At 41.0% G+C, this 72,089-nt stretch overlaps 4 protein-coding genes across 4 annotated transcripts in view; all 4 read right to left on the bottom strand.

Annotated features, from left to right (window-relative positions):
- Positions 1-22,087: 22,087 nt before the first annotated feature.
- On the bottom strand, positions 22,088-36,106 carry LOC115687754 (TMV resistance protein N-like). Its single transcript, XM_030613417.2, has 3 exons — positions 35,699-36,106; positions 35,077-35,307; positions 22,088-22,504 (listed from the first exon to the last, which is right to left on the bottom strand). Exons 1-3 carry the CDS (start codon positions 36,104-36,106, stop codon positions 22,088-22,090), a joined length of 1,056 nt encoding a protein of 351 aa, XP_030469277.2.
- Positions 36,107-36,170: 64 nt separating this feature from the next.
- Positions 36,171-46,292, bottom strand: LOC130136934 (disease resistance protein RUN1-like). The gene is made up of 5 exons (XM_056307559.1): positions 46,170-46,292; positions 45,967-46,035; positions 37,910-38,319; positions 36,248-36,797; positions 36,171-36,206 (listed from the first exon to the last, which is right to left on the bottom strand). The coding sequence occupies exons 1-5, from the start codon at positions 46,290-46,292 to the stop codon at positions 36,171-36,173; spliced, it is 1,188 nt and encodes a 395-aa protein (XP_056163534.1).
- Positions 46,293-47,387: 1,095 nt separating this feature from the next.
- LOC130136950 (TMV resistance protein N-like) lies at positions 47,388-48,219 on the bottom strand. The gene is made up of 2 exons (XM_056307582.1): positions 47,812-48,219; positions 47,388-47,724 (listed from the first exon to the last, which is right to left on the bottom strand). The coding sequence occupies exons 1-2, from the start codon at positions 48,217-48,219 to the stop codon at positions 47,521-47,523; spliced, it is 612 nt and encodes a 203-aa protein (XP_056163557.1). The 3' UTR covers positions 47,388-47,520.
- Positions 48,220-71,648: 23,429 nt separating this feature from the next.
- Positions 71,649-72,089, bottom strand: part of LOC115687744 (uncharacterized) — a 1,218-nt gene continuing 777 nt past the window's right edge. The window contains exon 2 of the mRNA XM_030613409.2: positions 71,649-72,089. This exon is cut by the window's right edge and continues 27 nt beyond it. Coding sequence (XP_030469269.1) covers positions 71,819-72,089 — 271 coding nt within the window. The 3' untranslated portion in view covers positions 71,649-71,818.

The following is a 72,089-nucleotide window of genomic DNA, read 5'->3' as shown; positions in this document are numbered from 1 at the left end:
CCAAACGTGTGTGGCCAGCGTTATATGACGTCAGATTCCCAAAAATAGTCTCTTAAGCCTTCGAAAATCGACATCGAAATCCGACCTCAATTCCTTGAACAAAACACGCTAAACTTTCAATTTCAGGGTCTCTCACTAACGGGCGGCTTTTTAGGGATTACGCGTATCGACCTAGGGCTATCCGTATCGTAATGGTCTCGATCATTGAGAGAATGAGAAATTATCACTAGTTCCAAAGGTCACGATCGTTCGGTTCAAGTTCAGGACTGGTTGGCCACGTGTACTTTCGGTCTTGCAGAATCACCTGCGTCCCTATTGTACATCGTAGGCGTTGGCCAAACCCAATCCATTACTCTTTCCTACGATCGGCCCACGTTGGCCCAAAATATTCCCTCAGCGTCTCTCGTGATCGGTGTCCGTTTCAAAATAGGGTCCCCGGTCCACGTACTGCTTCTTAATTAGCCATACCCTATTGGTTATTATCCCGAGAGTGATCAGCTCTGAGCGAGACTTACTAAAATGAAATGTGAATTAATATCAGTTTTATTGATCCCGGAATTACATCGAAATTCGGGCTGTTACACTAAGGCTACGCATGGCAACCATTCTGTGCCCGGGAACAGATTCTAGTCGGAAATGATTCTTTTTGATTCTGTGCCCGGGAACTGATTTTGAGCATTTGAAGGCGTTTGGTAACGGCCCAAAATTTCTATTCCTGAAATAGTAAAAGAACAGAAATGCGTGTGGCAACGGCATAAAATTTCTTTTTATTAATAATATTTTAATATTTCTTTCTTTTCTTTTTTTCTTCTCCTCCTTCTTGGCCATGGCCACTAAAATATTTTTTAATTAATAATACTTTTATTAAAAATAAATTTTTTTATTTTTTTAGCATGGCCGGTAAAAAATTTTCTTATAAATAATTTTTTATTAATAATTTTTTAAAAATATTTTACTAAAAAATATTTTTATTCTTTTTTTTTGCCATGGCCTGGTCGTTGGCCATGGCCGGTAAAATATTTTTTTATTAATAATATTTTTTTATAAATCTTTTTATTGAAATTATTTTTTTTTGTCATGGCCTGGTCGCTGGCCATGGCTGGTAAAACTTTTTTATTGAAAATATTTTTTTTATTTTTTTCGCCATGGCCAGTAAAATTTTTTTTATTAATAATATTTTTTTTATTTTTTTCTGCCATGGCCTGGTCGCTGGCCATGGCCAGTAAATTTTTTTTATTAATAATATTTTTTTATTTTTTTCGCCATGGCCTAGTCTCTGGCCATGGCCGGTAAAATTTTTTTATTAATAATATTTTTTTGTTAAAATATTTTAATCTCGCCAGATACGGTGAGGGTGACCCTCGCGCCGGACATTAGAAGCTATATTAAAAACCAAGAAAAAGAAGAAAAAAAAAAAACTGATTCTCATTTTTGTTCCGTAATCAAGAAGCTACTTTTTTTTATTCTTAATTCTGCTTCCAAACGATTCGGGCACAAATTTGCAAGAATTTGTGCCCTTAAATCAAAAAATTAAACAAACGGATTTCTATTCCCAAACTGATTCTGGGAACAAAAGAACAGAATCAAACACTATTTGGCAAGTTACCATGCGCAGCCTAAGCCTCGATGTGCAAATCACGCGACTCACGCTAGTGGCAAACCAATCCCTCTCGAGCTCTGCAATGATATATGATCTTCTCTCTCTATCCTACTCAGGCCCACAGCCCCATTCGAGGCCAAACCCTCGCAGCCATCCCTGTTCTTCGTGCCCCTTGTTCTTTTTTCTTTTTATTTTTTAAATTTTTGTCTATTTCTTTTTTTTTTAAATAGGGAGAAAGCCACAAAAAAATCCCAAACTATGCTCATTGTGACAAATACTTTTAACATTTTTTGTGATATCAAAAACCCCAAATATGCCCACTGCGACACATTTACTCTAAACTTTTTCTTGTGACATAAAAACCCTAAATTTGTACTTTTGTGACATTTTTACCCTATGTCAAAGTTTCGTTGGAAGATTTTTTCAGCCAAAACATTGTCGATTTTTTATTTCACTTAAGCCTCATAGGTGCCATATCAACATTGTTTGCTTTCTTGCGTCCATGTAGGCAGATTTTTAATGGTTCTCATTGATAGAATTTTGACGGAGGGTAAATATGTCACACAAGTACAAGTTTGGGATTTTGATATCATAGTGGGCATAGTTTAGGGTTTTTGGTGGCTTTTGCCAAAAAAAATATTGACCTATTTTCTGATTAAAGAGCCACATGTCTCCAAATTACATTAAAAAACGACAAGTCATCATTTTTGTCCATCAATTTGAACTGAGCTAACGGAGGAATTTGATTGCATCAATTTGATAAGTTTTAGGATTTAATTGTACTTTTTTAAAGTTTTATGACTCGATTTCACTTTTGCGACAAGTTGTAGGACTTTCGGCACACATATTGTGACATTCCGAATTTTGGCCCATTTTTTGGATTTATAAAACGTATAATTCGTCAGTGCGCTTATAATAAAATCTCGCCCGGAACTGATCACTCCTGGGTTTTTATTATTTTTAAAATTAGAGATTTCGCTAGAATCGCACTCGATCGAATTTGGCCGTTATTTAGAGCCCAAACTTTGATGTCGAATTTCTGGGAGTTTCGGGACGAATTTAATTGGACGGTGTCGATATTATTGTGGCCAGCCTCGATATTGCCCGGGATATGCGAAAAGTGAAATTTGGACCAGGTGCGGATTTGGACTAGTAGACCTCCCTCGTAGTGTGCTTTAGTTATTATCTTTTCGCCTTTTTCCTAATTTATAATTAGGGTATTTCGTGGGCCGTTGGATCGTTTTCGAATTGAACGAGGATCGTCGGATCGCACTCAAGTGCGTTTGACTTTCTCTCTCTCTCTCCTCCCCGGCTGAACCCTACGCCGTTGCTGACCTTTCGATGACTCCTCTGCTGCTGTCTTCTTCCACCCACTCCCATGATGATCTTCACGTTGCTCCTGTTTTGTTGATCGATGACCCCACGTTTCGTTCTACTTTGTTTGCTCGCTTCGCCGACTTCTTCACGTGCCGCCGACGCGACTTCGTTTTTGCTTGCTGCCCGCCGACTTCCTCTCTTCCTTCACGCCCGCCGACTCCCTCACGTTGTTTCTGCTCTCGCCGATGACTTCTTGCTGCATCTTCACGTGTTGCTTTGCTGATCGTTGACCCATGCTGCTGCCCATGATGCTTCACGTGGCGCTGCTTCCTTCTGCCGCCTTCTTCTTCCTTCTCTTCTTTTCTTTGCTGTTTTGTTGCTGCTGCTTGCTTGCTTCTTCGGCTTCGCTTCCTCGGCTTTTGCTGCTTCCCATTCCAGTCGACCATACCAGCTGCTCGTCAACCACCACAGCCTCGCCTTCCCAGCTGCTGGAGACATGCCGGAGCCGTAGACCGCAGCTGCTGCTCCTCGCGCCAAACACCCTACCGAGACGCTTTCTTCCCCTTTTTCCCTCTCGCCATCACCACCCCTCGGCCATCACCACCACCCACAATCACCCTCACACCATCACCGACCACCTGAGCTGCCATCCGCTGTCCGCCCTCGCCGTTGCTTCGCCGGAGTAGCCGTTGCCGTGCCAAGGCTCTTGTTTGCTCCCTTGCTAGGTTGTCTTGCTTAGGCTCTCTTGTAAGTGGCTTCCTAACCCTTGACTAGGCTAAGGGGTGACTAATGGACATGTTAGGGATGGTTTAAGGGCTGTGGATAGTTGGTTTAGTGGCTGGTTGTGCTTGGTTTGCTTGGTGGTGCTTGTTGGTTAATTTCCGGTAAGGTTGCTGCTGCGTCGCTACATTTTGCTATTTTTACTGTGACTTGTGTGAGCCGAATTTGAGGAAGTGTTCTTCATGAAAGTTGTTCATAACATCTTGAAGTTTGACATATATTAAATCTGGAATTTTTGGAGATCATTTAGTTCCATTCGTAAGTTCATTTTTTGGACCGAATTCAGTCTGCCGGATTTACTGTTTATCCGACCATCTGGTCTCTCCGATTTTCTACAAATTTTTCCAGACCTCTTTTCAACAAACTTCCTTCACAAAAATTGTTAAGAACATTTGTTTCTATGACATATAAAAATTTGAAGGCTTTCTAAAATGATTTGGGTACTGGATGAGATGCATTTTGATGGTCAGGCGGCCTGACCGGACAGGTTGAATTTTGTATGACTTCAAGTGACAAAAAGAGGTGTTTACAGTAGGAACTGGGTTTCGAGTTCTGCACGGAAAATGTTTATCAAGATGTTTTATACGACATATCCAAATTTCAGAATTTTTGGAGTTGATTTACTATTTATTTTAAAGGAAATTCGGTGACTATGTTACTGCCCCGTTTGGCCCCGATTCTGTGCATACTCGGTTTTTCTCTCTCTCGGGAACTGATCGGTGTTACCATGACATTTTGGTGGATTTAGTTGACATTGGGCTAATTTACAAAGATAAGAATTGGTAATGATTGTTGAGGTGTGTGCATGGTCACGACACGTTCCGTCTAGGCGGGAGTTCTAGACGATGCCCGGCGGGAGTTCGGATGCCGTCTAGGCGGGGGTTCTAGACGTTGCCGATCGCGGTAGAGGCCGGATCGATGCTCCTTTGTGGAATGCCGTCTGGGCGGGGGTTCCGGACGTTGCCGTCGCCGAAGTAGCGGGACGATGCCTGGTTACGCCAGAAGACCGGCGGGAGTTCGGTGGCCCGAAGGGTCGTTAATAATCTGGACTTAATGAGTGCGATTTGCATTGGGGAATGCTTTGCCTGAGTTAATTGATGAGCACGTCTGGATTATTAACCATGTTATGCTTGATCATGCCATGAATTGCTTTGCGCGTGCTTGATGGGCAATTGGCCATGTTATGGCGATATTCTAACGTGCAGGGCTTGTGTATGCGCCAAGGCGAGGTAAGGACGCCTGTGATTGTTTATGGCACGTCGATTGTTTGAATCGCATGTTTAGAATTGTTCGGAAGTACGCTTTGGCCTAAGCGAGGCTTAGGTAGTTGCTTATTGAGAAGTGTTCTCATGGTTGTATAACCAAACCATTTCAGACCCGCGACCGTGATTGATCCGGAGACGCTGCCAGGATACTACGGGGATTGAGGATAGGTCGAGTTACCCCGTCTTTTGAGTGCACCTTTTTGTAGAGGAGTTAAGCTTACCAACCACCCGATCCATGTTATTGTGCGTGGTTCGTAGATAGTGGCCTAGTAGAAGGCTTGCAAATGTATGTGTTGTAATCGACGTTATGTTTATAAAAGTGTCTTGTTTATGTGTGTTCTTTGTCTTTCTACTATCCCATTGTTTATATGTTGTACGGAGAGTTCGAGGTTGCTTCCGCATGCATTACTCGTTAGTGTTTCGATTGGGTCGGCGACAAGTCCTGGGCTGTCGCGTACATTACGACCACAAAGGGATGATCGCGCACTCGTAGGGTTTGGGGCGTGACACATATCCCTTTAAACTCTTTTCTTGTTAAATGAAAAACATAGAAATCTATATCAGTAATAATCCAGATAAAGAGTTCATGTAGAAATTATAGAATTAAGTGAAATAAGAGTATTCAAAAATATGTTATTAGTCAATAGGAAAATGACACAAACGATCTCTAAACTTTGACTCAATGTGCAATGTCATTCCTCAACTTTTAATTTGTTCAATGTAATTTCTGAATTTTAGCCCAATGTGCAATGTCGTCCCCAAACTTTTAATTTGTTTAATGCGACCCCTGAACTTTTGGTATATGTTCGATCTAGTCCCTAAACTATATGAAAATGTTCAATGTTGTCCTTGAACTTGAATTAATATAAGGATAACAATGAACATTTTTATATAGTTTAGGGACTAGATTGAATATGTAACAAAAATTTAAAGATCATATTGAACAAATTAAAAGTTAGGGACGGCATTGCAAATCGGGCTAAAGTCTGGAGACCACATTGAAAAAATTAAAAATTCATGGACGACATTACACAATAGGTCAAAGTTCAGGGATGATTTGTATAATTATCCCTTAGTCAATTGAATTTTTTTTTATCTATAGCCAACCAATTCGAATTAGTTTTTGAATAATGTATAATAAAATCAGACAAAACATGTGATAATTTTTTTTATTAGATTATGTATGTTTTTTTTCCTCGTGTTTTGTGTCTCCAGTTACTCATTGTTGACACCTATTTTAATTTGCCCAAAAATTAATTGCACAAAATTTAGGAGTTAAATGCAAAAAAAAAATATTTCTATTTAAATGCATTGCATATAGAAATTAGGCACATTTGTATTAATAAGGTCTATTAGAATTTTTTTACATAAAAATTTAAAAAAAAAATTAAAAAAATTTTAAAAAAATTTATTATTAAAATTAAAAAATTCGGGTTGGGCCGGGTCGGGGCCGGTTCAACCCGGCCCTTTTCTTTTCTCTTTTTCCCCGCATGGGCCCAGCCTACTTTCTTTTTTTTTCCTTTCCCCCTCCCCCTCGAGCTGGGCCCGGCCCGACCCAGCTCCTTCTTCCTTCTCCTTCTCCCCCGCGCCGGCCTCTCTCTCTCCTCTGTTCTCCTCTGTTTCTGACCATCAAGACAAATCGACAGTGGACCACCCTCACCGTCCCCATCAGCCAGAGGAAGGCTGGGGAAGCACGCCAACGGGACTGGCAATGATGGCCAATCCCGTCCTCCCCGATTTCCCGATCTTCTCTCTCCTTCTTCCCCTCTTCTTCACTAAACCGCCCCCCCCCCCCCCGCACCGGCCTAAACTGGCCACAAAAGTCTTGAATAGGCAGAGGCCGGTGCAGGCCATCATCAGCAGACGTAACAGAGCAGGGGGCACGTCGTTGTCGGCTATATAAGCCGGAGAGAGAGAAAGAGAGGAGGTCGGTCATTTTTTGAGAGAAAAACATAGACATAGAGAAGAGAGAGAACAGAGAGAGAAAGAGACCATTCCGAGGTCACGCTAGAGTAGGAAGGAGAACCAGCAGCGTCGCCGTCGTCCCCAGATCAGCCGGAGACCCCCCAAACGCATTGTCGACCGGTGAGCCTCCCCCGGTCCCGACTGCCCCTGTTTTGCCCTGTTTTTGTGCGTGGTTTGGCCGGGACTCGCGCCGGCCGTTTCGCCCGAATCCCGGCCCATACCGTCGTCCCCCGCCGTTCGTACGTCGTCACCGAAGGTAAGGACAGGTCGCCGGAGGACGGCAGGGCCTCGGAACAGGCCGAAACGCCCCTGATTTAGTCCTGCACTCCAACTGTTCGATGAAATGCCCAATAGGGGCTCGTTTTGTTTGAGCTTCGGTCGGTGGTGTCGAGGCTGGCCGGAGGTTGGGTGACCCTAGGGAAGCTCTGGGATAGCTACTGGAGGCCAGGTAAGATCAAAATACAACCTGGGTCCGCCAGCCAAGCTCCGACCGACGTTTGGGCTCAAACGAGCCCCGATCGGAGCTCGGCCGGCGACTACTCCGATCGGTTCTCTGGCGACCAGGTGCTGGGATCTCTTCAGCTTGATGTCCTGAAGAGATTGGTGCCACTGGCCGGACAAAACAGCCGGCAAATCGCCGGAATTTCATCCGGTCAGTGGCCTCCCGGCGTTTGAGGCACAAGGGCCGGTCGAATCGGCCGGGTCATTGGCTCGGGTCGGTCAGATCCGAACCGGATTCGATTACCCGATCCGAATCAGTCTATTCGGGTCGGTTTCACGGATCTGGATCAGTCCTGACCGGATCCGAATCTTATGCCTGACCCGGATCAGCCGATCCGACCCGGGTCAACGCCCTAGGTCGGATCCATTGACCTGGGTCAGTTCCGACCGACCCAGATCCTCTGACCCGACCCGTTTTTAATATTATATTATTATTTTATTAAAAAAATTTATATAAAAAATTTTTAAAAAAAATTTCAAATTTTTTTTCGTTGAAAAATTAGGATATAATTTAGATATAGTATTGTCGAATATTTTTCTAAATTAGGTGACATATCTAAATGTTTTAAATTATAGTTGTATTATTATTATGCATGTTATTTTTTTATGCATTAATTGTTATGGTTTGAATGTTGTTCGCCTTAGTTAGGGCTAGAAACTTAAGCTGCATATCTATTTTGACTGCTAATCATTTATGATTATGCACTCGTTTGATCACTTCACATGTTAGGAGAAAGGTCCTAAAATCAATCCAAATTGCCTGACAAATATTTTCAGAAATGAACAGGGTAAAAAGGTATCGAAAAGGCATTAGTTATTCAACTAGTGTAACCAAGTCCCCGAACTCATTTTAATCTCTGATTCGTAGGAGTATGGTGATACTCCAGTCACCTTACTTGGGTTTCTAATCGACCCACCCCAAACTGATTAGTGGCGACTCCTAGATAAAAATCACTTGCAGATTAAAAACCTAAACCCTAAGTCGCGATATGGTATGGGCTTGGGAGAGCCCGAGTTAAGTCTCGAACCTAGACTTAGTGCGTACCAGGTGATATCCTCGTTTTTTAAAATAAAAATAAAAACCGGAGGTCGGTCGCGACACTCAGTATAACTTTAGTCAACGTCAATGCTAGAGAATAAACAACAGAAGAAGCAAAGTCAGAGTCAAAACTATCATTGAGATCGTTCCCGAGGTAGTTACTAACAAATGCGAGGTAAACAGAAATCCCATGTGATACTCAAGATCAGGGTGCAAATAAATTATCTCTGGCACTAATAGGGAATATGTGGAGGGGGTAGTGCTTGACCATCTATAAGCCATTCAAATCCTATGCTACCTTGTACTGTTGTAGAAACCAAAGATACTATAATTAAATGAGAAAAAGCCATCAAAAATCATAAATTATGACGCCTTTATAATAAATTTCTTTTTGTGACATAAAAAATCCCAAATTTATACTTATGTGATAATTTTACCATCCGCCAAGGTTCCATCAGAAACCAAAATAACGTTGTTTTTATTTTATTTAAATCATGTGAATGCCATGTCAATACCGTTTTCCTTCCGGCGCTCATGTAAGCATATTTTTAATGATTCTAATTAACGGAATTTGAACAGAGGATAAATATGTCACATGGGTACAAATTTGAGATTTTTGGTATCACAAAAAAAGGTTTATGATAAATGTATCACAGTAAACATAGTTTGGAATTTTTTGTGGCTTTTTTCCTAATTAAATTTTTTCTTCTTCATCCTTAGCTGTGTCCCACTTACTTACATTTCACGTTCAGCAAACAGAAAAGAAATTAAAAAAAAGGAGGAAAATTTTTCCCTGGATCACGTTGCCAAACTTGGATCAACTTAAGAAAACAATTATATTATAAGATTGTGTAAAACAATTTTATAGGCCACCTCATCAAAAGTCTTATCAAATAAGCCTTAACCTCACTCCGACAACCATGCCGAGTGGTGTCTCCCTCTCTCTTTCTCTCTCTCTCTCACTCCATGTGATTCCGAACGACCCCTCAGCTCCTCTAACATTCAACTTCTCTACAAATGGGGTCGATACAAACACATTCGTCGGTTCGCCGCGAATTAAGGGTAGACCTTTTCTTGATTTTTAGGTTTAACTTGGAGGATTTGACCTTCCAAGCCCGATTGAAAAAGAGAGAGAGAAGAATTGGGGTGGTTCAGCACAATTATCGGTTAACCAAGTGTTTTTCTACCATGCAAACACCAATCGACTTGCTGCTAAATCATAAGCATATTATATTAGCTAAAAAGAAAGTCAAAAGTCCATTCCTTGTACAGTTGGTGGCAGTTTACATGAAACGGCCAGCCTATTTTACATTCTTGATGCCCCATGATCTTTTGTTTGTATGGACAGCACCAAACCTCCACTAGCAAATTGCATGAACACCACCTAACAAAGCTGTGGCTGCATCAAACTGCGAGTCAGATCAACCACATTGATCATCCCATCCTCAGCTCTCACCTACAAAACAGGAAGATGGCAGAAAATTAACCTTTCTAGCAATTATCATCGAACAGATAACACAACATATGTATTTGTTCATCGAAATAGGAGTTCTGCAAGCTTAGACTTAGAAAACAAACATGCAATGATGAATCCATTTTATTCATGAAGATTTTGCTGAACATGACTAATGCATGACCTAAGTTATGTGAGATAACTAAGATGTGTTGGGAAAATCTCTTATGTTGTTTTGACGATGACAAAAACAATCAAAGACTATCAACATGTGTATATGGAAGGATCATTGCCGATATCTGAGGTGAATAGCTTGGTAGAGTCAAAATCACCATATGCTTGAAAGGATTGGAAGATCAAACAGCGAAATGTCATCGGGACAACATATTGTTAGCTGGAGTAGTTCACTTCAGATTAGGTGAAAGATTATGACAATACCGATGATCTTGGTGAGTTTAGAGAAGATGAGGAATCGGCAGGTATGTTGATGTCCTTGGAGATCTTTGGAAGTTGACTAAGTCAAATTGGAGAAGATGAGGAATCGGCGAGAATGTTGATATCCTTGGAAGTTTTTGGAAGCTGATGAAGCCAAGAGGATCATTGGAAGATTGATTGCATGTCATTCCATATGAGTTCGTCAGTGGACAGCACCAACAAACTAATGATAATGTGCAATCCTAATTATGGGTAAGAGATCGTGCTGATATCAAGTTCTTAAAGGTACTGGTCACTTGCTCATCTCATTGGAACGTTGATCAAGATGAAACTAGCCATTACAAATGCTTGAAATTCGTATCAGGAGCACTAGAGATGAATTAAAAGCAATTCTGACAATACTGACATAGACAGACTCTGACAAGAGCAGTCTGACTAGTTTGGGAAAACGGAAATTGTCAAAAAGCCATTATGATGCCAGTGAGCGACGGAGAGACATTTTGATGCTGATGATAGCAGAAGCAATGGCTACTTGATGGAGATGAGTTGTACACGGCCATCTAAGGTTAGATGGCTGTAAATTTAATTCAAGAGAAGTAGTGAGGTTGGTTGGAAACGCACAAATCACTCTATAACTTAGGAGTGTTCTTTTTTGAATTATATTTGTTGATAGTGATTATGTATTGCTAATTATATCTCTTTGAGGTGCTACTGAATTGTAATATCAAATAATCAATTGTACAAGTTAAGAACAGTCGTTATGTCCTGATAGTGTGATCTATCATGTGAAAGGAACAACACTTGCAAGTTATAACTTACAGTTATGATTACTAATGGATTTCAACCTTGTTGTGGCTGTTAGTGTGGAGAGTGGATGTGTTTTTTCATCAAGTAGCCATTGCTCATGAAACTAAACAACTATAAATCTCAGTGTGCTATCTTCTATCTTTTTATTATCAGCATTACCTGTTCATTATTATATGTATTTGTTCAACAACAGCACACATGATTAAGTTAATCTGTTTCTGCTACTGATGAAGTTTAACTTGTTATATTCTGCAAAAGTTTCTTCATAGTTCTCATTCAATCTATTCACCCCCTAACAGGTTGTATTCTTTGCCCCAACAAGAAGTAATGTCGTTAGATTCTTTTTGGGTTTTCTTGTTTATTAAGTGAATTCCCTAAATGCAACATGGACAAGACTCAATTAATGTTATAATTATATGCACCTAATCTATCATGCATTGATGAGCTAACGTAAAGTCCTAAGTGTTATATATGCTATGCTATAATGGATTAACTATATGCAATGCTATGAAATTAATTCTTAAAGCTAATGATATTACATGAAATAGAATTAATCATGGATTAATCCTATGTTGCAGACTATATGAAATGCTATTTTTGTATTGTTTTTTATGGTATATGAACTATATACAATGCAGATAAAGTGCGTAATGCAATTAATATCTAAAACTATCTATATGATTATGATTATGATTATTAAAAAATATTTCTAAAGGACGTGTATTATATGATATCGTAATTAACTTTAAATTTAAATGCAATCTAAATGAAACCTAAATGACAATTTTTATTTGGTTTTAATTTTATTAATGGACGAAACTAAAGATTATCCTAAGTCTATATGGTTTCTAAAGTTAATATGCATGGTCCTAAAGATAAATTATGACTGCACCTTAAGCTCTAAATATGCATGCGACATGTGATGTGCTATACGTACGTCATGATTATTAAATTTCACTAGGGAACAAAATATACGTATTACCCAAGCTTACTATCAAAATTCAAAAACATATCGCTTCGGTAGATGCGAAACTTACTCAATCAATCACGTATATAAATCACGGATAGTGCATGAGACGATATTAGGCATTCGACCTTTGCGCTTAAAAGTCCGACACCCTAATACATCTCGACTAATGCAAGATGATAATTAACAATAATTAGCACAACCTAAAGGTAAATTACTAAATAACATGCATTGTATGATAAAATAAACTTAAATGACCATATAGAATTGACGACAGTTAACTCACCTTAGAGGAGACCTACTGAAGCCGATGCAGGAAACCGCAAACGAAGCAAGGGCCAATTTTTCTTAAGCATTATCCCCATGTGCACAATTGCCTATCTCAGTCAAGAATATATTGTGAATGCTCTATCATCGACCGAGAATTATGCACCAAATATATGGCAAAGTATAATCTGCACTCAATCAAGAATAAACGCTCCTTCGCTGGCTGAATCTGCTCATTCCAAAGATTATGATCCGCACGTTTCGTATTTTCCTTCCCAACTGTACACTTGGCTTGATTATCTCTCGATTGCATATGCCCAGGCGGTGAATCTCTCTCTACCATGAGTATGGCAAAATCTTCCTTTCTTTATTTCCTGGGGTAAGAACTCATCACGAAAGTATAATTAAGTCCTAACACTTTCGAAAAGTATAATCGAGTCATAAAACTTGTCAAATTTGTTCAATCAAATCCTTCCGTTGATTACACTTTTGAAAGTACAACTGAGTTCTAAAACTTTCAAAAAGTGTAATCGAGTCATAAAACTTATCAAATTGGTTCTATCAAATCCTTCCGTTGATTGCATTTTTTGAAAGTTTAAGGGCTCAATTGCACTTTCGTAATAAGTTTTAAGACTTGATTGCACTTTTTGAAAGTTTTAGAACTCCACTGTACTTTCATAATAAGTTACTTTCATAATAAGTTTTAGGACTTCCAGTGCGTTTATCCCTTATTTCTTTAATCACAAACCTCCACTATCTTTTTTTGGTCAAGAACCGAGGCTATCCAGCCCATATTTCCCTTTTTTCTGGCCCATCAATTCAAATCCCCAACCAATTCTTGAATCAATTGCGATTGCGCGTTTGCAAGCTGGAAAGAAAGTTTCTTTCTTTTCCTTTTTGGCTGTTGATCGAATATGTTTGCCACCTTTCTGCCAATTTCTTTCCATCGGACCTCATTTCCCAAAAGTAGCCGGAAGGTGATCTCTTTAGCTATGTCAAGTGGTGCGTGATCGAGTCCATTAACAGTAATCAAGCTCGCGCAGGCGTAGTCCAAAATATCATCAAGCTCAGAGCTTCCTTTGCACCCGTCCAGTAAAAAAAAATTGTAATTTATGCTTATTTGTTCAAAAAATGTTCCTAATATGCAAATGCTTATATTTTTTGTAAGGAAGTCAGGATTGATCCTTAATATTTTATGCAATAAATGCTAAATATGTCGCCAAAATTTAAGTGTCAATAAAGAAAGAGCCGGATCGAGTTCGTTTATTGTGCAACCTCCCTTTACCTATTTATAAAGGAAATTTGAATTCTGGTCTCTCTCACACACACTGACGTAGTGTTATTGACCATTTGCTCCATTGTGTCACATCATTGCTCTCTCTACAAACCATAAGGCAAAAGGACACTATAAGTGCCATAACTTGTGTACGGAGATCACTTTGGTGCCATAACTTTTTTTCGGATCACTTTGGTGCCAAGTCGGAGGAAAAACGATCACTTAAGTGTCATAAGTTTTTTTTGGATCACTTCAGTGCTAAAATTTTTGAAAAACGATTACTTAAGTGCTAAAATTTTTTAAAAACGATCATTTAAGTGCTAAAATTTTTGAAAAACGATCACTTAAGTGCCAATCTCCGGCAAGCCTCCGGCGAGCCACGTCAGCTTCAGAAATTAATAAAAAAAATGCCACGTCGGATTTCCGGCGAAAAATTGTGTACGGCACTGGAGTTGGCACTTAAGTGATCGTTTTTCAAAAATTTTAGCACTTAAGTGATCGTTTTTAAAAAAATTTAGCACTAAAGTGATCCAAAAAAAACTTATGGCACCAAAGTGAGCGCCATACACAAGTTATGGCACTTGTAATGTTCTTTTGCCCAAACCATAATATTCTACCGCGAGGTATCGCCATCTGTTTCACCTTTTCCTGGAAGTGTGAACCGCACTTGTGTGCAGCTACAGATAGAATCTGTCGCAAAACAAAAGCAGAAACAACATGCCATGGGGGAACACAAGTTATTACACTGATAAGAAAGTAGCTTTGGGATGATCCCGTGACATCTTTTTGTCGCAAATAAACGAAAAAGATAGACAATTCTAGATAAGTTTCTAACCAAGTTATTGTTGGAATAAATTCTCGAGAACCCCAGAAAAGATTTCAAATGCATGAGGCTTTCTAGATTCGTCCCACGCCATACCCACTCGCGTAATGCAACTAACCTAAATTCCCAACAAAGTGAAATATTGACCAAATAACTAAAAGTTTCCGATGGGGAGATTCTAATGAGAAAAGAAAATATACTTGCTTGTTTGGAATTTATTGGCTTTGCCAAAAAAGAGAGAAGGTTTAAGTCTTTAAGAGACTTAGAAATGTCGAACGCTTAGCAAAACTCCAATGATGATTCCTCCAAAAGCCATGGTGTCGGCTTTTAGAAGCGAAGTACTTGTCTCGCCCACGCTCGATATCTAGCCACAACACTAGAAAGAAATTATTCATTTGGAAGTGTTTCGATAAAGATTCAGATACGCTGCAAAAATGAACTGAATGGATGATCTCAAATGGAGATTCATTTCTGGAAAGACAATTTCATGGAAAGCCCCTTATGCAACCTTATATAAGCCCCGTACCCTGCGATGAAGTACTTATCATCAAAAACGTTTGACAGAATTTCTTTCGTCTTGTCGTAGGATGTCATACTCCTTCCTGATCAACACACCTAACTTGCTACCTCTTATGGAAAACTCGATCTATCTGCTGCTTATGAAACTGCGCTGCCTGAACTGCATCCTTACACAAACAGCTGTGCCCAACCTGTTAGGAAAAGTTAATGGAAATTAGAAGTATAAATCAAATAGAGCCCTTCATCTGGCTATGCGCTCGTAACCTTATCCTATTTAAAGAGAACCTTTCGAAGCTTAACCTTAAGATTTCTATTGATTGCTTTTTCTGTAAGGGCGTTGAAACTGTTACAATTTCTTTGGGATTCTGTATATATTCTAGGATATTGTAGAATTATACTTTGTATATTCTCTGGGATTGTTTCCCTAAAATATCTTATAGATTAGGTTTTATTGTACCTATTTATTCTGGGCTTGTGCCTTAATTCAATACATAGCTTTTTCATATTTTCTCTCTATCATGGTATCAGAGCAATTGCTCTGGGCTTTTGTTTTCCTGTTGTGACGTATGTTGTCACTATACCTTTGCGCACTGCCACATCACCGGCAATCAAGTTCACCACGGTTTGATATTGTCGTTGGAAGATTGGGACTCTTCGCCATTGTGTTCTCGTGGTTTTATTGATTTGACGACACCACGTTCATCGTCTCGTCATCGGTGACTTCTCACGCTTCACCACCTGGTAAATTCTCAACGCACTCACTCTCACGTGCCGTTGTTATTACTACTCTTGAATTTTGGTCGTTTTCTGCGCTATTGGATTTGATATGGGTGATTCGGGTGACCGAATTGATGTCAAACTCGATGGCTCCAATTATGCTCTTTGGCGGCCATCGGCTATTGCTGCACTTGTTTATCGTGACTTATTTGAGCATGTTGAAGGTGTACGCGTCTGTCCTGCCAAATTCAAGGACGTTGAGCAATCCAAACTCACTTTTGAGGAGATTGCTAAGTGTGAATCTGACATTCGGACTTGGACTGTTGCTGATCGAACGGCTTGGGCCATTATATTTGGTTCTCTTGATCATGCCCTTCGTCCACAGTTTGCTCACATCACGGGTGCGAAGAATCTTTGGGATCAGCTCGCTAACATGTTTACTCAGACTGGCTCTATCCGTGTCTATCAATTACAGCAGGAGATTGCTGCTGCTACTCAGGGTGCTCGATCTATTCGTGAGTTTTATAATTATTTGAAGTCGCTTTGGAGTCAACTTGATGTTTTGTCTCCCACTTTATGTTCCACATGTTCTAGCTGTGCCACATGTCAGTCTTCTCGGCTACATACTCAGGATTGCTTGCGACTTTATGATTTTCTTAGTAAGCTCCGACCTGCTTTTGATGGTGTTCGTAGTCAGATTCTTTATCGGAATCCTCCACCCTCTCTTCTTGATGCTGTCAAGGAACTTCAGTCTGAGGAAACCCGGTTGGGTCTTCTCTCATCTTCTGCGGTGCCTGATCCCACTGCGATTCTTGCTGCTACTCCTCGACCTACATCATCGTCTCCTGCTCCGACTCAGGGTTCTCAACAGTTTATTCAGTGTTTTTATTGTCATCGCCGTGGTCATACCGAGTCCCGCTGCAATAAGAAGCGGCGCGATACCTGGCGCTCTTCTCGGACTCCACCCACTCCTACTCCGGCTCAGCATGTTTCTCCTGCTTCTCCTTCTGTGGATGAGCGATTTACTACACTTGAGGCTCAATTAGCCCGCTTAAATAAATTGCAGCTTAACTCTCAGTCATCCAATTCTGGCCTTTCGGTTGCTGTCACTCCTGCTGATTCTTCTGCAGCTGCTGCTCCTTCATCAGGTGGCTCCTCTACTACTTGGATTCTTGACTCAGGAGCTGCTAGACACATGTCTGCTTCTGCTACTTGTCTCACTGAGCTTTCTGAGCTCAAGTCTCTAGCACAATTCTTTACAGCTGATGGTTCTCCTCTTATAGTTGCCCAACAGGGGACTCTTGTCCGCCCTCGGGTTTTCTGTGTTCCTGATGTGTTGCATGTCCCTTCTCTGGCGCTCAATTTATTATCTGTCAGCCAGCTTACTGATGCTGGTTGTATTGTGAGTTTTACTGATCGCTCTTGTTTTGTGCAGGATCGTTCGAGTGGCAGGATGATTGGCAAGGGCAGTAGGAATGGCAGGTTATACACTATGCAGTCTCTCCACCTTCCAACCACCTCCACTTCCTCTCCTCATCCCGTGCTAGCGACTGTGGATCTTGCGCGGTGGCATCAACGTCTACGGCACGCTTCCTCTTCTCGCCTTTCTATCCTTCAACAACAGGGGGTTCTTGGCCCTGTCCCATCTGGTGCTTTACCTCCTTGTTCTGTCTGTCCTTTAGCAAAGCAATCTGCTCTGCCTTTTCCTACGAGTACTTCTAGTTCTAGTGCTATTTTTGATCTTGTTCATTCTGATGTATGGGGCCCTGCCCCTGTTCCATCCAAGAGTGGTTTCAAATATGATGTTTCGTTTATTGACGATTATTCTCGTTATACTTGGGTCTATCTTATGCGTCAGCGTAGTGATTTTCTTACCATTTATCAGACTTTTACTGCCATGATATCTACACAATTTCAAAAGAAAATCAAAGTTTTTCGCTCTGACTCCGGGGGGGAATATCTTTCGGGTGCCTTTTGTTCTCTCTTAGTTAGTGATGGGACATTGCCACAACTTTCCTGTCCTGGTGTCCCAGCTCAAAATGGGGTTGCTGAACGTAAGCATCGACATCTTCTTGAAAACACTCGTGCTCTTTTACTTTCCACTTTCCACTTCAGTTCCTACTGAGTTCTGGGTTGAGGCTCTTCTTACTGCGGTTCATCTTATTAACCGCCTTCCCTCACCTGTTCTCCATCAGGATACACCCTTTCAGTGACTTCATTCTTATTCTCCTACCTATACACATCTTCGAGTTTTTGGATGTATGTGTTTCGTGCTTCTCCCTCCCACTGAACATACGAAGTTGACTGCTCGATCCATATCATGTGCATTCTTAGGCTACAGCACTAAGCACAAGGGATATCGTTGTTACGATCCGATTACTCAGCGCATACGTATCTCTCGTAATGTCACTTTTCATGAGCATGTTCCTTACTTCTCTACTAACACTATGCCTTTAGTGTCTACTCCTATTCCTTTTATGTACTTTCCGGCTGATCCTTGTCCTAACCCACCTCCTACTTCTGCTTCTCCTCCTCTAAATATACCTGACCCTCCTTCTCCGTCTAAGCTACCTCCCGCTAGTGCCCCTCCTGTTCCCTCTGCCACCAATGATTCTGCCACCGACGATTCTGCCCCTCTAGAGCTACGTCGTAAACCTCCTCGGGATCGTCGCCCCCTGCTCGGTATGTTGCTGTTGCTTCTTATTCTGCTGAGTTTGGTTCCTTTTTGGCTGCTGTCCATGATGTGCAGGAACCTACTAGTTACCGCGAGGCAGTTCAACATGCTGAGTGGCGTCAGGCCATGGCTAAGGAACTTTCTGCATTACAGAGTTCTAGTACTTGGGAACTTCTTCCTCTTCCACCAGGTCGATCCTTAATTTCTTGTCGTTGGATCTATAAAGTAAAGAATCGTTCTGATGGTAGTATTGAGCGCTACAAGGCGAGTTTAGTTGCGCGAGGTTTCTCACAGGAATATGGCATTGACTATGAAGAGACTTTTGCTCCGGTAGCAAAGATGACTTCTGTTCGTACTCTTTTAGCTGTTGCTTCTATTCGCAACTGGCCTCTCTATCAGCTCGATGTGAAGAATGCTTTTCTTCACGGGGATCTTCAGGAGGAAATCTTTATGCAGCCACCACCTGGTCTTGCTCACGCCCCTGGTCAGGTTTGTCGTCTTCGACGGGCTCTTTATGGCCTCAAACAAGCACCACGTGCTTGGTTTGAGAAGTTTACCACTGCTATGCGTTCTGCGGACTTTGTTCAGAGTGAGGCTGATCATGCTATATTTGTTCATATTTCGTCTTCTCGCTATACTATCATTCTTCTTTATGTGGATGACATGGTCATTACCGGCAGTGACTCTGATTATATTGCACATACCAAGAGGCATCTTCAGCAACATTTTTCCATGAAGGATCTTGGTCCATTGCGTTATTTTCTCGGACTTGAGATTGCTCGTAGTTCCCGTGGTATTCTTCTCTCTCAGCAGAAGTATACCGCCGATATTCTTTCCAGGGCTGCCCTTTCTGATTCTCGTACTGCGGTCACTCCTATTGAGTTGAATCAGAAGCTTCGCTCTAACGACGGGTAGCCTCTTTCTGATGTGACTCGTTATCGAACTCTGGTCGGTAGCCTTGTGTATCTCACTATTTCGCGACCTGATATTGCTTATGCAGTTCATGTTGTCAGTCAATTTGTTGCTGCCCCTCGGTCTACTCATTATGTTGCTCTTTTGCAGATCTTGCGATACCTTTGGGGTACTTCGACGCGGTCCTTGTTTTTGCCGTCTTCTTCTCCTCTCGAGTTACGTGCTTATTCAGATGCTGACTGGGCTTCTGATGTAACTGATCGTCGATCCATCACGGGATTCTGCATTTTCCTTGGTGATTCTCTCATTTCTTGGCGCGCCAAGAAACAACAGATTGTCTTGCGCTCCTCTACTGAGTCTGAGTATCGTGCTATGGCTGATACTACTGTTGAGATTGTCTGGTTTCGTCGTTTACTTGCTGACATGGGCATCTCGGTTCAAGATCCCACTCCTCTATATTGTGACAACAAAAGTGCTATTCATATTGGGGCTAATCCTATTTTTCATGAACGCACCAAACATATTGAGATTGACTGCCATCTTACTCGTCATCATCTCCAGGTTGGCACCATCTCTCTTCCTTTTATTGGGACTGCCGATCAGTTAGCTGACGGTTTTACAAAGGCACTTACAGCGCCCCGCTTTCAGTATCTACTTTCCAAACTCTCGCTATTTGATCCACCTTGAGTTTGAGGGGGGTGTTACAATATCTTTGGGATTCTGTATATATTCTAGGATATTGAAGAATTATTCTTTGTATATTCTCTGGGATTGTTTCCCTAAAATATCTTATAGATTAGGTTTTATTGTACCTATTTATTCTGGGCTTGTGTCTTAATTCAATACATAGCTTTTTCATATTTTCTCTCTATCAGAAACTACTATCCACATTTTGCGTGACTGACATATTGCTACAGAAACGCATATAGCTGTTTGGAGAAAGTTTGTATATTCTATGTATTTTGTACATCTCGTTTTACAATGCTTATATATATATATACACACACACACACACACACAATGAAGAGAGTCAATTCTAACATTCCTCCTAATCAAGAGATAAAAAAGGAAGTGGATTAATTTGGATTCCTATATTATCTCTAATTGACAGCTCATGCCAACACTCCCCCTCAAGTGGGTGAAAATGTATCTTTGATGCCCAACTTGACAAGTGAGCTATGAAAGACCCAGCTTGACATAGCCTTAGTAAGTATGTCCGCCAACTGACCTTCAAACCTGACAAAAGGAAACCAAATCACCTTGGCCTCTAAATTTTGCTTGAGAAAATGTTTGTCAACCTCAATGTACTTGGTTCGATCATGCTGAACTGGATTGTGGGAAATATCAATTGCTGCTTTATTATTACTGAACAATCTCATCTCAGACTTCAGTGGGAAACCAAGTTCTATCATCAACCTCTTAAGCCACAGTAGCTCACACAACCCTTTAGCCACCCCTCGAAACTTCGCCTCAGCACTAGACAATGCTACTACCTTCTCCTTCTGCTTCTGCTTCTTACTCCTCCATGTAACCAAGTTTCCTCCCACAAATGTGAAAAACCCTGACGTAGACCTCCTATCCGAGATGCTACCTACCCAGTCCACATCTATAAATCCCTCCACCTCAAGATGACCGTTCTTCTCAAAGAACAGACCTTTTCTTGGAGCCGACTTCAAGTAACGCAGAATTCGACTCACCGCATTCATATGATCTTTACTTGGGGCATGCATAAATTGACGGACAATGCTTACAGCATATGCGATATCAGGGCAAGTATGTGACAAATAGATCAGTCTCCCCACTAACCTTTGATATCTATCCTTATTGGTCGGCACCTGATTCGGATACTCCGTAAGTCTATGATTATGAACTATAGGGGTGTCAACTGGCTTACACACCAACATTCCAACTTCGGCTAACAAGTCTAGCATATATTTTCTTTGAGACAAAAAAATACCTCCTTTCAATCTAGCCACTTCAATGCCCAAGAAATATCTTAACCCTCCTAGATTTTTCATCTCAAACTCTTCTGCTAGCTTCTCTTGGAGTTTTGAAATCTCTTCACCATCATCTCCTGTGATAATCATATCATCCATATATATGATTAAGGCTATTACCTTTCCTTGACGTCGCCTTGGGAACAACATATGATCCAAATTGCTTTGAGAATACCTATATCTTCTCATTGCTGAGCTAAAGCGACCAAACCAAACACGGGATGATTGCTTTAACTCATAAAATGAACATTCTACCTTGCACACTACGTTGGGTTGAGTGGCACAACAATACCCAGGTGGGACTTCCATGTAGATTTCTTCCTCCAAATTCCCATGAAGAAATGCATTCTTCACATCAAACTGATGCAGAGGCCGGTCCAGATTTACTGCAAGAGACAACAAAACTCTCACAATATTAAGCTTTGCCATGGGGGAAAACGTTTCTTGGTAGTCTACAGCTAAGTCTGTGTATATCCCTTTGCTACCAGCCGCGCCTTGTATCTCTGAATGGAGCCATCTACTTTGTATTTGATAGTAAAAACCCACTTACACCCCACTACTTTCTTCCCCTTTGGTAACTTTACAAGTCTCCAAGTCTTGTTTTTCTGTAATGCTTCCATCTCATCTTTCATTGCCTAAACCCACTTAGGATCCTTCAAAGCCTCTTGCACCCCACCAGGAACTCGGGTTGCATAAACATTTGAGATGAACGCCTTCAATGGTTATGACAATCTCCCTGTCAAAACATAATTTGCGATAGGGTACTTTGATTTTCATTCCTCCACGTCTGGTGAGTACCGACTAGGGGGCTTGCCACGATTGTGCCCATCAGGTAATTTATATCCAACAACCACATCAGAATCATCACAAGAGTCAGGTGTGGTAGGAGATCTTACCTCAGGAGTATCCTCAGGAGAATGGTCGAGTACTGAAGAGGGGACAATTTTAAGAGAGAGCTGTTCTTGAGGCTGTTCGTGTGCACCATGTACCGGTACAAATTGCTGATCACCTTCTGTCAAAAAGTGACTATCCTCATGCGCAACTCCTGCCATTGGCCCTATCACGGCCTGATCCGCTGTAGTTTCTATCGACGACACCACTGCCGGGCCCTGCCGTGAGTCAGACCCAGTCCCAGCCCCTGCCAAAACACCACCCTCCCACCAATTTTCCCTTTCTCGATGTAGCTCCCCCTGAAATGGATAATTTGTGTCAAGGTTGAAGAATTCAGACTCAACAAATGTCACATCCGTAGTGACATGTGTCTTCTTAGTGGTCGGGTCGTAGTCGCGATAGCCCTTCTAATGGGTTCCATAGCCAATAAAAACACATCGCACAGCACAAGGATCAAGCTTGGTTCGTTGGTTCTTGTGAAGATGAACATAAGCTACACATCCGAACACTTTAGGAGGAAGTGTCAAGACCGATGGAAGAGAAACATGTTCTGAAAGAACTGCAGCGGAGTCTGAAATTTTAGCACACAAGAGGGCATCCGATTCATTAAGTGGATTACAGTAACAACGGCAGCATCCCAAAAACGATTGGGAACATGACCACCCACCAAAAGAGCCCACACTGTCTTAAGAATATGGCGGTTCTTCCTTTCTGCGATGCCGTTCTGCTGGGGGGTCTAGGTGCATGACGTCTCATGGATAAGGCGATGTTCTTGAAAGTAAGCTATGAGATATTGATTAACATATTCGCCCCCATTATTAGTACGAAGGACGCGGAGTTGCGCCCCAAATTGTGTTGCAACCATGTGGTGGAACACACAAAATATTTTAGAAACCTCATCCTTGTGCTTCATCAAATACAACCATGTCATCCGTTTACAATCATCCACAATAGTCACAAACCAGCGAATTCCCGAAAGGGTGGTGATGGGTGAAGGACCCCACACATCAGAGTGGACTAATGAAAAAGGTATTGCACTTTTATTGAAACTCAATGGAAAAGAAACACGATGACTCTTTGCCAAGATGCATGTTTCACACTGGAAAACGGAATATGGTAAACTACTGAACAACCCAGGAAATAATTACTTCAAATATCCAAAAGACGGGTGCCCTAATTGACAATGCCATAGCCAAATGTCTTTCTCTTTACTAGTAGATTGACCGCGGGTGTGATTCACTTTGCTAGTGTTAAAATCATCCACGTAATATAGCCCCTCCATCTTAGTACCACGTCCAATAATCTCCTTTGTGAGGATATCTTGAAATAAGCAAAAATTGGGATACATAAGAACACTGTAATTTAATTCATCAGTAATCTACCCAATAGACAGAAACCGGTTAGATAAAGAGGGTACGACCAAAATGTGAGATATGGATAGGGAAGGCGTGAGAACAGCACTTCCAACCCCGGTCACTGGATAGCTATGGCCATTTGCATTATAGATACTTTGTCTACGCGGAATGGTATGGCATGTGAGGTCACCAGAATTGGGTGTCATGTTATTAGTAGCGCCAGAATTAACAATCCATCAACTGCCCTTACTTTGATGAGTATTGACAATAGCACAACCGTATTTACCTTCAAAAGCCGAGACAGAAGTACTGGTGGAGTCTACCTACGAAACCAAGGAGAGAGGTGAGTACCCAGTTGCCTACGACGCCTGTCATTTACCCTTACTCATTCCAGTCTCAGTCTTTTTCTTGGCTTGAAAATCTTTCCACCAATCGAGGTATCCATGTAACTTGAAACAGGTCTCCTTGGTATGTTTAGGATTCCCACAATGGGTGCATCCCTCTACTGGTTGTGGCTTGTGCTCTGAACTTGCGTTGGACCTGCCCCCTCCTGTCGCAACACCCGTGGAGGCCAATTGTAGAGTCTGTAGTTTTGGCTACCCCAAGCAACTGCGAGCCCATCTTCCCCCACGTGATACCATTGCTGCAGCAGTGGGAGCATCTGTGTTAGTCAACATCACAGCTTGACGCACATCCTCCCGCCGGGCCCGTGCGTAAGCTTATTCAGCCATAGGAAACGATTGCTTCTATAAGGCATCTGCTCCGACCTTGTCAAGTCGATCATCAAGACCATCAAGGAATGTGTAGACACAATCTTCTTGGATAGCCGTATTATAGTGCTCGATATCAGAGGGACACACCATGGGGTTAGGACGGCAAAAATCAATTTCCTGCCAGAGTCCTTGAAGATCATTGTAGTATTTTTCGATAGGGCCTCTTGCCTGCTTCAGCCGAGGAACTCGGCTCTTCAAATCATACACCTAGGAGACATCGTTGCCATAAAAAAACGTGGTAGCCACCAAATCCCAAACTACTTTTACCGTTGGGAATTGGATAAAATTACCAATCAACGCCGGATCCATGGAGTTGATTATCCATCCTTTCACCATGGAATCCTCTATTTTCCACTTCCGAAGCCAGGATTGGTCAAATCAGGTTGGGGAAGATCCCCATTAATATATCCCAACTTCTCTTTGCCTGAGATGTACATCTCGACAACTTGGGATCAAAGGCCATAGTTCCTGCCATCTAACTTGATAGCAATAGGTGGGGCCGGTGCCTCAACTTGGGAAGGTGGCGTATGATGCTGGGTTAGAAATTGTTTCATCGTCGTTGTTAGATCTTCAAGGATCGTTGTCACGCCCCGAACCCTCATCGAGCCCGTGGCACCCCTCTTTAGTCGAATCAGTGCGACGTCCCAGGAAACGACGCCAACCTAAATCAAACCATCAAAGATATAAAACACCAGCGAAAGCCACAAACACCCAGACAATATTAACTAGGGGTAAAAGGGAGAATAAACATCTATTACTGATTCAAACTTATATAATATCCACCATATACAATTCACATAATTTACATGCACACCGAGCTTCTAAACTATACACCACCGATATCAAAAAGATCAGTAGCCTGGGTATACCCTATCTCCAAAAATGGAACACTTCAAAAGGCTTACCTAACCCCTAAACTAGCCCCTACGCCCTTGAGATGGTGTCCACTCCGAATCCGACTCCTCAAAACTCGAGTCTGAATCCCTCTGAGCCATCTGCTCCTCTGAGGACTCCGAATCAGCCTCGATCTCAATCGGGTTATCCATATCACCCGACTCTAGTAGAACCTCAACCCGCTCCTCCTCATCAGGCTCCTCTTCCGGCTCCTCCTCTGGCTCATTCTCTGGCTCGTCCTCTAGCTCATCCTCATGTTCTTCTTCTGGTACTTCTTCAGGCTCTTCTTCGGGGTCTTCTTCTCCGGGTTCCTCCTCTGGTATTACACCTAGATCCACATCCATTGGATCATACCTCGCCTGGGATTCTTCCGGCTCCGGATCTGGCGCGGCCATTGAAGGCTCAGGTGCTGCAGGTGCAGGCCGATGTCCGGACTGTGCTAGGCTAGTCTCCAGACTAGTCATCTGTGACGTCCCGACCTCGGGGTCATTAACGTGACGTCCCATTCATTATTATCTTTCATAATACACAAGCGGAAGCATTTCTCGGGATAATCACGTTAAAAACAACAGCAGGATTGAGACAAACATCATCATGAGCAAACCTTATGTTTATAAAACATGCAAACATGTTTTAACAAGCCCTTCGGGCCATGGCAAATAACACATATTTCATAGCCGACTACAAATGGCAAAACTTGACTTGGGTTATTCTATACCCACTACGGCTTCTCGCTACTCGCTTCTTCACCTCCACCCCGGTCCCGTCCGCCTGGCCATCTCACATCCCACCCGTGGCTTTATCCCGGAGCCGACCCGTCCGCACCGCCAAAGCACCATTGAACCTACGCACGGATGAGGCACCAAGTCCGTTAGGCCCTCATCGAATCGTCACAAGCATCGTGATTCGGCGATAGGAACGGTCTTCTCTGACATCTATCGCAGTGAGCACTTCGGCTCGCTGCTCCACGGGATTGCCAACGCGGGCTGGGGGAGATGCCGTCCGTAGTCCATTCGACCATCGTATGTACCTGAGGGTGGGAAAAATGGGGGATGAGTCGGGGAGACTCAGCAAGTGAAAATACTAATATCAAGCGAGGATATATCGATTGCCGTTAACATAAGTCGGCCCTTACTGCACCCGCATCAATGGCAGATCAATAGCAAAGTTCAAACAAGAGAACATCACGCATGGCCACATCGTGCACACCTTACAAACCAAGGCTCGGTTCTATCTCAACACAACATCAAACATGAAACATGATCAAATCGAGAAATGAACCAACTACAACCAACCAAACGACCGAGAAACGGTCCAAGCAAACCACGTCACAACGCATCTCAACATCCTTTCCCGATATTAGGGAATCCACTTACACTTAACGAAACCAGAACTAGAGAGTAGAAAATGGATGGGAAAAGACGACGGCCTCGGGATCTCGGTAACTCACGGTGTCGACCCCATTCTTTTCTTTCCCTTGACTTTCTCTCTCTCGGTTTTCTCTTTCTCTTTTTCTCTCTTGGCCGAATGGCCTCTCTCTCTCTTTCTTTCTCCCTCACGGCTATTCTCTCTCTCTCTTTCTCTTTCTCTCTGGCCGAATGGCCCTCTTCCTATTTATAGAGAGACAAACTTGGGGCCAAAGCTTCGATGAGGTAAGCGCACGTGTCATCGATGAGGTGAGGTAAGCGCGCGTGTCATCCAAGCATTAATAGCCTCTCTCTCTCTCTCCTCAAGCTTGGCCGTGGGTCTCTCTCTCTCTCTCTCCCCTCCTTGCCGTGGCTTCCTCTCCCTTTCTTGGTCAATACTTGATGACCAAGGCTTCAATTAATGGCTTCATAATGGCTTGTGGAAAAATAAGGCCAAGCATTAATGAGAGTAATGATGAAGATGATAAGGTTTGACTTAGTCAAACTTTCTAGGGTTTTCTCCAATCAAAGTAGAAAATATCTCATTTGAAAGCTCGAAACGTGTACTTTAAATCACCAGAAGACACCAAGTCCAAATTCCAACGTTCTCGTATAGAAAATGCCGAATCTTTGAAATCTGACAAAACCGGACAGTTTTGCACTGTTTACGAAATTGGACTTAAAAACATAGTAAATCAACTCCGAAAATTCTCAAATTCGGATATGTCATAAACAAGATCTTAACAAACATTTTTCATGAAGAACACAAAATCTAAATCTCTCTGTAAACACCATTTTCAGTCACTCAAAGACAGACTAAAAACAGTTCTCTGGAACAGCATTCTTGTTTCTCAAAGTAAGCTCTGTCCAGAATCCAAATCATCTCAGAAAATTCCCAAATTTATACACGTTATAGAAAAGGAAGTTCTCAACAACTTTCATGAAGGAAACTTTTCCAAAATCGGCCCAGAAAAGCTTGTAGAAAATAAATACGGTGTAAACATCACCGAAATACCCATTCTGGGCAGTTTCACACGGTCCGAAAATCAGTCCATCGTACCACTCATATCAACTCCAAAAATTATGAAATTAAAGTATGTAAAACTTCAAGATTTTTGGAACAACTTTTAAGAAGAAAGTATTCTGAAATTCGGATCACAAAAGTCTTCTCAAAAATAACAAAATGAAGGGATACAAAGGATCCGAAACTGGGTTTTCCAAAACAAGAGTAAACAATTTAGTTCTGATTGGAAAACCATCATACTCAAACCATAGCCATTTCCCCGGGACTGAAATTGAGGATATTACAATTTACCTGCGGCTTCCCAGGCCCAAAATCGGGATGTGACAATTCTCCCCCTCTAATAAAATTTCGTCCTCGAAATTTAAACGCGTACCTGGTTCCTCGAATAAATGCAGGTATCAACTTTTCCTCAATTCCTCACTCTCCCAGGTGGCTTTTTTTTTGCCCTGGTGACACTATAGGACCTTAACTAAGGGAATGGTCTTACCTCTCAACACTTGCTCCTTACAATCCACGATCCGCACCTGCTCCTCAGCATAGGACACTCTGTTGTCCACTTCGACCTTGTCGAAAAATTCAGCACGCGTGCCGGATCGGGCTCACACTTTCACAATATCACAACATGTACCTGAGCAAGTTTCGGTGGTGACGCCAACCGATAGGCCAAATCCCTTTTCGTTCTCGAATTTCAAAAGATCCTACGTACCTGGGACTTATCTTACCTTAGTACCTTTACAGCATCCACTATCATGTGGACTAGCTCTGGACCAGCGACCTTTCCTTCCCCGACCTCGATCCAACATACTAGAGTGCAGCAAGCTTGACCACGCTTCCGCTGCGCTACTCTGATAAAATCTTCCTCAAACACAATTTACTTACTTATAACAATCACGAAGATCGCACTTATCATTTCAAGTAACAGTTCCCATCTTACTTTCAATTCAGTACCTAGTTCGGTTTACTCCTTTTTCTTACCCGCCATCCTAGAAGCCTGCCAGGAGTCGCACCTTGTTCAGGTCTTCAACCCCGGCGACACTCTTGCTAGAAGCCGCACCTTGATCAAGCTTCTTGCTCCGGCGTCCACTTCCTAGCCAAGAGCCGCTCCTTGATCAGGTTCTGCCCTGGCGATCACTCCCCGCCCTCATTGGATCGGGTTATGTCAAAATTCAACAGCCTTCTCTTGGCTCAACACCGAACTGCAACGTACTAGAGGGGAACTTGCTTGGACTTTTCTTTCGAGGTCGTGGCATCCTGATAGGAATTTCCTTTTTCCTCAGCGGTCGCAGCCTAGTCCTGAGCACTTATTTTGCTATCAATAGTCTAACAAGACATTATACAACACGAGAATAGGTTAGTGGTCACAAACAAATAGGAGCACTTAACCTATTCAATCACAATCAATCATTCACATGCGCAGGGGTGTTTCCTAACTAACTACCCCAACTTCAGCGCACCTTATCACTCCAGGTCTTTATTCCCGCTTTGATTTCAGAATCGTTTTCCCAATTCGGTGCACAGTTCGATCATTCTTGCCCTTAGCCATCCTAGAAGCCTGCCAGGAGCCGCTCAACAATCAGGCCCTTCACCCCGGCGCCACTTCTGCCCAGAGGTCGCTCAATGATCAGGCCTCTTACCCCGGCGCCACCTCTGTCAGAAGCCGCTCAATGATCAGGTTGTATGGCCCCGGTGTCGCTCCCCGCCCTCGTTGGATTGGCAATCGCAAGCTTCCTCGAACTGCACCTACTGGAGGGAAAACCTGCTCTGATACCAAATTAAACTGTAACGTCTCGACCTCGGGGTCATTAACGTGACGTCCCATTCATTATTATCTTTCATAATACACAAGCGAAAGCATTTCTCGGGATAATCACGTTAAAAACAACAGCAGGATTGAGACAAACATCATCATGAGCAAACCTTATGTTTATAAAACATGCAAACATGTTTTAACAAGCCCTTCGGGCCATGGCAAATAACACATATTTCATAGCCGACTACAAATGGCAAAACTTGACTTGGGTTATTCTATACCCACTATGGCTTCTCGCTACTCGCTTCTTCACCTCCACCCCGGTCCCGTCCGCCTGGCCATCTCACATCCCACCCGTGGCTTTATCCCGGAGCCGACCCGTCCGCACCGCCAAAGCACCATTGAACGTACGCACGGATGAGGCACCAAGTCCGTTAGGCCCTCATCGAATCGTCACAAGCATCGTGATTCGGCGATAGGAACGGTCTTCTCTGACATCTATCGCAGTGAGCACTTCGGCTCGCTGCTCCACGGGATTGCCAACGCGGGCTGGGGGAGATGCCGTCCGTAGTCCATTCGACCATCGTATGTACCTGAGGGTGGGAAAAATGGGGGATGAGTCGGGGAGACTCAGCAAGTGAAAACACTAATATCAAGCGAGGATATATCGATTGCCGTTAACATAAGTCGGCCCTTACCGCACCCGCATCAATGGCAGATCAATAGCAAAGTTCAAACAAGAGAACATCACGCATGGCCACATCGTGCACACCTTACAAACCAAGGCTCGGTTCTATCTCAACACAACATCAAACATGAAACATGATCAAATCGAGAAATGAACCAACTACAACCAACCAAACGACCGAGAAACGGTCCAAGCAAACCACGTCACAACGCATCTCAACATCCTTTCCCGATATTAGGGAATCCACTTACACTTAACGAAACCAGAACTAGAGAGTAGAAAATGGATGGGAAAAGACGACGGCCTCGGGATCTCGGTAACTCACGGTGTCGACCCCATTCTTTTCTTTCCCTTGACTTTCTCTCTCTCGGTTTTCTCTTTCTCTTTTTCTCTCTTGGCCGAATGGCCTCTCTCTCTCTTTCTTTCTCCCTCACGGCTATTCTCTCTCTCTCTTTCTCTTTCTCTCTGGCCGAATGGCCCTCTTCCTATTTATAGAGAGACAAACTTGGGGCCAAAGCTTCGATGAGGTAAGCGCACGTGTCATCGATGAGGTGAGGTAAGCGCGCGTGTCATCCAAGCATTAATAGCCTCTCTCTCTCTCTCTCCTCAAGCTTGGCCGTGGGTCTCTCTCTCTCTCTCTCCCCTCCTTGCCGTGGCTTCCTCTCCCTTTCTTGGTCAATACTTGATGACCAAGGCTTCAATTAATGGCTTCATAATGGCTTGTGGAAAAATAAGGCCAAGCATTAATGAGAGTAATGATGAAGATGATAAGGTTTGACTTAGTCAAACTTTCTAGGGTTTTCTCCAATCAAAGTAGAAAATATCTCATTTGAAAGCTCGAAACGTGTACTTTAAATCACCAGAAGACACCAAGTCCAAATTCCAACGTTCTCGTATAGAAAATGCCGAATCTTTGAAATCTGACAAAACCGGACAGTTTTGCACTGTTTACGAAATTGGACTTAAAAACATAGTAAATCAACTCCGAAAATTCTCAAATTCGGATATGTCATAAAAAAGATCTTAACAAACATTTTTCATGAAGAACACAAAATCTAAATCTCTCTGTAAACACCATTTTCAGTCACTCAAAGACAGACTAAAAACAGTTCGCTGGAACAGCATTCTTGTTTCTCAAAGTAAGCTCTGTCCAGAATCCAAATCATCTCAGAAAATTCCCAAATTTATACACGTTATAGAAAAGGAAGTTCTCAACAACTTTCATGAAGGAAACTTTTCCAAAATCGGCTCAGAAAAGCTTGTAGAAAATAAATACGGTGTAAACATCACCGAAATACCCATTCTGGGCAGTTTCACACGGTCCGAAAATCAGTCCATCGTACCACTCATATCAACTCCAAAAATTCTGAAATTAAAGTATGTAAAACGTCAAGATTTTTGGAACAACTTTCAAGAAGAAAGTATTCTGAAATTCGGATCACAAAAGTCTCCTCAAAAATAACAAAACGAAGGGATACAAAGGATCCGAAACTGGGTTTTCCAAAACAAGAGTAAACAATTTAGTTCTGATTGGAAAACCATCATACTCAAACCATAGCCATTTCCCCGGAACTAAAATTGAGGATATTACAATTTACCTGCGGCTTCCCAGGCCCAAAATCGGGATGTGACATCATCTCACCGTCAGGAGGGGGTATGGCTGACGGGCACCAATCCCCTACTCCGTCAAACGGAACATCAAAGCCACGGACGAGGCCAAACTCATCCATCCCGGCCCTAAACATCTAGGCGGTATAGGTGTGGGCTTGCCAAAGAGGTAGTCCTATGTCTACCCGGACTACAGTTGTGTGCTTGATCCAGGTCATATTATCGTCTATCGGGTACTCTACAACATTGTGGTCGGTGTGCATCGGAATCCCAAAACGTTGGGGCGGCAGCAATGGTAGATTCATGGCTCAGGGCGGGGTTCTGAAATTGTTTGGTTGAAACAACCATGAGACACGTCTCAGCAAGTAACACCCTAAACCCTACCTAGGCTAACACGTACCTCCAGACAAGTTCAAACACCATAACACTCAATAAGCACATCACAGGCACACAATTGCACTTACGTGGGCTCGACCTACACATTAGTCTCAACACACGAATTTCAAACCACATGCACATTCCAAGCTATTCTCATGCCCAAAAGCACATGTCGTACACATGACATTTCCGAACTCCACATTTCACACTCATTCATGCACTACCACACCATTTTCATTTAACTTGCCAACGACCCGCGTAAACACGCCTCAGGTCTGATCTTACTTTCACTTGCCACATCACACATTTCACTTTCAATCTCTTTCCCCGGCCCGCGTAAACACGCCTCAGGCCCCACATTTCTATCGCGACCCGCGTAAATACGCCTCAGGCCCTATCACATTCTCACTTGCCACATCGTATATCTCATTCTCATTCTCTTTCCGCAGCCCGCGTAAACACGCCTCAGGCTTCACAATCGTATCACGACCCACGTAAACACTCCTCAGGCCGGTTCAATTCCCCGCGTAAACACGCCTCAGGGATATAGTGATCACATGAACATGCCAACACGCCGTATTTTATCTGTACCCGCGTAAACACGCCTCAAGGCTTTTTAGTGATCACACGCACATTGCACGCCTCAAATCTCACACGCTCACATACTCGGGCATTAAGTATATGCACTCAAACGCACCCAGTTCAACCGTCACAATTCAACCCACATACATATATACAACCATCATATAGCACGCTATTTTCTACCACAAAAACCATGGCACAACAATCACGGTGTTACACGACAATTTTACGCAATTAATTACCGAATCAAACTATCCATTCCACACGCCAAACAGAATTTTCCAGCATTCAACCAATCAATCACAGCCCTTATTTGGCCTCTAATTTTCCCCCAAAATGCCACAAATTCATCCCTAAGGCCCCTCATTCAAATCAGCCCCTAAAACCAAACTAAACCGTGTCTAAACGAGTCCGTTAATACCCGATATCCTAAATAGGGTTTAGATTGTAACTTACTTGAAATTTCCAAGCAAGCACAACCTATCCAAGGGCGACAAGCCGGCTGGAACGCGGCGGCTACAGTGGTCCGGCTGAATGGCGGCGATCGGCGACAGCGGCGGCGGCTTGCTTGGTTGGCTAGTCACGGCCACGAGAGGGAGAGAGAGATCAGCCGAGAGGGAGAGAGAGACGGCGGCGAGAGGGTAGGGGTGAGGCTGCGGCAAGCTGGTGCTGGACGGGCGGCGACGGGGCGGACAGTGGCCGGACGACGGCCGCACGGTAAAGGGGAGAGGGGGCGATCGGCCGGTGGGGGAAGGGAGAGAGAGAGTGTGTGCCGAGAGAGAGAGGGAGAAATGAGAGGGGGAGAGAGAGAAAATGGTCTAAATATACCAATAATTGACCCCCTTTTGGCAAAATGACCATCTTGCCCCTCTGTCTACTTTCCAATCGACGGCCACGATTCGTTCTTATCTTGAGATCAACGGCCGAGATCGAATCTTTTTCAAAATATCCAAGGGTAAAATGGTGATTTCACAAAAAGTCCAAGGACAAAATTGTCCAAAAATTGTCATTTCTAAAGTGAGGGTAAAATGATCAAAATGCCCTTCCCCATTTACACTTGGCCTTAACAAAGGCCCAAGGGTAAAACGGTCCTTTTTCCATTTCTCGCCGAAATTCGATTTTTTTGAAGGATTCGGACAATTCTAAGGCTGATCATGCTAATAACAACGTCGTCCAAATGCTTTGTCGTGACTTTCTAAATTTCTAATGCCCAACTTGGTCTCTAATTAATGACTAAATTTTAAATAACGTAACTTGAACGTATCTCAGACTAACGGGTGGCTTTTGGGGAAATTCACACATTTGACCCGTGGCCGATACTAAATCAAGCCACGTTCAAGTTCACTCGAGTCATGACAACCTCGGTTGTCACTTAATCGCGAGGATTGATCGCTAGTTCCAACGGGCGCGATCGTTCGGTATAGGTTTAGGGTCATTCATCAGTTCATCTCGTGGTCAAGCGGAATCACCCGCGATCCACTAATATGACAGCGGCGAATTGATCCCTAACTACACTTCGATCGGCCTACATTGGCTCAAAATGTCACCTCGATAATTCTTTGTTCGAAAGTCAGTTCACGATCGAGTTTCTTTGGTCTCGCGAATTTAAATCCCCAATTAGCCTTTCCCTAACGGTTAGTATCCCAGGAATGATCAGTTCCGGGCGAGATCTAACTGTAAGTACGTTCATAAAATCATCCATTTCATAAATCCCAAGTGGGTAAAATTTCAGAATGTCACAATCGCCGTTGCCGAAGTGCCCTCATCGGTGCATTCAGCCATGGTGAGATCAAGTCCTATGGTCGAATGGCTCTGATACCATGAAGAAATGCATATAGCTGTTTGGAGAAAGTTTATATATTCTCTGTATTTTATACATCTCGTTTTACAATGCTTTAGAGTATATATATACACGATGAAGAGAGTCAATCCTAACATTCCTCCTAATCGGGAGATAAAAAAAAAGGACTGGATTAATTTGGATTCCTATATTATCTCTAATTGACAGCTCATGCCAACAATTGCTTCCTCTGTTTGGAGACCCATTACTCATCCATCACAAATCATCGATTTCTTTAATTCCTCTATCATAGATTGCATAAATACTAATATTTGGATCGAGGGTAAGTCGACCCACAATATACCTTGGAACATTATCTTTGATCTACTTGTTAATTACTTTGGAAAAATCTTAGTGAACTCTTCTTTCATGACAAAAAATTTTCACTTCCTTTCCTGCTGCAAAATGCTAATAGTTTGGCTACTGAATTCCATATCTATAAGAATAAAGTACAAGGCAGTACAAAATATAAGATTATTTCAGTCAGGTGGAAAGCACCACCGCAAGGGCTTATTCCTCCATGGCCCCACTCGCATCCGGTGATCTTGTTCTTCAGGCTCCCCAAAACCAGACCTTGGAAATTTGCTTCAGCACTGCCTCCCAACGTGCGAACATATTATTGTTGTTCCGTGCGAAACGCCTCCGCAGCTTTTCCGATAGATGTCCAGCTAGTCCACAATGAGGGACTTGATCAGACATTATAAATAGCCTAAGCTTCTTCATATTTTTGAACGAGACTGCATTCACGATCAAGTCTTCTACATCAACCTTGTCTAGTTTAATACCTTCAATGGCATCCGTTCCCTGTTAGAGCAAAATAAAAATAATTATGCATGTCAGAAGCACTTGAAAATAAGCAGATATCTAAAACGTTGCGAAAATTAGTCTAACTCTAAGAATAATGTTTACTTTTGTATTAAAATCGTGCTAGTATAAATACCATTATAACACACATCGTTTCTAAATGAAGATGTACACATCGTAATTTTAAGGAGAAAATTGACAAAGCACGAAATGAAGATCCTACACCCAATTTCTTGCTTAAACCCTGATTGGAAAAACTAAAAATTGCCTATCTGGCTATCCTAATTATGCAATATAAAGTTTTTTTATACCATGTAAACGTGAAGTCCACAAAAAAACATATGCATATATGTTCAAATTAATTTCTTCTTAGGACATGCTTAATTCTTACCGAATGTTGCCTAACCACTTGTAGAGCATCCTCATGATGCCATATTCGGCTTCGCTTGCTAGGGTTTGCCGGGCACTCTTGAATCACGATTCGTCTACCTATTTCTTGAAGCAAATCATGCATCCATATTTTATTGTTTTCATCAATGTATATGAGCGACCTTTGAGCCAGAATCTCAATCCCACTATTGGCATAGATACCACATTGGTCTAGGGACTCGATGATCTCTTCATGGTCATATCCATTAAGAAAACATGCGATGTCAAGAAAAATAGTCCTCTCGTTGGCCTCCAAGCCATCGATAACAATCCTCATTATTTCATGAATGTTTCCTAGAGGGATTTCTTTCAGTCGATCAAATGCTTTTTGCCATTCTTTGACGCTTTTGCCATTCAAGAAAGAACCCATCACGGTGAGTACTAAAGGAAGCCCTTTGGAAAAACTGGTGAAGCAATTTGAGAGCATCTTATAATCACTTTTGGGATACCTTTCTTGGAATGCATTCCAACTGAAAAGCTCAAGAGCTTGATCATCATTCAGTGCTCTTACCTTATAGATATCCCCGCATACACCAATTATGGTCTCTTCATGTCGGGGGATCAAAATGACTTTACTTCCCGAGCCTAAGTTCATTGCCTTGATCAAGTGGCTTAGAGGCTCCGACAATCCTTCAACATCATCAAAGACCAACAAAACCCTCTTCTTGTGAAGCTTACTCCTCATGAAGTTTATTACTGCATGAATATCGTTCCCAAAGTCTGAAACTCCATCACCGAGAATGTCATCAAAAAGGGTCTCCTGCATTTTGACGAGGCCATATTGACCCGATATATCCTTCAAATTCGCTAGAAAGCAACTCCGATCAAATTGATCTGCAATTCGGTAGTACAAAACTCTCGCAAGTGTAGTCCTTCCTATTCCGCTAGTGCCGGAAATTCCCACAACTTGGACACCATCAACCTGTAATTGGAGTAATGAGTACAAGGCTTGTAGCTGAGAATCTAACCCAACTGAATGGAAAGCAAGCAGGTTCATGCGTAAGCTGCTCAGTCTTCTTGAGATTTTCTCCACAATGGATTGGATGAATTCAGCTTCAAGTCTGCAAGTTATCACAACTAAAGGTGTAACTTTGGCTATTCGTTCTAGTAATAGATGAAGGAAAGATCAATAAGATTATACTCTAGAACTTAGGAGTATCGTCCATCTAATCTGATCTAATCTCCAATCCACGATAATTGTAGGAGAAATTTATCTTTCCAAACATCCAGCAAGCTCTTTGACTTTCCTTTGTAAGTACAATTAGTACTTCAAACAATTACAAGAGCAATAAGATGTAAGAATTATTCTTGAACAACTAACATATAATTGTAGGAGAAATTTATCTTTTCAAAAACCCAGCCAGCTCTTTTGTTGGATGCTGCCTATGCTAAATTTAGGGTCAACATTCCAAAGATAGCATTTCTTGGTGATGCATATATGTACAGGATACTATGTATATGTACCAAAGAAGAGAAAATCTTTTGTGGCTAATTGTTTGAGAAACAAATTAAAAGAAGAGGGATAGAAATAAGTCAATGAAAAAATTCTCTACGCTCACCGAAAAAGAGGTTCTACTATAGAGAGTTTCTTGGCCAAAATAGGAAATAATACAGAAGTTTTTTTTTTGGTCGAAATAATACAGAAAGTTAAGAGAGAGAGAGAGAGAGAGAGAGAGAGAGAGAGAGAGAGAGAGAGAGAGAGAGAGAGAGAGATTCAAGGCAGGCAACAAGATAGACGAGAAACAAACTGGAGGCTGAACTTTCTTTTAAACCCTAGCTAGGTACCACAGTTCAAAAGATAGAAAGACTGACAACAACTTTGTTTTCTTTTCTTTTTTGCCTTTGACAGATAGATCATTCCATAGTGGAGAGCTTTGGTGGTGAAAGAAATGGTTGCATACAGCTAGGGTTTACCCGGTGTTGGCCGTATGGACTTGCCCATTTTGGTTCTCGTTAATATTAACGAACGAAAGCGTGGGGCTTCTGATAACCTCCTATAGAAAAAGTAGCTCATGTTCTATGGAGTTCGCCCACTTGTGTGTTTTCAACAATGGGACTCAGAGTAAGTGAGGGAAATGATCCATGAAGGAAATGGGCAATGGCGAAAATCATTGTTCTCTAGAGATTTAAGGAATCCTCTCTAAAAAAACACTTCAAGAGAAAAAGATAGTACCTGTTTCCCAGAGGCCACCCAGTGAGATTGCCAGCTTTGTGGAGAGCGTCTCTCCACCTCCGGACCTTGTTAGCATTCTCCTTCCTGAAACCCTTCTCGCTTTGGCCAATCTGCCTGAATGGTCCGGACTGCTCGCGCATCTCTCTGGGGTCGACGTCCACGAAAATGAGGAACACCAGCTGGCCTTTCTTTTCCTTGCACTCAAGGATCTTATCCAGCTCATCCAGGCACCATGGCGAGGAGGCGTAGGTCTGAGAGATGATGACGATGGCGCTCCTCGACCGCTCGATCACTTCGTTGATTGCAGGTGCAATCTCTAGTCCTCTTTCCAAACTGAGGTCAACAAAGGCCCTTATCTTGTTCCGCTCAAGAGCAGAGTGGAGATGGCTCACGAAGTTGCGAGTGTCGGCCTGTTTATAACTAATGAACGTGTCGTGAGCGTACCAAGGGATGGAGGAGGGGGGCAAGAAGAGCTGTGGTCTGGCGGTGAGGCTATGTTTGAGAGAAGCGAAGTGGAGTGGAAAGAAAGAGGGCAAAGATATGGGACGAGACTGCAATTGGAATTGTGATGTTCTCTTGTTTTGGAGGCCAGGATTCAATGGAGAAGGAAAAAAAGGAGGGAAAAGCTTGCCGTTGAGTTGGCAAAATTGGATCATCATCTTACCGGAATTTACCATTGAAACACCCCCAAGAGTAAAAGTAAAGAAAGAGCTGTACCGAGTTAAATCACAATGCAAGCTCTTTTACCTATTTATAGAATTCAGATTCTGAACCCTCTCTCTCTCTCTCCGGGCTCACCGGGAGCTGGAATTATCATAAATATTATTTTTTCCGCACGCCATCTCTCTTGATCTGGAATCGCCGTAGAGATATAGCACTAGATGGAATTTCCTTTCTCAAGTGCTTTCCTTTTGACTGTCTCATCTGTTTTACCTTTTCCTCAGTAAAAGAATCTTTGGACTTCATATTTTGCTTGTTGGAAGGGTGATATCCAACTTTACACTTGGATTCGGCTTTATTTCATGCGTTCGACTCCAAAACTTTTTTCTAGTTATTACTAAACTAGTAGAATAAACAAAATGAATAAAAGAGAGCATCTCAAACAATGTGAGATGAGGAAAAATAAGGAAAGCAAGCCTTTTGAAATACTTTACATCAGTTGTACCGCGTTTCCATTTTTGTCGACCCTCCATTTTGAATCTTGAGGATACTTTTGCCATATGGTACTTCGCTAACTTAGAGAGATTAGTTAATGAAGGATGAAGATTGTAGGCGCAGAATGATATTAAAAATAGAATATTCTTCATTGGTACTTGATTGAGTATAGTTTTTGCAAAGAAAGAGCTCTACCGAATTCATTCACAATGTAATTAGAAAGTCAAATTCTGAGCGCTTTCTCTCTCTCTCCCCTTCCCATTCACTCACACACTGTAATGTTTTTCCGTGACATCCGGCCATAACAATTCATTCATTTGCGCATGCCCACACACAAATTGTGATATTTTTCAGTGAGACATGACCATATGCCGTGCACACGATGCTGATGTGTCCAATTCATCAATCTTATGCGTGCATGTCCAACACCCTTTTTTTAAAATTGGCAAGCTAGTAAAATAGATTCATTAATCAAGTGAATAAGAGAGAGCTAGTCAAGCAATGTGAAAAGAAACACAAAAAGAGCAAAGTGTTAGTTTTTTGAACTATTTTTTTAAAATAGTTGTTTTGTGTCACGCCCAAACCCCATCGAGCTCGCGATATCCCGCTCCGTCGAAATAATGCGACGTCCCGAACGCCGCCGACCCAACCCAAACATCGTAGCCACATGCGGAAGCGAATAATAAAACCCCCGGACAAATAATGACGACAACGGGGCAGAAACAATGTAACAGTCCAGCAACCACATATTCATACAACACCAAATATACAAACATCATATTCCAGACATAAATACAGAACTAACATCCTCGCTCACCGTTTAAACAAAAGATCGAGGTCTGTTAACTTAACTTCCCTATGGGTCAACCCGATTTACAGTGGCCACTCAAAAATGGCGTCGGCCTCAAAAAATAACCTCAAACGACCTCGAATCGCCATCGGTGACTGCAGGGCAAAATGGTCATTTTCAGTCCCTGACCGAAATCCATTTTTTACGTAAATGGGTGGTCCAAGGTTGGCCAAGCCAAAAACGTCATCGGCTGTCCAAAATTGTCACTTTCAAAATTCTCGATTCCGGCCCGAATTCCAAGAAATGACTAAAATCGAGCAATAGCAACTTTAGCTTATCTCCTGGCTAACGGGTGGCTCTCCTGGAATTACGTGGCTTCGACCCGTGACCGACACTAAGTCAAATCACGTTTAAGTTTACTCCACCCGGACGACCTCGGTTGTCATATAATTGCGAGTGTCCGTCACTAGTGCCCTTTGGACACGATCAATCAAATAGATCGGTCTCGGTTGGCTCAAAACATTCCTCGTCAATCGATATGGTCGAAGTCGAACCTGTGTCGAGTTCTTTGGTCGTGCGAACTCAATCCCGTAATAGCCTTACCCCTAAGGTTAGCATCCCGAGAATGCGCATTTCCGGGTGAGATCTCACTATAAGTGCATTGGCCAAAATATTCATTTCATGAATCCTAGGAAAGAATCGAAATTCGATGTTACATTTTGGGTCGTATCGAGGCAATAAATGGTGGATACAAGATATATTCAAGCTTACGAGAAGTGAAAATTCACCCTCACTCATCAATATGACCAAATCAATGATAGAGCATGCACATCCAACGTAATATTGATTGCGATCAACTACCAAACACCGAAATCTCAAATAAACAAAACGCAGAATCCTATAGCCATTGGTCAAAGAAGGCATCCTTAAGTTTTTACATATTTTTGTCACTTAATGCCCCTCTACATAAGATTTCTCAGAATGGACACGTCAGTGACCACTTTATGATGATGAGAGTCATCACCAGCATAGAATCCCATACACTTGTTGAGTAAGATTATTGATTAACCAGACTTAAGCTACAAAACAAGCTCCACCTTGCAGACCGATTCTAATGGAATAAATGCTTTAAGCTGTCTTTGATCTGCGACACTTCTTTTGCGGAACAATGCAAGAGTGCAACTTTGACAGACTAAGCATTTCAGTCAAACATCCAACTTTAGCTCAATCTTAGTAGATGCTAAATTTCTGATGGTTACACATGGATAAATGCTGCGTTGATCTTAGTTCAAACGACCAAGCAGCAGAGCCAGCCAAAACTTTCAGATGTAAACAATAAGATGATCTCATTGGCCAAGATGAAGACCAATAAGAGGAGCAAATTCAATAGAGATAATGGCAGAAACCCTAACCTGATGCGACGTAAAATTGTCTGTTTCTTCTTCTCTGTTACAGATGGACGAAGACAATCAATACGGCGAAAGCGCTGTCTTGATGCAATTTTAGCTTTTATATACGACAGTACCTAAAAGTTTGAAAGCATATGCTGACATTGTGACATATAACTTTTTATTGTTTTCAAGACTAAAAATGATGTTTTCCCATTTATTTTATGAAACAGGGTAGAATTTTTTTAATAAGAATCCAAACAAACTCTAGTTTTTTGTGAAATATTTTCATCATTAAAGAAATAAAAAAATTCTTTGAAAATTACACATGAGAAACATAGATGAATTTTGTAGGGTATCGTGACCGAGAGGTTTGTGTCGACATGATCTTGATTAGAGGTGAAACTGAGTCAAGCTACTCGATAGTAACTCGGCTTGACTCTACTATATGAGTACTCGAGATCAACTTGCCAAATTTCGAGTCAAGTTCGAGTTCAAACTACTCAAGTATCTTGTCAAGTGAGCTGGAGCGTGTCAAATATTCAACTCGATAGGCTTTGGGATTTCACAGTTTTTTGTTCAATAATTATAAAAGTAGACACAAGATACTTAAAATTACATACCACTCGAGCTTTATTTATAAGTCGATTGGAGTTGAGTCGATTTCGAGTATCTCGATTTTCTAATCTAGTCGAGCTTAAGCAGATAATTAATACCCGATTGAGCTCGCCAAGCTCTTCGAGCACAGAACTTGCGAGTATAATCAAGTATAATCAAGTACTCGAGATCAACTTGCCAAATTTTGAGTCAAGTTCGAGTTCAAACTACTCAAGTATCTTGTCAAGTGAGCTCGAGCTTGTCAAATATTCAACTCGATAGGCTCTGGGATTTCACAGTTTTTTGTTCAATAATTATAAAAGTAGACACAAGATACTCAAAATTACATATCACTCGAGCTTTATTTATAAGTCGATTGGAGTTGAGTCGATTTCGAGTATCTCGATTTTCTAATCTAGTCGAGCTTAAGCAGGATAATTAATACCCGATTGAGCTCGCGTTGCTTTTCAAGCATAGAACTTGCGAGTATAATCAAGTTCAAGCTTGGATGTGTACTGACTCGACTCGGCTCAGCACCTAATCCGAATCGACTTAATATTTATGAAAAGAAAAAATAAAAAAGGCCCGTAATGGACATAGGCTCGCGAATGGTCCTAACATCAGTGAGCCTTCACCAAGGCAGATGAAGCCCAAAAGCTTAAGAGATAAGAAAGCCCGCGGTGACGCTCTATTGACATCCTGTGTGTATAGTTGCATAGACATGCCTTCACCTCCTCTTTAGACTTTATATTGTATGCTCTCTTTTTCACGAGAAATTATTATTATCAGTATAATACATGTATTAAATTGAATTTTCACCATTAAATAATGGGTTTCACACGGTTCCAAGTGAGTCCCACTAGATCTATTGGTTCAGATTCCTTCTAATGCTTGTACCGGATTCATTAAATAATCTAGCCTTACACTAACTTAAAGAGGATCGAGGACCGTCACGGATTTATACAATAAATAACACAGGCAATGTACATGGTAAGCTTTTTTTTTTGTTTTTTTTTTGGGGGGGGGGGGGGGGGTGATAAGTATTTAAACTCGTCGAAAATTTATTCCGATTATTTTTTGCTTATCGCAAGAGAATTGTTGAATTTGACCAAAAAATAAAAAAGAAAACGAAAATCTAGTAAGCTGATAAAAATGCAGGCCCAGGTTACGTTCTAAAATCAAATCCAGGATTGAACTTAAAAGATTCAATTTTTATAAGTGTTTTTTTTTTTTTTGCTCTCTAATTTTTATAAGAGTTGAAATGCCTAGTTTTATGCAAATCCGACTTCTGTATAAAGTGTGATAAACGCAATCTGACCGGGCTCCTACTTATATGTCCATATTGATTCTAAACAAAAGATGATGACCCTTGTGTATTATTCTGGATTAATCACAATTATCACATTAGTTGAACGCAATTATAAAGTTAATCGAAATTTAAAAAAAAAATCAGGGGAATTGTAGTGAAGTACACCAGTATGAAGTGTCATTACTAATCAAAATGTTTAAATGGATGAATAGCAGCACTACATGATATAAGTTGCCACGCCAGTTCATAAGGTTTATTGGATTCATTACAACGTACATATACTTTTCGTCCCTTGAACTTCAAGATTGTGTGGAATGGCTTCAGCTTCGGCCACTCAAATTCGCACTACTTACTCCAGGACCAAAACCCAAGACGAGTTGGTTCATCAACATGAACATCAATGTTGCTGCGAAGCCAAATGCACGAGGAAGTATAGCTTTCTCGCTTCAGATGTAATCTTGGTAAAAGGCCTAATTCGCATAGGTTTGGCATATTACAGCGTTTTGTATGGTATCATATAGAATTCACGCACAAGTCGTGTCATAGATCACATTTAACAGCAGTAGTTGTAGGCAATGCAATCGAGCCGTTCAGGAGAAACTAAATAAATAGTGTTGAGTATTATGCTGAAAACATATATAGGAAGGAAAAAGATGGCTTCTCTAACTTTCGAGTGATAACTACTCATAAGATCACTCGTTTTGTCACTTCTAGTTCCACATGCAACCCGGTGTAAGTTCTTATATATTGAATTGCTTGAATGCCGACTTAATCAAGCATCATAATGATAGCATACTTAGGCTCTCATACCTGAGCAATAAAAGTTTCGTTTTCACAACAGTCGCAAACATTGCCACAAACTAGTAATTTTCAAAGTGGACCAATATGCAAGGGTGTGTTTCAAGAAATAATACTTCGAGAGAGGAGAACCGATTTGGTTAAAGAGGAGTGGGACACTAGAACCCTTTTTGTACTGTCCCAAGCATTCCAGAGGTTTCGAGTTATCCCGTCGTGTCAAAAGTATAGTCACCACAAGTATTTTAGTATCAGTTCGATTGCGATACAACTGGTGAAGGCTTGTATCCAAAAGTGCACATTCATAAAGAGAAAAGTGGAAACCTCGAAGCTTCTTCCATTTAAACAAACATAAGGTTCTCGCGATCTGTGGTTCTTAATGTTTGATCACCCGTTGTGGAGGGAATATGTTCCACAGAAGACAGAAGATTTGTGCAGCATCAGTTTTATCCGAACTGTAAGCACCAAAAGGCATGTCCGGTCATTAGTGCTAGTCACCAGGAAGAAAATATCAAGAGGGTCAAATTTTTCTAACTGGTGTTCAAAGTTATTTCTGAGAGGAAGAAAAACAAAAAATGTCTAGGTTTCGTCTCGATGTACAGATAAGTTTTGCAAGGTAACATATTTTGACTACGGGTGAAGATCATCCGATCCATCGCCTCTTCACTGATCCGGTACTGGCACGTGTACGTTTTCATCTTTTCTGTGCCGCACAAGATAACAGCGCAATCCCCTCAAAAAGTATTCCAAGAACCTAGTACATATGCTAAACCGAATAAAAAGAAAAGTGGGAATCACATATGACCCACATGAGACTGATCATATTTAATATTGCAGATTCAGTTTAGCATATGTACAACTATCATGTAATAATCTCTCTCTCCACTCGAACTAGTTTTGATTGCCGCACATAAAACTTAAAGTTCAAGCATCATGTTCAGCTCAAGAGCATTAATATTAGGGTTTGCTCGAAGCTCGTTCATTGGCATCAACCACCAGTGATTGCTGGTTGCCGGAGCCACTGCCGACCATCGCCATTCGTCATCCTCCTCAGCTGGCTCCGAATCATTAGCAACGATGCAACTAGGAGCTCCCCTTACCAGTTGAACAATAGACGGTCATAGAAAACTGTTATCTCCGTCAATTCTTATCACGGTCGCCACTGCTCTATTTCGACCAGCTTCTTGGTCGGGAAGGCTTGAAGTGGCCCACGCTCATTTGAAGACTTGTCCTCAACACCTATCAGCTCAGGTGATTTATTTAGAGCCTCCCGGGTTCAGATTCCGTAACTACAGCTAGAGGATTCCTCCTTCAGCCACGTAATTTCATCATGGTGAAGTTTGAGGCCGAGAATTGTCCATGTCACTTATGTATAAATCTTTGAAAATCCAAATATGAGCCGCTCGTCATGCTCTTGCTCTCTATTTGCACTAAAATAAGCACCATACGAAACTTTTGGCACTTCTAGTATCCTTTTGCCCTTTTCTAACTATATAAAAAAGTGAGGTTTACAATTGAAAGAGGGAGCTCACAATTTGAGGACACGGAGGGGTATCCAAAAAAGAGGAAATCAAGGAATCGCACATAGATATATTGGAGCACTTCCTTGATTGAGTTTCAAAAGAAAAGGAGATCCACTGAGGTTGAAGGAGAATGATATTTGGTCAAGGAGGAAAGAGTCAAAGAGGTGAGATTTGGACTTGTGTGAAGCTTGGTCAAACGAAGAACATTTTTGAAAAGAAATATCGTGGGTTCTATCCACGGTAAAAAAGAATAAAAAGAAAATAAAGTTGATCACATTGGAATCATATATTCGGTCACACAGGAACTAAATATACTTATTCTAAAGCAAGATATAAGAGATCGCACGAAAGATAAGAAGTCAAGCTTATAAAAGAAAAAAGAGGATAGACTTCTTCAATACACGAAGAAGGGGACGTTAGTGAAGGCGGTTCACAATATACAAGGAAAAATCAAGGCAGAGAGAGGACTACTCTCGCACCACTGGCGTCGCCATACCTACGCTGCCACTGTTGCGCTCCTTCTCGACGCTTGTTGCTGCCCGACGCTGCTTCTGAGTCACACCAGCCTCCTGAAGTCCGACAGCAATTAGTCCACCGGAGGCAACAGCGATAGCCACACTTCAAACCAGACCATCGCTGCTGCTTCGTCCATTGCTGAACCGCATCATCACCGGTGTTTTTGTCGCGCCTATAAACTCTCTACCGGACCACACTTCCTTCTTTGCAGGTTTCCGGGCGTCCCTAATGTCTTGACGAGCTTCAACAGTTGCTGCTTGTTGCTCTTCCAGTCATGGTTATCACCAGCCGAGCTTCTAACGCCGTCCATGCTCCATAGCGTTTCTGCACCAAAGAACGCGCGCTCAAACGAGAACACACTCAGTCAAAAATCTGATCTTGTGACGCTGCAGCGGCGGACACTTCTGGCTGAAGAAAAAAAGGGTCTTTCACACGGTCAACTGATATACACAACACTTCCAATCTCTAAGCTTGGCGGTGTCCTCCTCCGTCTGTGGCTGCCCTTCACTCGTGGTCCTCCTTGCCGGTTTCGCCGGATGTCGTGAACAATCCTACCACCGGCGGTCTTCGTTGGACACGATCTTCCAATTTAGGTAACTTCCGAAATTAAACTCAACTCAAAGATCTAGTTAACTAATTTGGATCATTGCAATTCTAATTTTGCTTGAGATTTTTAGGCATAATCAAACAGGAAATTTCCCGTTTTGAGTTATGCATATAATCGAGAATTCATTCTTTAAGAATTAAGATCGGGTTATTGATTACTTTTGTTTTCTATTTTGGGTTGAGGTGAATATTGAATAATATGGGTTTGGATGTTGTGTATTATAAAGTTAATAAACTTTCTTATTTTGAAAAATGCAAAAAAAAAATGCATTGCATATTAATATAGATTAGATTTCTATTTTAGAATTGCATATTTATGAACCATGTAGTTAATTAGGTAATGACCTAATTTAGAATAGTATTTAATAGAAATTATTTCCTAAGTTTAAATCAGGTAATCACATATTGTAGTTTTTTTTAAATATTAGTCTTAAAAGAAATTCTTAAATAAATAGCATGCATATATTATATAGATTTAGTCTCAATATATCACATATCATATCATCGTTGCCCCATGGTCATCATTTACATGTAATCGTTGTCACGTCATCATTGTTACTATGTCGTTATATGCCATGTCATCGTTGTCATGTCATTATTTCCACGTCATAATTTCCATGTCATTAGTGATTGCACGTTTAGGGACATTTGAATTAGATTGCATGTTATGTTAGATTAGGTCGTAAGTTTTGCTTATCATTACCATTAGATCGTGTCACATTGCATATATAGTTTGGTTTTCATAAATGAGAAAACCCAAAAAGAATTAATTAGAACTACATAAGCATTTAGAGAGAGAGATGCGATGGCCTTTATTAAGTAAATGTGCCTAGCTTTTTTACGAGACATTTAAATTGGGCTGATGGGCCAAGGTCCAATAAACTAGACCTATTGGATCCACGTGCATGGGCAGAGGTTGAGATGGACCAGCATCAAGATAATAAGATATTATTGTTGTGTCGTGCGAAACACCTCCACAACTTTTCCGACAGATTTCCGGCCGGTCCACAATGAGGGACCTGATCAACCATAATAAATAGCCTGAGCTTCTTCATTTTTTTGAACGAGTCTGCGTTCAAGATCAACTCTTCTACATCAGCCTTGTCTAGTTTAATTCCTTCAATTGCATCCGTTCCCTGCTAGAGCCAAATAAAATTAATTATGCATATTGGAAGCACTTGAAAAATAATTATGCATATTGAACTAGGCCATTAGACTGTTACCGAATTTTGTCTAACCGCTTGTAGAGCATCCTCATGACGCCATATTCTGCTTCGCTTGCCGGGGTTATCAGGACACTCCTGAATCACAATTTGTCTGCCCATTTCTTGAAGCAAATCATGCATCCATACTTTGTTATTTTCATCGATGTATATGAGTGACTTTTGAGACAAAATCTCAATCCCACTATTGGCATGGACACAGCATTGTTCTAGGGACTTGATGATCTCTTCTTTGCCATATCCATTAAGAAAACATGCGATGTCAAGAAAAATCATTCTCTCGTTAGCCTCTAACCCGTCAACAACAATCCTCGGTATTTCATGAACCTTTCCCAGAGGCATTTCTTTCAGTCGATCAAAAGCTCCTTGCCATTCTTTGATGCTTTTGCCTTTCAAGAAAGAACCCATCACAGTGAGTATGAAAGGAAGACCTTTGGAAAAACTGGTGAAGCAATTTGAGAGCATCTTATAATCACTTTTGGGATGTCTTTCTTGGAATGCATTCCAACTGAAAAGCTCGAGAGCTCGATCATCATTTAGTGGTCTTACGTTATAGATTTCCCCGCGTAGACCGATTAAGGTTTCTTCGTGTCGGGGTATAAAAATGACTCTACTTCCCAAGCCCAAGTTTATTGCCTCGATCAGCTGGATCAGTGGCTCCGACAACCCTTCAACATCATCAAACACCAACAAAACCCTTTTGTTTTGAAGCTTACTCCTCATGAAGTTTATTTCTACATTGATATCATCGCCAAACTCCGAAACTCCACCGCCGAGAATGTTACCAAAAAGGGTCTCCTGCATTTTGACGAGGCCATCTTGGCTAGATATATCCTTCATGTTCGTGAGAAAGCAACTCCGATCAAATTGATCTGCAATTCGGTGGTACAAAGCTCTCGCAAGTGTCGTCTTACCTATTCCGCTAGTTCCAGAAATTCCCACGATTCGGACCTCCTCAACCTCTAACTGGAGTAAGGGGAACAAGGCTTGTACTTGATAATCTAACCCAACTGGATGGAAAGCAAGCAGGTTCATGCATGAGCGGCTCAGTCTTCTTGAGATTTTCCCCACAACGGATTGGATGAATTCAGCTTCAAATCTGCAAATTGTCACAACTAAAGGTGTGACTCCGGTCGTGCTAATAAAAGATGAAGGAAAGATCAATAAGATTATATTCTAGAACTTACGAGTATCGTCCATCTAATCTAATTTAATGTCTCATATCCAATCCACTATAATAAAAATTAGTGGCATGTGAGAGGTTGACATGGGCTCTCATAGTAGTGGCACATCTCCGTCTCTTACAAGTTTGACTTCTTTATATTTCTTGTTATTATTTTGTACTCTGGAAGATGTCTGGACTTGCCCATTTTCTCTTTAATATTAACGAAAAGAAAGCATGGGACTTCTGAGAACCTCCTATATTAAGAGAAGCTCGTATGCTTTGGATAAACTTGTTTTTTTGTTTAGTTATGGAATACAAAATATGAAATAAGGGTTACAACTAGGAAAGAAGGAAACCCCGTCCATACTTCTTACTTTAACGTTTAACAGATGGTCATCTATCGTTTTATTTAACTTAACACTTCTAACTCGCTATATGAGGAGATCAGCATAGGCTTGAACATATGATTCTGGGGTAAAATCTGATAAACGCTTAGAGGAAAGCTGTTGTTTATGGAGGATAACAGACGGTGCAAGGAGTGTAACTTTAACAATCACAACAGCACACAATTGGGTTGGAGTCCTATTTTAGGAAAATTCATTAACGTGGCTCCGATAACCTGTTAAGAAGGTCAAACTCAGAAGCTTAAACCAATAAGTGGTGAAAGACCATATGTATATAAAAAGCATATAAATCTCATAGTCACATGATGTAGGATAATTCAACAAAGAGCAAGTTCTGTTGTTTCATGCACAAAATAAGTAACTCCCTTCAGCAATCCTCTCAGGAAAACATTTAAGGAAGAGAGAAAGTCAGCACCTGTTTCCAAGAGGCCAACCAGTGAGATTGCCAGCTTTGCGGAGAGCATCTCTCCACCTCCGGACCTTGTCGGCATTCTCCTGCCCAAAACCCTTCTCGCTTTGGCCGATCCGAGTGAACGATCCAGACTGCTCGCGCATCTCTCTAGGGTCGACATCCACGAAAATAAGGAACACCAGCTGGCTTTTCTTTTCCCTGCACTCGAGGATCTTATCCAGCTCGTCCAGGCACCATGGCGAGGAGACGAAGGTCTGAGAGATGACCACTATGGCGCTCCTGGATTGCTCGATCGCCTCATTGATTGCTGGTGCAATTTCTAGTCCTCTTTCCAGATTGCAGTCGACAAAGGCCTTTATCTTTTTCCGCTCAAGAGCCTCGTGGAGATGGCTCACGAAGTTACGCGTATCGGCCTGTTTATAACTGATGAACGTGTCATGAACCCATCGACAGATAGAGGAGGGGGGCAAGAAGAGTTGCGGCCTTGCTGTTAGGCTATGTTTGAGAGAAGAGAAGTGGAGTGGAAAGAAAGAGGGCAAAGAGATGGGAGGGGATTGCAATTGGAATTTTGATGTTCTCTTGTTTAGGAGGCTTGGATACAATGGAGGAGCAGAAAAAGGAGGGAAAAGCTTGCTCTTGAGTTGGCCAAATTGGATCATTATCTTACTAGAATTTGCCATCGAAACACCCCCAAAATCGAAGTAAAGAAAGAGCTGTACAGAGTTCATTCACAGTGCAAGCTCCTCTGACCTATTTATAAAGGAAATTCGAATTCTGAGCTCCCTCTCTAAATCTCTCACTGACACACACACACACTGACGTAGTGTTTTTTCCCTTTTGCTCCAATGTGTCACATCCATCACTCTCCAGACAAACTATAATATTTGTCCGTGAGATATCACCATCTGTTTGACCTATTCTTGGAAGTTTGAACCGCACTTGTGGGCAGCTACTGATAGAATCTGACGCAAATCGAAGCAGAAACAACATGCCATGGGGGAGCACAAGTTGTTGCACTGAAAAAGAGAAGCTATTACATTCAATGTGTGGTCAATATACCTCATGAGAAAGTAGCTTTCGGATGATCCGATGACCTCTTTTTGTGGCAAATAGACGAAAAAGATCGATAGTTCTAGGTTAGTTTCTAACCAAGTTATTGTTGGAATAAATTCTCGAGAACCCCAAAAAAGATCCCATGCCATACCCACTCGTGTAATGCAACTAGCCTAAATTCCCAACAAAGTGAAATATTGACCAAATAACTAAAAGTTTCCAATGGGGAGATACTAATGAGAAAAGAAATTCCACTGGCTTAATTGGGATTTATTAGCTTTGCCAAAAGAGAAGGAGGTTTAAGGAGATGTTTGGTTCAGCTTTGAGAAAGAACTTTGAGCCTCTAAAGCCCTTTGGGGAAATTTTTGAGTGTTTGGCATATTATTTTGGGACCTCTTTGGCCAAATGTTGGCCTTGGGAAGGCTGAAAGCTCAAGGCTTGTCCTAGGGTACCTTGAACTTTCAGCATTCTCGGAATGCTAGTCCCCCAATTAATGAAAATATGCTAGTTACTTTTTTTGCCCTTAAAATTTTACTAAAAGCCCACTTTTGCCCCTTTTAAAAAAGAGAAACCCTAGTATTCGTCCCCCACCTCCTCACTAATTTGTTCATTGGCTCAGACTCACGCTTCCACCTCGCTCGTCGACCTCCCTCGCTCATCTCGTCGCGCCTCACTTGCCGACCTCGCCTCACTCTCTGGCCTCGCCTCGCCTCCTCACTTGTCGACCTCCCTCGCTGGGCTCGCCGCGCCTCACTTGCCGACCTCGCCTCACTCTCCGGCCACGCCTCACCTCACCTCCTCGCCAGCCTCGCCTCGTCTCGCCTCCTTGCTCAGGTATGCTTAATTTGCAGTTGTTTTCACAAATTATTATAAGGGGAGAGGGGCAATTGATATTCCTTTTGTTCTTGGTATTGTCTATTCTTGGTGATTACCGTGCTGAATCACTTGGGGCAAATTCTGAAGGAGGATGTTCGTCAATGACATGCTAATGTCTATGTTACCAAGATGGAACTCCAATACTTGATGCTTTTTGTGACTTTGAACTCCAATTCAAACTAGGATGAAGCTTTTTGTTGCTAAACCAGTGAATGGGTTGCTAATTGATATAGAAAGAATAAACAAATGAATCGTGGGATAGAAAATATTCATAACACAGAAAGATTAGTTTGTTCTGCAGTCAAATTTATCAACTTGGAATAGAAAATACTTTCCTAGTTTTCTTGGTTGAAAGATGTACAGCTTGTTAACAAATCCGGTAGGCGAGCTTTTGCAACCTTGTCACTGGTGAAATTAGAAGTGTTGCTGCTGGAGTAAATATCATGTAGACTGGCTTATTCATGTTAATTGTCAATTGTAATTTCTATAGTATTTAAGGTCCATGAGCGTTGAAAGGTCTATTTTCACTTCTTGTTGAACCTCTATAAGAACCTGCAACATTTGGATCGCTTTGTTTTGTTGAAAAAAAAATGATCTTTTGATGTGGTTTTCTTGGTGGAATAACTTTACTCTCTAACATTTGATGCTGAAAATGGAATATGGATAAAGTAATTTGCTTGATGAATGGTGCGTCTTAAAAGCTTGTAAGTTTCAAGAGTTGGATAAGAAACTACTTTTGTATTGTTCACACCTTCTATGTATACCAATGGGCCGCTGCACTCCTTGGTGGACGAAATTTGCTAGAAACTTGCACAGGCTTTTAAAGTCTGATTCTGGGGAAAATGCTTCGATAAGGAGAACTTCATAAGTGGGATTTGGCTAACTTCCAAATTACAAAGTGGTAAAACTTTTGAGGAACTCATATTGCAGATGACGGGGATGAAGTTACAATTTTGTCATGTTTCCGGTGAAAAGCTGTATGATTTAGTAAGAATGGCTAGATGGTCACATCTTGGCTCTTAACTTTTTCTAGGTTAAACTCTTTTTTTCCGGAGATATAATAAAGAGGAAACTGTGAAATGCGCTTTCTCTCAGCTCATTCAAAGACCTCTTACTCTGTGTATACACTTCTTGAATTGTGAGCATTCACCAGTCACCAGTAGAACAATTGTAGCAGATTTCCTGTCCAAGAGCTCATACTATGTATATACTCTTCATAATTAATCTTGTTTGTTTGTGCCTCTCAATTTTGTTCATGTTACTTTACTAGTAGATGGCAATTAAGGCATTTTGGAGCTCAGAAGATGTAGAAACCTTTTGTAAGTTGTGCATTGAACAAATTGAAACAGGCAATCGTCCGGCAAACAACAAAAGGGATGGATGGACAGTCATTATTAGCAAGTTTAAGGAGCTAACAAGTAAAAAATAATATGAGAACATTGGCGTACAATGAAACGAGATTAGGACAGGATTCAAGGAAGAAAACCGTCAGTGCGAGTGATGAATGGTGGGAGAAAAAAATTCAGGTTTTTATCTCTTTCTTGTTTACTTTTGTGTTTAGTTCATTTTCATTGATACAACTTACGCAAATGTTATGTTATAACAGGCCAATCCTAAGCTTAAGATTTTTAGGACGAAAGGCATACATTCTGATCTTGCAGCTTTGTTAGATAGGATGTTCAGAGATACAGTTGCTAATGGAGGAATCACATGGACTCTTGGGCAAGGTTTATGTATTGATGAGGATGTTGCTGAGGTTACACAACCTAGTATCGATGATGGTGTAGGATCTACTGATGAAAATTTGGAGTCTCAAGCGGATGAAACCATTGAACCAATTGGAACTTAGAGCTATAAAAGAGCTGCGCATACTTCAATGAGACAAGCTCGAGGAAAGAAAGAAAAGAGATTGACCACGGCACAGCAACTTGGAACGCAAATTAGCAGGCTTTGTTCAGTTGTTGAACAAAGGAGCATTGCTGCTGCATCATCTCAAGCAAATGAGGGATACGGTCCTTACAAGGACCTCATAGATATGCTGGATACCATACCTTAAATTGTGCAAGATGAAAAGTTATACTTTTTTGCAATCAATCATTTTAAGGAAAAGAAAGACAATAGGCAGGTATTTATGAGCTTGAAGGGTGATGCACTAAAAGTCAAGTATCTCAAGTATGAGTTTGAAGAGAGTCATAACTAGGATGTTAGCATCTTATTTGAACTCTTTGGTATGCTACTTTGTTTTCATGTGAGACTTCTATTTGCATTACGTGTGAACCTAATTTCTATTTATGTTTTAATTTGAGAACTGTTTTCTGATGGTGTTCTCTTCATGTGGTTTAGTTTGCATATATATGATGGTTGTTATTGTTTCTCTTGATGGATGATCAAGATTGTTAATTGTTTCTCTTATACTCTAACACATCTATATATTGTTACTTTAAGCAATTATGGATGGTTCTCTTGAAAGGGAAAATCGTGAAAAAGAGAAAAATGAATAGTGGGATCTCTTCTCAGTCGCAACAGCTTCAGTTGGTTATCAAGCAATGTACTTTTGCAAGGAACCTTCCATGACCTCATCGTATACAGGCTATGCATGGTTAAGAGAATTAATGGGCGAAGAAGTTCACCCGATAAGGTGTTATCATATGTTTAGAATGCATAGGGATGTCTTTAATAATTTAACGCATGACTTGATAACACACTATGGTCTTCAAGGATCCAGAGGAATACTGATGTTGCAAAAATGGTTGGTATGTTTCTTCATATTTTGGGACATAGTATATGTAATAGGTTAGCACAAAAGCGCTTTCAACGCTCTTGTAAAACCATAACTAGGCACTTTAGCTTAGTTTTAGATAAAGTATGTGATACGGAAAAAGATTTGATCCAACTAACTGATTGGTAATTTAAGGAAGTTCCGGAGAAGATCAAGAAAGACCGACGATTTTATCCATATTTTAAGGTAAGTTACTATTGTACAATATAAAGGAAAAACTAAATGTAAATCACGTAATATTTCATTCTTTGTTTTTAGGATCGTATTGGAGCTATGGATAGTATGCATATCCAGCGGTGGTACCCACATACGATCAAATTTGTTTTATTGGTCGAAAAGGAACAACAACTCAAAATGTGTTAGCCGTATGTAATTTTAACATGGAATTTATCTATGCTTGCACCGGTTGGGAGGGACAAGCTCATGATACCCGTATCTTCTAAGAAGCCACTAGAAGACATGATGTACAATTTCCTCATCCTACTCCAAGTTCGTTAATTAATTGTTTAGGTACATCCATATATATCTATGTGGCATATGTTGATTAAATTTTCATTATATTTGTATAGGTAAATATTATTTAGTAGATGCTAGATATCCAAATCTCACGGGTTATTTGAGCTATAAAAAGATGTTAGATATCATTTGCCAGAGTTTCGACAAAGTCCTGCACTAACGAGGTATCGAGAAGTGTTTAATCGTGCCCATTCCTCTTTACGCTCAGTAATTGAGCAAGCCTTTGGTGTATTAAAAAATAAGTGAAAGATTTTGACAAATATGCCAAGTTGTCCATATAAAAAGCAAGTGCAAATTGTCATAGCAACAATGACTTTGCACAATTATATACGAAGAAATGCCGTGATCGATACAGATTTTGAAAGTGCAGAGTTGGATCCCGATTATGGATATTCAATTGATCATGATGATGTAAAAGAGGGGATGAGTGATTCAAATGATAATGTATCTTCTGACATGGTACATTTATGTAATGAAATAGCCATGAGTTTACAAAGTCGTTAAGGATATTTGTACTATTTAAGGATAATATATTTCATTCTTAGGGACATGTGATTATGTGTATTATAATGAAATGAAATCTTTTTTTTTAAATTGTTAATATATTTCTATTACATTATTCTCGTCGCGAAAATATAAAAGTTACCGTCATTATTTTTTTTTACTTCAATTTTAAACAATTAAAATTAAAAAAACATAAATTGGTCACACTAAAGGACTTTCCAAATATATGTTTACCAAACAGCATGCATTTCCTCAAAATAATTTTTAATTATAATTTGCTAAACAGTCTTGCATTTCTCCAAAGCCCTTTGTGCTAAATGCTTTTGCATTTGGCCAAAGGTTTTCCCCAAATGCCGAACCAAACAGGTCCTAAGTCTTAAAAAGATGAAATGTCGAACACTTATCAGAACTCCAATAGTATTCTTCCAACAATCTGAAAAGCCACAGTGTCAGCTTTTATGAGCACAGTACATAATCTCGCCCACGCTCGATTTCTTGCCACAACACTATGAAGAAATTACTCATTTGGAAGTGTTTCGATAAAGATTCGGACACGGCTGCAAAAATGTACCAGATGGATAATCTCAAATGGAGATTTGGTTCTAGAAAGACAATTTCATATAAAGCCCCTTACGCAATCTTATATAAGCCCCCATACCCAGCGATGAAGTCCTTATTGTCAAAGATGTTTAGGATGAAGACAGAATTTGGGACCATGACAGAATTCCTTTCGTCTTATAATAGGATTGTTGGAAGCACGTCGCAGAAATCCAATACCTTCACTCGAGAAGATCCCCAAGAGAGAACCCGAGCGTAAGCCCGAGCCAAAGCCAGTCAACATATCCAGTTAGACCCACATTCACTCAAAAGCTTAAGCTAATGAGTTATGAACTAATTATAATATATTAACTACTACACACCACATCAATTCTCCAATGTGAGACTTTTCTAATACAACTCACACGTACAACTCAACAATGTCCCCCTCACATGTAAGCTTCGCTCCTCCTTAATTCAGGTATCATTCTATACCAAAATATCTCAATTTGAATCTCCATCAATGCCCACCTTCTTCCCGGTCTCTTTCTCTAGACCAAACCATAAAGTCTGCCATCAAGCCTGCGTTGCTACACCACAACGCCCACCACTCGGAAACCATGTTGGTCACTAGATTCATTTCTTGAGATATTCACCAAACATCAAAGTAGATTAGGAGTCTGCCAATCTACCATCGCTTTGATACCGTTTGTTTAGAGTGTGCAGTAGAAGCCAAATACCTTCATAAGGAGAGATCACCAAGAGAAAGCCCAAATTCGAGCCCGTCAACATATCCAGTTGAACTCACATTCATTTTAAAGCTTTCATGGACAATCACCAAAGGTGTTGCAATACTCCTCATCATCCAGCTTACCTGCGGTTACGGCTAGAGGTAAGAAATGTTTTTCGTTGTACATTATGCAGGCAAAGTTGTTGACAGACAAAATGAAAACAATAGATGGTGAAGAGACAGTTGAGTTATGGCACAAGAGACTTAGTCATATTAATGAGAAGGGTTTGTCAGTATTGACCAAGAAGAAGTTTATTTCGGGAATGAAAAATTCAGCATTGAAGAAATAGCGGGAAAACAAAATAGAGTTGCGTTCAAAGCTCCCCTCCTTCGAGAAAGTCAAGTATACTTGATTTAATGTATTCTGATGTTTGTAGTCTTATAAAGACAATAACACTTGGCAGCTTTCTTTGTTTTGTTACTTTCATGTATGATTATTCAAGGAAACTTTGGATTCATACCTTGAAAACTAAAAATCAAGTATTAGACTCTTTTGAGCAGTTTCAGACTTCAATTGAGAAACAGACTAGAAAAAAGTAGAAATGCGTTAGAATTAACAACGGAAGAGAGTATAAAAGACCTTTCAATGAATATTACAAACAACATGGTATTCGGTTATTGACACTTAAATTTTGGTTGCCACAATTAATTCTTTATTGCATAAGAAAATTAGGGATTGGTCCGACCCCTAAACAAAAATATCATTAGTATAATTCATATTTGCATCACGTGTGAATCATATGGCCCAAGCGTGATATTACCACATACCATCGTACGTGTAACCGAAGAGAGTTCTTAAAGATGTGGTTGGCCGTGGCAAATTTAAACTCCACACTCAGCTCCTTGTTGATGAAGATCAATCCCCAGTGGTCATTCAATTATCCGCAGCTATCAATTTGATTCTATTTTTTGTTATCTTCAAGAGATAGATTAGGATTGAGTAATTTCAAAATCAAGTAAAATGAGGAGAATTTGGAGGGTGAAGGCTTTTAGAAATAAGAAATATCCACATGAGTTTCAAAGAGAAAATCCGTTCGTGAGATTAGTTGGAATTTGATAAAAAGGATTGTCATTATCTCATGAAAGTTCTCATCTATAAGGTGCAACCATCTCTATAAATAAAGGACCGGAGGCCACACAGAGGATACACGGCCATTATTGAGAAGAAAAAATCGTGGGGGTCTCCGCTTTGGACTGGGAGCTTTCTTTCTCTGCTAGATCCATCATCCACAGAGAAAAACACGGCCACAATTGAGAGACATGGCCACATAGAGAGAGGCCACGGCAGAGAATAGAGAGAAAAGAGATAAAACGTGGAGAGAGAGAGAAGAAGTGAGCCATCTCCCTTCTTGTACCAGCAAGTGTGCCACTACGGCACTTTGTGGTGTTCCAGGCAAGGCCATCGCAGCCACCAAAAGCTCCACTTCAACGTCCTGGCGAGGTCTTGAAGTCCCGGCGAATCCTACGAGCTTTCGGTTTATTTTTTTCAGGTTTCTCAGCGGTCTTGGCAGGTTTTCTAGCAACAATTCAGCAAGGATCTTACGGCATCAGCGTCCACGGCACGAAGACCAGCTTGCTATCACGTCCAACAAGGATCCATCCATTGTCGTGATTTCCGGTGGGCACCATCCCTTGCCGTGAGCCCCGCCGCAAGCACACCACCGACGGCCAAGCCCTGTGACTGCGAGTCATTGTCGCCTTGACACCACCACCGCGTGAACCGTCGAGCACATCACCTGTAGCCATGATCCGACGTCCGTCCGAATTTGGAAACGTTATCCTAGCAATATAGAAATTAGGCAAGAATTTTCATTAACTTGATTTTTGTATGTTTTTTCGCCTAATTTGTGAAATTGCAATCTTATTTGAACCTTTGGGTGATATCATCGTATCCATGAAATTCCTGAGTTGTCTTTAAATTAGAAATTATTTCCTAATTTCATAACGTGCTATGATCGTCAATCCGATATCCCGCTTGAGATATGATTCGTCACCGCATAGAAAATGGTCAATCCGATCTCCTGCCTGAGATATGATTCACAATTGCACGGAAAATTGGCCAATGCCAGATCATGAATTAGTAACCGCATCCAAAAAAATTCCAATTGTTTCGAACTTTCTATTTTTGGAATGGAATATTTATAGAATCCCCATGAATAGGATCAAACCTTGTTCCATGGTATTTACATGAGATTCTTCTTTCTTAAGCCCCCGAGAGGGCCTAGTTGATCCATGATTTATGTTTCATCTTTCGTCTCTTTTTTGTTTGTTTCGAGAAATATACCGATCAATTCCGATTCTTTCTTTTTCTATTGATTCTTTTCCGATCGAGATATATGGATCCACGGATCTATGTGTCTATATAGATCCTATGTTCATGGATTAACGAAAATGCGCAGAAGCTCTATTTGCCTCTGCCATTCTATGAGTCTCTTCCTTTTTGCGTATGGCATCGCCACTCCCCTTTGTATTAAATCTTTTAAAGTAGTAATTATGCTGCAAATTCTAAATTAATTGTCCACAAAAGCAAGTTCCTAAATTTAAATGGATATGGATAATATTTCTTGTGATTCGATGCCGTGTTTGATGTTGATATGATTTCTTTCTATCTTTATATGATTTGAATTGATTTTGCTTCTATAAAGAAAAATCCAAAAAGATTAGACGATAAATCGAAATAGATTTTTTTTTATAATATTGCATGTTTAGGGTAGTTTATAATTCCGAATTTAATAAAATACCAAAAATATGCTCTTAGAATAAATTAGATTTTCATTTTTAGGATAGATTGCAGGTTTAAATTAAAGTATTTAATTAATTTCGAATTTAATAAAAAATACAAAAAATATCATGTGCATGTCATATAAATTAATTGCATCATGCTTGCATCATCACTGACATGTTATTGCTACGTGTCACGTATGCTATGTCGCATGTCATCTTGCCACGTCATTCATAACTTGCCATGTGTCATTGCTCGCGTGTCATTTAGCAATTATATGTTAGTTTTATGTAATTGTGTATCATATTAGAATAGTTCCATAATGATTTTTGTTCGTCATTAGAATTAGGACATTTGGATAAATCGTATGTCTTATGTCATGTTAAACTAGTAGCATGCATTGCATATGATAAGCGAAAACCCTAAAGATTTAAGTGAAATTGCGTGTTAATTAGAAATCATATGTAGAATGTAACATCCTGAATTCGACCCACTTTCGTGATCAATGAGATAGATGAGTATTTCTCATTTCATTTTAGTAAGTCTCGCCCGAAACGGATCCTTCTCGGGATACTGACCAATAGGGAAAGGCTAACTAGGAAAACGGTACATGGACCTAAGAACTCGACTGTGAAACGAACCCGATTTCGAGAAACGACGAGGAAATATTTTGGGCCAACGTGGGCTGATCTAAGGAGGAGACGGATTTGGTTTGGCCAACGACGTATGATCGGAACGGGGGTGATTCCGCACGACCGAGAGTACGCATGGCAAACAATCCCGATCCTATTCCGAACAATCGCGACCCCCGGAACTAGCGATAAATCCTCGCGTTATCTTGGAAATCGAGACCATCACGACTCGAGTAATCCTAAGTCAATACGCGTAACCCCTAAACAGCCGCCCGTTAGTAAGAGACGCTAAAATCGCATTTAAGCAAAATTGATCGCGGAATTGAGTCCGGACTTGAGTGTCGAATTTCATGGACGTACGCGACTATTTTGCAAGGACAACGTCGTATTAGTGTGCCCAATTATATTTGGGATCGGTATAGTCGAAAAATGGAATTTCGGACCGGGAGTGGAAAATTGCCAATTTGCCCCTAGACCCTAAGTGTTAATTCCGAATTTTAGAGGTTTTAATTGGTTTATTCAGCCCTATTAGTGCCAAAAATCATTGGACATTGGTGCCCCCATCACTCTTGCTCATTCCCCAAAGTACCCTTGGATATTTTGTGTCTAGAACCCATCTTGGCCATTAATCTTGACTTGATGTGATTGGTATTTAAATATTGGCCATTGAATCAAGTCATGAGTGGAGAGGGTAAGATGGTAATTGCTAGGGAGTAGCTCACCAACCCCCACCAACCCATTTTTGGATAACTCTCTTGCAATCTCTCTCTCTCTCCTCTCACTCTCACCAACCGGTCACTCTCTCTCTCCCCTCCCTCACGCCAACTCCCTCTCTCCCACTCTCTTCCCCTTGGCCGTGTGAGAGCCCTCACCGGAGCAACCCCATGCCGCCGCCGCCGCTCGCCGGTGCCGCCGCCGTGTGCCACCGTCCTCGCCACCATCCTCACCGACCATCCCGACCTCATCTCTCTCTCTTTCCGCATCGCCACCATCACCATCAGCCCCTTCTCGCCGTGTGAGATCAACCCGAGCCGCCCGCCGTCGCCACCGCCGAGCGCCACCATGAGAGCCGCCGTTCGCCGCCGCTAGTTCCGCCATGGCCGATGACCGCTCAGCCTGTTTTCTCTTGTGATCAGCCCACACATTTGAAGCCTTAAACCTAGTGAGTGGAAACCATAACCCTTAATTAGGCTTATGTGCACTTTAAACAAGTTTTAGGGGTTATTAGGATATTTTAGGGGTTAATTAGTGTGGGCTGATTAAGGCTGATTTTGTGGTGATTTAATGGCCTAATGTGATGGTTTGGAAGTGGATTAGTAGCCTAGAGTAGGCTGTTTAGTTGATGTCCATTATGGGATTGATTGGGCCTTGTTCGGTTAATAGGTGAATTATTTGTGAAATGCCGAGTACACCTTGAATTGCCTATGTAGTGGCTGAATTGAGTGTGATTGTTAATTGATTATATGATGCCATGTTGAGTGTTTGATGTGGCCGAGAATTGAGGGGGCATGGCGGGCCATGAGTGTGCTCAATTATACTGATTTATCGCATGAATTCAGGTGCCAAGAATGTGTTATGGCTGTTTTGAATTCATTGATTCGTTGGGCATGCTAAGAGGTGATTTAAGCATGTCGTGGCATATATTGAGCATTGGCATAACATGTGCATTATGTGAGTGTGCACGATTGGCATGAGCATGTGATCACCTAAATCGCCCTGATGCGTGTTACGCGGGGTTCAAATAATAAATGGTGGATTACGCTCGTGTGATCACATAAACCCCGAGGCGTCGTTTACGCGGAGTAATGAACCCGTCCTGAGGCGTTTTACGCGGGACGATGCCCGGATTGCCGGAAGATGGCCAACCTGAGGCGTCCCACACGCGGGTTGTGTCATGAGCCTGATGCGTTTTTACGCGGGCCGGAGATCGATCGAAAAGTGATGGACCTGATGCGTTTTACGCGGGTCGGTGATTAAATGGAAAGTTGGCACGTGTGCAAGTGTGCAAGTGTACATTGAATTATGCAAGCATGAGCATGACATTGGCAAGTGTACGAAGAGTGCATAAACGAGTGCAAGCATGTGCGTGGCATGTGATCGTGGCCAATTGATATGTGTATGTGCATTACTGAGCATAGTATTATTATTTTTATTATGTGCCTAACCTGCAGGGTCAATTATATGTTGGATTTGGGCCTAGGGCCTAAGTCATGTGATTACTCAACTGTGTGTTTGGTTGATACTTGTCCGGAAGGTGCATGTTAGCCTAGTTTGGGTTTAGGGGGCCTACTCGCTGAGATTTATTCTCATTATTGTTTAAACCCCACTTTTCAGACCCCCAACCATGAAGATGGTAAATGCGCCGCTTTGTTTTGGGATCCCGTATCGCATAGAGCGATCGGTGACTGAGCACCCCGTAGGGAACGGGGAGTCTTATGTTAGGTATTACAATATAGTTTGGGTCGACGAAGGCGGGCCACATTTCCAGGCCCATCCTTACCTCGCTTGGTGTTTCCGAGACCAGTTCGGCACCCATGGACCTCTTAGGACCTTCGGCGTCCCGTTCGACGCGTTAGGCCAGCCGGATCCGCAGGCTGCCGATGGAGAGATCGTGAGCCCCGCTGCCACGCCTGAGGAGGATTCCGATGACCAGCCAGTCATCGTCGAGATGGATACCGAGTCCGAGGGAGAGGAACCGATGGATTGGGAGTCCGACATCGAGCTAGAGCCGGAGCCCATGGAGCAGGAGCTAAAGCCGGAGGATGATTCCGGGGGAGAGTCAATGGACGCCGAGTCTGAGCCGAATTCGATGGATTCTGAGCCTGAGTCGTCTGATGACTCGACTGAGTCCTCAGGATCCAACTCGGACTGGTTGCCCTAGAGTTTATCCTCGACCATAGTAGGGTAGGGCCGACACTTTTTGGATGGATGCCCTTCCTAGGTTTAGTATCCTAACCGCCCGAGCCACATACCCTTTTTGATGTTAGTGGCTGTTGACCCATTTTGGTTGGTGTATATTGCCTAGTAATGGATATTCAAAATCCCTGCTATTAATGCAAGCTGTATTTATTGTATCTACTGTTATCCTTGGTCATGTTGTTTTATATGGTACGGGTGTATCGTTGCTTCCGCGTGTGCTTTGCTCTTAGTTTCAGTTTTTGGGTCGGCAACGCGTCTTGGGACGTCGCACCATTACGACCGACAAAGGGGTTGTCGCGCGCCGTAGGGTTCGGGGCGTGACATAGAATGATGATGTGATTTTCAAGCTAACCCTACAAATGCTTATGTTGCTTCGAGGTAAGTAAATTCAGTCCTTGCCTTTGCAATGTATTCATTGTTTTGATTACTGGGTGTTACATTAATGATTGCATACTCGCATGATCACTTGACATGTTAGTAAATATGTTTAAGATCAATCCAAGCTGCCTGCAAACATTTTTTTTTTAAAAAGAGAAAGGTTCCGAAAGGGCATTAGAGTAATCTAGCATAACCAAGTTCCCGAATCCATAATCTCCGGTTCGTAGGAGTAAAATATAACTCCTGATACTTTACTTGGGTTTCTAATCGACCCACCAAAAATAGATTAGTGGTGACTCCAAAATGAAAATGATTTGCATGTTAAGAACTTGAACCTTAAACGGCGAATTGGTAAGGGCTTGGAAGAGTCCAAGTTAAGTCTAGGCTTACTAATCCAATAGTCGAACCGCTAGTTGGTACATCGCTGGAGGTAAGGTCGCAACATCAACATCAAAAGACACCTCCCAAGACGCCTCAGTTAAATGGCTTAGCTGAGAAAATGAATAGGACACTAGTTGAAAAGGTAAGATGTTTGCTTTCATATGCAAAGCTACCGAGATCCTTTTGGGGTGAGGCTTTAAGTATGTTTACACATGTATTAAATCTTACTCCACATGTTCATTTAGAGTTTGATATTCCTGATAGAGTTTAGATAGACAAAGATGTTTCTTATGATCACTTGCATGTCTTTGGGTGTAAGGTCTTTGTGCACATTCCCAAATATGAGAGGCCTAAACTTGATGTGAAAAACGACAATGCATATTCTTTGGCCATGGACAAGATGTGTGTGGCTACAAGTTGTATAATCTAGTTGAGAATAAAACTATAAGAAGTAGAGATGTTGTGTTTATGGAATATCAGACAATACGAGATATTGAGAAATCAAAGATGATTTCAGTGCCACGGATTAGTGATGATTTGATTGGCTTGGATATAGTTCCTCACACACATGTTCTTACACAAGTTGATAAGGAGCAATAGGAAGTAAATGTTCTAGACAATGCATATATCACAAAACATGGTGAGACAGATGATATCATTCCTGAACCACAGACTCCATTAGATGCTCCAACAAATGTTCCAATTCGAAGATCCGTCAAATCCCAACAACCTTCCACCAGATATTCTGCGTATGAGTATGTACTATTGACTGATGTAGATAAACTAGAGTGCTATGCAGAAGCAATAAAAGATGAGTGCAAAAGCAAATGGTTTAATGCCATGGATGATAAAATGCAGTCACTTTATTATAATTATGCTTTTGAGTTTGTGAAGTTGGCTAAAGGCAAAGAATTTTGAAGAACAAGTGGATATATAGGTTGAAGCAATATGAACATACTTTACAATCACAATATAAAGCTAGATTGGTTGTTAAGGGATTTTGTCAGAAAAAGGGTATTAACTTCAATTATATATTTTCTCTAGTGGTGAAAATGTCTTTTATCCGTGTGGTTTTAGGCTTGCAAATAGCGTAGACATGGAAATTGAATAAATGGATGTCAAAACAGCCTTCCTATATGGTAACTTGGAGGAAAAGAAATACATGGAACAACCATAAAATTTCAAAGAGAAAGGAAAAGAGTACTATGTGTGCAAGCTAAAGAAAAGTCATTATGGCCTAAAGCAAGCACTGAAACAGTGGTTAAAAGAGTATATGTTAGTTATGAGGGAGCAAGACTATAATAAGACTTCCTGGGATGACTGTGTGTTTGTCCAATAATTTTCTAATGACGATTTTATTATTCTCTTTCTTTATGTTGGTGATGTTGATTGTTGGCAGGAATGCTTCACGAATTGAGTTGTTGAATAAACAATTAAGCAAGTATTTTTCCATGAAAGACTTAGGTCCGGCAAAGCAGATCTTTGGCATTACAATTACCTGGGAATAGAAATGCTAACAAGTTATTCTTGTCACAAGAGAAGTAAATCGAGAAGATTCTTTAGAAGTTTCACGTGGACAAGGCTAAAGTGGTTAGCACTCCTCTTACTGTCCATTTGAAGTTGAGTACAAAGCAAAGTCCTTCCTACAACTGATAAAGATAAGAAAGACAAGGAAAGTAATCTGTATGTCTCGGCTGTGGGAAGCTTGATGTATGCAATGGTATGTACACGGCCAGACTTGGCGCATGCAGTTGGTGTTGTTAGTCGCTATTTGTCAAATCCGGAAAAAGAGCACTGGAATGCAGCAAAATAGATCATGATGTATCTTCGGGGAACTTCTTGTTTGAAATTCAATTTCGGGACTAGAAAATTAGAGTTAGTTGGATACACAGATTCCGAGTTAGCTAGAGTTATTGATACTCGTAAATCTATTACTAGTTATTTTATTTCCTTTGCCGATGGGGTTGTGTCATGGAAGCCAAGGTTGTAAAAGGGTGTTGCACTTTCTACAACCGCAGCTGAATTTATTGCGGTCACCGAAACTGGCAAGAATTGCTATGGCTAAAGAACTTCTTTGAAGAACTTGGGTTCAAGCAAAAGAGGTATGTGTTGTTTTGTGACAACCAAAGTATGATTCATCTTGCTAAGAATTCATCATAATTGTTTCATTCTAGATTGAAACACATTAATATTATATATATCATTAGATAAGGGATATTCTATATGAGAAATTGCCAGAACTTGAGAAAATACATACAGACCATAATGGTTTTGATATGATGACAAAGACTCTACCAAGTGAGAAGCTTGAGTATTGCTGATCGATAGCTAGGATTGTCAATCCCTCCATATCGTCATGAGGGAGAGATTTGTTGGATCTGGTTTACTCCCATGTGAAGGAAGCCCAATGAAATGCAAGCTCAAAAGTTTGAGCCCATATGATAATCCATATGAAGAAATTAATGGGAGGCTATATTCGGCCTAAACATATAGGATTTCTCTCTATTTATGAGGTAGCAATAAGAATAATCGACGTGAGGCAGTAAAAAGAGAGAAAGAGAGAGCATAAAATCTAAAAAGATAGTGTTGTCCAATTTTCATCAAGCTGACAATTGAAGATCGAATCATAGTCCGATGGAGCTGAAATTTTGTTAGCATGCTCGCAATATGTTGTTTCCAACTCTGATTAGTTTGATTTTCCATTTTCAGCTCCCTACATTAGGTTTTCATGGTTTAAATCGAACTTGCGTCTTAGTGAGATTTATCCTTGATCTCTTGTAAAGTTTATGAGTATTCCCAAGAATGTTGTTCTTGATGTTGTTGCTACCATGACCTCCATTATTAGCTAGAGAAGAACTTTGTTCACTCAATTTTGTTGATAGTGAAAATTTTGGATGGACTTCTATCCCGTAGTTTTTTATATGCTCACATTGGGGAGGTTTTTTTACGTAAAATTGCCTTGTTTTTGCAGGTGCTTGATATTTATATTTTATTAGTGATATTGCTTTATTGATGTTGTTTCCTATTAGGTTTGCACAAGAGTGAAGATTGTTTTGTTCCGTTGCACTAATTAGATATTGATCGGGTTGTCATTGTGCTCCCAACAATTGGTTTCAGCGCCAATGGTAGATTAGTGGGCCCACAATCTGTTCCAGCAGTAGGCGTTGTAGTGTAGCAACGCAGGTCCAATGGCAGACTTCATGATTCAGTCTAGAGAAAAAAGACTAGGGATGAAGTTGATGCTTGGATTAAGGGGAGCATACCTAACACTAAACTCAAACGTGAGAAGGAAATTGTTAAGATGCACATATGAGATTGTCTTAGAGAAGTCCTATATTAGAGAATTTATGGTGTGAGTCTATTAATGTATCCTAATTAGCCAAAAACTCATTGGCTTAAGCTTTTAAGTAAATGTGAGTCCAACTAAATATGTTGACGAGCTGGATATGAGCTTTCTCTTGACAATCTCCCCAAGTGAAGGTATCGGATTTCTACTACGCGCTTCTAATAAGGAAGTCATACTCCTCCCTAGTAAATAAACCTAACCAGTAACCCTGATGGAAAACTCAATCTATCTCTTGTTTATGAAACTTCGCCACCAGAATTGCCTCCTTATGCAAATTAACTTAATCTATACTCGTCTTATGATGAAAGGACAAATGAGAGGATTTATACTAGGTTATATAACTGTCGGCCCAACAATACACTTTGCAATTTCAAGGAGCAAATTAACGAAGCGCGAAATAAAGATCTAAAACCCTCTTAAACCCTAATTGGCAAAAATAAAAATAAAAAAACCCATGTGGCTATCCTAGTTTTGCAATCCAAATTTTTTTATGCCATGTAAATGTGAATTCCACAAAAAGAAGATATACATATTTGTTCAAATTCTTTTAAGACATGCTTAAATCTTACTGAATGTTGCCTAACCACTTGTAGAGCATCCTCACAATGCCATATTATGTTTTGTTTGCTAGGATTTGCCAAGCACTCTTGAATCACAATTCGTCTACCCATTTCTTGAAGCAAATCATGCATCCACATATTATTATTTCATTGATGTATAGCAACTTTTGAGCCAAAGACTCAATCCCACTCTTGGCATGGATACCACATTGATCTAGGGACTTGATGATCTCTTCCTTGTCATATCCATTAAGAAAACACACAATGTCAAGAAAAATCATCCTCTTGTTGGCCTCGAAGCCATGGATAACAATCATCGTTCTTTCATGAACATTTCCCTAAGGGATTTCTTTCAATCAATCAATAGCTCCTTGCCATTGTTTGATGCTTCCCCTGTTCAAGAAAGAACCCATCACGGTGAGTCCTAAAGGAAGCCCTTTGGAAAAACTGGTGAAGCAATTTGAGAGCATCTTATAATCACTTTTGGGATATCTCTCTTGGAATGCATTCCAACTGAAAAGCTCGAGAGCTTGATCATCATTCAGCACTCTTACCTTATAAATATCCCCACATAGACCGATTATGGTTCCTTCGTGTCGAGGGATCAAAATGACTACTTCTCCAGCCTAAGTTCATTGCCTTGATCAGGTGGCTCAAAGGCTCCAACAAACCTTCAACATCATCGAACACCAACAAAACCCTCTTGTTGTGTAGCTTACTCCTAATGAAGGTTATTATTGCATGAATATCATCGCCAAACTCTAAAACTCCATCGCCAAGAATGTCACCAAAGAGGGTCTCGTATATTTTGAGGAGGCCATTTTAGCTCGATATATCCTTCACATTCTCCAGGAAGCAACTCCGATCTATTTGATTTGTAATTTGGTGGTAAAAAACTCTCACAAGTGTAGTCCTTCCTATTCCGCTAGAGCCAAAAATTCCCACGATTCGGACATCCTCAACCTCTAATTGGAGTAATGAGTACAAGGCTTGTGACTGAGAATCTAACCCAACTACTGGATGGAAAGTAAGCAAGTTCGTGCGTAAGCTGCTCAGTCTTCTTGAGACTTTCTCCACATTAGATTGGACGAATTCAGCTTCAAGTCGCAAATTATCAACAACTAAAGGTGTGACTCTGGTTATCCGTGCTAATAAAAGATGAAGGAAAGATCAATGAGATTTTCTCCATTTTGGATTGGTCGAGTGACAGAGTGAAGGGGCGATTTCGCATCGTGATCGCCATTGTCGGAAAGCCCAATATTTTCTCCATTATGTCATGTTTTCGTTCGATAATAAGGAACATTAGTTTAGGCCTTGCCAAACACAAGTAGGTAGGTATAGGGGCTTGCATTGACCATTACATTTGGTTCGGCCCATCATCATTTTTTTTTTAATTATTACCATGCTATTAAAATGAACCCATTAGTAAAGTAAACAAGAGAGAGCTTCTCGAGCAACGTGGGACAAGGAAAAACAAGAGAGAAGCTAACTTTTTGAAATAATTTTCTACAACTGTTATAGCGCATTATCAATTTTCTTCTACCCTCCTTTTCTAATCATGGGGATGCTTTTGCCACACTGTATTTTGCTAACTTAGAGAAATTAGCTGACGACGGATGAAAACTCTAGGCATAGATTGTTGTTAGTCACAAAATATTCTTGATTGGTATTTGGGTTAAATACAGCTTTAGTCTTCTAAGTTTCTGCATTTGTGTAATTTAGTCCTTTAACATTAAATTTGTGCAATCAAATCATTTACCTTTATCAATTTGTGCGATATGCTCTTCTAAGTTTTATTTTATATGATCAAGATAAAGAGTCGACTTGAAAAAATAATAATTTTAAGTGCAATAAGAGTATTCAAAATAACATATTTCATTCAATTGAATTTCTTACTTATAGTCAACCAAGTAGAATTTGTTTTTCAATAATGTAGGTACTATCATTACAAAACGTGTCATGATCTTTTATTAAATAATACATGTTTTTTTCTGGTCTCTAGTAACTCATTATCATTGAAGATTGTCCAAGATCAGAAACGAGGTATGGAGGAGGGGTTTAAATTTTGATAGGAAGGATATGTTAAGTGACCATGAGAGTCTTCACCAGAATAGAATACCAGGTACTGTGTGTAATAAGTTTACTGATTAACAAGACTTTAGCTATAAAACCAGCTCCACCGTGCAGACAGATTCCCGTGAAGTAAATGCTCTAAGCAGCCTTTGATATGCGAGTCTGCTTTTTGTGGAACAATGCCAGAGCGCACTTTCGATAGATTAAAGCATCTTAGCTCAACCATCCAACCTTAAGCTCAATCTAACCTGATGTGACGTGAACTTATCCATTTCTCCTTCTCTGTTCTAGATGGACGAGGATAACCAATGAGGCGAAAGCACTATGCTGATGCAATTTAACTTTTGTTTAATATAAATTATCTAAAATGTTTCAATGCATATATAGACATTGTCACATATAACTTTTATATTATTTCCAAAACTTAAAAGTGATGTTGCCATATGCAAATTATGAAAAAGAGTAGGATTTGCTTTGGAAAAAAATTTAGAAAAAAAGCCACCAAAAACCCCAAACTATACCTACCGTAACACATTTACCTTAAAAAAATTTGTATCCAAATTTTTACACGTGTGACACAGTCCTCCATCAAAGTTCCACAAATGAAGGAGGACCATCAAAAATCTACCTATATTGATGCCGGAAAGCAAATGTTATTGACATAGCGCTCACGTGGTTTAAGTGAAATAAAAATGACGTTGTTTTGACTGAAAAATCATCTAACGAAACATTGATGGGGATAAATATATCACATAGGTACAAGTTTGGGGTTTTTTATGTCACAAAAAAATGTTCAAAGTAAATATATCATAGCACGCATAGTTTGGGATTTTTGATGTTACAAAAAAAGTTCAGGGTATTTGTGTCCCCATGAACATAGTTTGGGGATTTTTTGTGGCTTCTTCCCAAAAATCTAAAGAAGCTTCAATTTTTTTGAATCACTTTCATCATAAAGAAATAATCTTTTGAAAATTTACAGGTGAGATCTATGGAATATCATGGAGCAACGTCTGTGTTTATATGATCCTGATTACGAGTGAAACCAAGTCAAGCTAATCGAAAGTAGTTCGGCTCCATGAGTACTCGAGATCAACTCACCGAATTTCAAGTCATTTTCCAATTCAAGCTAGTCGGGTATCTTGTTGAGCCGAGCTCAAGCTTGTCAATAATTAGTTCGATAGGCTTGTGAATCAAGCTTTCATTACTTCAAAAACAAAAACTCAACAATTAGAAAAATCAACACTTAAAATGACATAACACTAGAGCTTTATTTATAAGTCAGCTGTAGTCGAGTCGAGCTTGAGTATCTCGATTTTCTAATCGAGTCGAACTTGAGCAGGATGATTAATACTCTATTTAGTCGAACTTGGTGATTTACACAATAACACCGGCCGCTGTACATGATAAGTGTTTCTTTTTCTTTTTTTTTTTTGGGGGGGAGGGGGAGGATAAAGCGTGTGAACTCGCCGAAAATTTCTTCGAATTATCTGTCTTTGCTCATCAGAAGAGAATTATTGAATTTAACCAGAAAAGAATACGAAAAACTCATAAGCTGATAAAAATGCAGGCCCACGTTATGATCTAACGTCAAAGCTCAGGATTATGCGTAAAAAAATCGATTTTGATAAGAGCCGAAATGCCTAGTTTAGTGCAAATTCGACTTCTGTATGAAGTGTGAGAAATGCAGTCTGACCGGGCTCATGCTCGTATATCCGTATCGATTCTAACAAAATATGATGAACCGCACCTTAGAAGTTAAAGATGATCATCACACCAGTATGACGATGCCATTACCGTTCAAGATGTTTTATTGGATGAATAGCAGTACATGATATGAGTTGCCAAGGCTGCCAAGCCAATTATAGGGTTTATTGGATTGATTATGCTGTGCATATACTTTTCTTCCCTTGAACTTCGAGATTCTGCGGAACTGCTTCAGCTTCGGCCACTCGAATTCGCACTACTTACTCAGAGGAAGAAGACCCGCGACTGGTTCATCTGGATCGGGTTTGTCTACTCCTTCAACGCTCCTGAGCCAGAAAGACTGAGAGAAAGAAGCTGCACCATCTGGAATGTCGTCCACCACCCGTTCGTGACCTCTCGGGACGTATATCCCCGTTCTCGGGTGCGGCACCCAACATGGACGGTCCTCGTCGGGCTCATCAACTTGATCACCACCACTGATCTGTGTTTTGGGTGTTTCCAGCTTCTTTGTCAATGTGATTGCACTC

Source organism: Syzygium oleosum, unplaced genomic scaffold, assembly GCF_021117445.2.
Source record: "Syzygium oleosum isolate NSW1041296 unplaced genomic scaffold, Sole_v2.1 Sole_v2.55, whole genome shotgun sequence".
Classification (NCBI taxonomy): Eukaryota; Viridiplantae; Streptophyta; class Magnoliopsida; order Myrtales; family Myrtaceae; genus Syzygium; species Syzygium oleosum.
This window is presented reverse-complemented; position numbering and strand designations above follow the sequence as displayed.

Coding starts and splice junctions, on each gene's coding strand:
- LOC115687754 (XM_030613417.2), bottom strand. CDS start 36,106: ATGGGTTCTTTCTTGAATGGCAAAAGCGTCAAAGAATGGCAAAAAGCA. Junction 35,308..35,698: donor AAGTGGTTAGGCAACATTCG/GTAAGAATTAAG, acceptor TTGCTCTAACAG/GGAACGGATGCCATTGAAGG. Junction 22,505..35,076: donor TGCTGAAGCAAATTTCCAAG/GTCTGGTTTTGG, acceptor TATCCATTTCAG/GGGGAGCTACATCGAGAAAG.
- LOC130136934 (XM_056307559.1), bottom strand. CDS start 46,292: ATGGACGGCGTTAGAAGCTCGGCTGGTGATAACCATGACTGGAAGAGC. Junction 38,320..45,966: donor AGGAGCGCAACAGTGGCAGC/GTAGGTATGGCG, acceptor AGTTATAAACAG/GCCGACACTCGCAACTTCGT. Junction 36,207..36,247: donor TATGCGGGGATATCTATAAG/GTAAGAGCACTG, acceptor TGAGCTTTTCAG/TTGGAATGCATTCCAAGAAA.
- LOC130136950 (XM_056307582.1), bottom strand. CDS start 48,219: ATGGGTTCTTTCTTGAAAGGCAAAAGCATCAAAGAATGGCAAGGAGCT. Junction 47,725..47,811: donor AAGCGGTTAGACAAAATTCG/GTAACAGTCTAA, acceptor TGGCTCTAGCAG/GGAACGGATGCAATTGAAGG.